This window comes from Sorex fumeus, unplaced genomic scaffold (assembly GCF_029834395.1).
Source record: "Sorex fumeus unplaced genomic scaffold, SorFum_2.1 ptg000094l, whole genome shotgun sequence".
NCBI lineage: Eukaryota > Metazoa > Chordata > Mammalia > Eulipotyphla > Soricidae > Sorex > Sorex fumeus.
In genome coordinates, this window is record NW_026606151.1 from 18,418,283 (window position 1) to 18,486,162 (window position 67,880).

At 40.2% G+C, this 67,880-nt stretch overlaps 1 protein-coding gene across 4 annotated transcripts; it reads left to right on the forward strand.

Annotated features, from left to right (window-relative positions):
- Positions 1-19,158: 19,158 nt before the first annotated feature.
- LOC130040354 (E3 ubiquitin-protein ligase TRIM38-like) lies at positions 19,159-46,199 on the forward strand. Of its 4 annotated transcripts, none has more exons than XM_056132399.1 (10): positions 19,159-19,228; positions 24,832-24,924; positions 26,433-26,668; positions 27,786-27,808; positions 32,064-32,495; positions 35,955-36,050; positions 37,339-37,569; positions 38,678-38,700; positions 38,797-38,909; positions 44,600-46,199. In XM_056132399.1, the coding sequence occupies exons 5-10, from the start codon at positions 32,088-32,090 to the stop codon at positions 45,100-45,102; spliced, it is 1,374 nt and encodes a 457-aa protein (XP_055988374.1). In that variant the 5' UTR covers positions 19,159-19,228; positions 24,832-24,924; positions 26,433-26,668; positions 27,786-27,808; positions 32,064-32,087; the 3' UTR covers positions 45,103-46,199. The 4 variants fall into 4 exon arrangements, with proteins under 4 accessions (XP_055988374.1, XP_055988378.1, XP_055988376.1 ...); XM_056132403.1 differs by having other exon boundaries at positions 37,384-37,569; XM_056132400.1 differs by lacking the exon at positions 19,159-19,228 and adding an exon at positions 22,411-22,498.
- The last annotated feature ends 21,681 nt before the right edge of the window (positions 46,200-67,880 follow it).

Genomic DNA, 67,880 nt, shown 5'->3' on the forward strand with positions numbered 1-67,880 from the left:
AGAAGGACCATTCTTTGCTCGAGAATATATAAGTAGCTGCTGCAACCTTCAAATGAGCTTTCCCAAGTTTAGGTTCATACAGAACCAAAGTACTTCTAGGTTTAGCTAAGAAGCTCTTATAGGTTTTCCTCTAACTTCACATTGCACCTTCTATAGAGATAAGAGTCTGTACCTAGGTTGTTGTTAACAGAAGAACTTAGGACATTCACTGCTCTTTCATATCCTTATCACAGACATTTGCTCTTGGTTTCTGTGCAGACATTTCCTCAAAGAATTCATGCCTCGCTGGAGCGATAGCACAGCGGTAGGGCGTTTGCCTTGCACGCAGCCAACATGGCCGACCCGGGTTCGATTCCTCCGCCCCTCTCAGAGAGCCTGGCAAGCTACCTAGAGTATCTTGCCCGCATGGCAGAGCCTGGCAAGCTCCTCGTGATGTATTCAATATGCCAAACACAGTAACAACAAAGTCTCCAATGGAGACGTTACTGGGCCCACTCGAGCAAATCGATGATCAACGGGAGTGCCTTTACCTTTACCTTTACCTTTACCTGGACTGGAGCTGTAGTCAGAATCTCACCCTCCATTGTGTATCTCAAAGCATTTCCAGCCTTCTTCATGCTTTGGAGTTTCTTTAGGCAGGTGACAGAATAGCTTTAATCTTTATCTTGGTTTCATTCTCTCCAGAGATACTCCTTGTTCCCAGGTCTACTGTCTGCTTCAATTTCTTTCAGGACTGACTAAACACCAAGGATTATAATGCACATATTTCACAAATGTCAGTGTCTGAATTCCAATGTAAAGAAAAAATGTCTTTGTATCTGTTATAACTGAATGACATTAGATTGTATAGACTTCACATGCTATATATTCATTCATCAATAGATGAGCATTTGGGTTGTTTCCAAGGTGGGCTATCACAAATAATGCTACCCGAAATTTCATTATTTTGTTGTAAGATAATTTCAATATTCTTGTGAACATATACAGTGGTAGAATTATTGTATCTCAAGGTAATAATTTTGCTCAACATTTAAGGGAACTACAAAACTACATTCCAAAAAATTGCATATCTGAGGTGATGACAGAATCGGATGGAAGCTTCTAAGCACAAGCTCTGCACACTGGAGCGAGAGTTCCATACACATCACTACCTAACTCCCTGAGCACCACCTTTAGCCTGGAGCAACCCTGATATTCATTGGGTCTCACATATGCACACATACACATACATACACACAAGCAAACTACATCATTAGTCACAAGCAATTTGTGCAGTTCTAATATCTCTTACTGTTGTTTCTTTAAGGAACACTTCGATTAGGTGTGAAATAGTATGTCTTTGTGTGTTTATTTTGAATTTTCCTTTTGACTCTTGATGTTGGGCACTATTAATATGTATATTTGCATACTAACACTGATTGCTGCCAAACTGGTCACATAGTACCAACCTTCAGGGTTGGTCTCAGAAAATGAGACAAGCCAAAATGGCTATCAAAGCAGTTTTTCAAAAAAAAAGAATATTTTTTGAGAATTTTGTTATATAATGTTTCTGCATAGCTTATATTTTCCCAATTTTCATTCACCTGAGCATCTGTACCAGCAGTTTTTGTGTCTCAGCCCCAATTACTGGTGCAGTTCTGATGCCCAGGACAGACCCCCACAGCCCTCACAACAACAACTGCCAATAGGGAGCACCCATGAGAGGTCAAGCAACTCTCAGAATCTAAACTTGATTTCTGCACATTCCTCAGTTTCCCTACCAGCCCTCAATGATCACTGTTTCTGTTTACTATGGGAACTTGTGTGTATACTTTTATAATGTCTCTTTCAAGTGAGGTTTGCAATATGGAAAAGCTTTATTTTCAGGCAGTCACCTGTTTCTTTTCTCCATTCAATATTGTTTCTCTGTTAAGGAGAAATAATACCTTGCTCCCATTTTTTATTGGTGAGACTGTTGCTGAAGATGGACGACCTGGGTGGAGGAGGCCCAGTCCCGATCCGAGCAGACTTGGAGATCTCAGCCCCAGGACCCGCATGCCTGGGTTCCTCTGTGGGTTCCTTCATGCATGTGGAGAGTGGTCTCAGCATGATTGTGGCTGGTTCTGTAGGTCTTTGGCTGCTGGGGCTCTGCTCAGGACGGGGAGGGATCCTCAACCCACCCTGCTCCATGGGGCCCCGGTGAGGACAGCCAGTCGTCACACCCACCAACTGCCCCTGGTGCCAGGTAATCCCAACAACGGCCAAGACCCAGAGACTTTAAAACCCAGCTCCCAGAAGAGAACAGCGCAGAGTCTCCCGCCCCTGCGCCTGGCTGTCCTCACCCGGGCCCCTTGGAGGGGGGTGGGTTGAGTTTCCCTCCCAGCTCCGAGCAGAGTCCTGGCAGCCAAAGACCTCCAGAGCCAGCCACAGCCATGCTGAAACCACTTTCCACACGTCCGGACAAGCCTCATGCATGAAGGAACTGGCAAAGGAACCCAGGCATGCGAGTCCCAGGGCTGAGATCTCCAACCTGCTTGGATCAGGACTAGCCTCCTCCACCCAGATACCCCATCTTCCAGTAGGGAGGCGTCACACTCACCAACTGCCCTGGCTCCAGGTAATCCCATCAATGGCCAAGACCCGAGACTTTAAAACCCATCTCCCAGAGCACAGCTGCATTTGCGGTCGTGCAACATTTATTATCTCGTTCTTACTGGAGAGTCTGGAGAGTCTGGCAGGCTACTGAATGTATCCTGCCTGCATGGCAGAGTCTGGCAAACTCCCCGTGGTGTATCCAATATGCCAAATACCAGTAACAATGATGGATCTCATTCTCCTAACCCTGAAAGAACCTTGAATACGGCACTTTTTAAAATCTCAGGACTGGGGTGAAGGAGACATTACTGGTGTCTGCTCGAGGCAATGGACAAACAAAAGGATGATCGTGATTGTGATTTGAGACTGTTGCTGAGTCTCTCCATATTCCACCCTGGATTCCAAGCACAGGGCAGGCTGATGACAACGAAACCCTCAGTTTTCACAATGCCAAGTGCCAGGGGAGACTATCATAACAACACTCACCATCTTAAACATCACATGAATCTACAGGTCCTTCAGTTTTCTTAAGAGGCCAATAGATGAACTGTGCCCTGAATGGGGTCACAGGATACAAGAACTAGAAAGCAGTAACAGGATGGGTGTGTAGCGAAGACTTTTTCAAAATTCCTAATCAAGCATCGGTGGAGGCTGGATAGTAGTAATACAAACTGTTCAGGCCTGATTAGTAACACCAGGTGCCCCTGTCCCTGTAAGAGTCCTCCACAGCACCTGTGCATTGCTTTAGCCTCACCTTAGCCACATCCTGAATCCAGAGCAGTTCTTTGCTTTACTAATCTCTCATTACTTCTGTCCTTGAGTCCAACCTGCTCATTCCTCAGGACACAGACAGGGATACAGGAAACTTCCCCACACTGAGACTCTGTGAGCACTGATAGCCAGGCGTGCTGTGGCTCCCAGTTGAGAACATTCACTGATGAGGCTCTAGGGGCTCCTGTGCAATCCAGGAAGCTGCTGCTGCTGCTACAGCATGGGGATATGCAGAGTAAGACTGAGAAGCATCCTGAGACACAGAACAAACAAGGAAGCTGGATTTCTGGTCATTGGGAGCCCTGCTTATGTTTTACCACATTTTCCACATTATTTCAGACATGCTTAAAATAAATCACAAGTTAATGATGGGGGGAAATTCACACGAACCAGGAAGGCTCCTAACTCCTAGGAGACTCCGGAGCAAATGTAGAGAGATCTGAAGTGAAAGTCAGAACACTGGCTCTTCCTGTTTCCTGGGATCATGGATTAGCTTCCTAGGTTTTTACTGTGTCACTTGGTTTGGGGGTGTTGTTGGTTTGTCCGTTTGATTGGTTTTTGGATCACACATGTAAATACTCAGGCTACATTTCTGGCTTTGCGCTAAGGACTCACTCCTCACCAACCTTGGGAACCATATAGAATGCTAGGAATCAAACCTGGATCTGCTGGTTGCAAGGCAAACGCCCTACAAGCTGTACTATGGCTCCAGCCCCATCACGTGGTTTTATTGATTACTGAGGAATAAAGGCATTGCTCCTACGAAGTCCACACCCAGTCAGAAGAAGGTGAACTTGAACATGTGGCAAACAGGACTTTGAATCCCACAACAGTTTCACTTCTGATCTGACCACCACAGCAAATTCACTTGCAAGTATTAATCCAGTTCGAGTAAACATCCTTGTAGAGTCCTCATTAAATAGAAGCTGCTGAGGAGATTGACGACAAAAATGTGAGTTTTGGGGAGTAGAGAGTGAACGTGTCAGGCCAACATTTGCTTGGTGAGCCTAAAATGTGTGTGTGTGCGTGTGTGTATGTGTGTGTGTGAGAGAGAGAGCGAGAGAGGGAGAGAGAAAGAGAGTCTTACAGACAGACAGACAGACAGAGATAGAGAAGATAAAAATAGACCCACTAGATGGCATGATGCTCTCTAGCTCCTTCTTGGCATCCCTCCAAAAAAGGCACAGCCTCTTACCTTGATAATATTCTGGGATGTGATCATATTTTTGAAAATAGTTTTTGAAATAAATGATCTCTAATATACCTTCTCTATCCCTATCCCTGGGCTATAATCTAGCATTTTAGAGAAGCTACATGTGATGCTATTGTGTGAATAAAAATGTTAAGAATAACTCAGTATTTGTATATAATTGTCATTGTCAACTCTTAAGTTATCCATAAGAATAAGGCTTCACTGATATACCAAGAGTAGCACACCACATTTGGTGTGGTGTAATTAGAAGACAAACAATCTTAATAATATATATATATTATACATGTATATATGTACATAGGTATGATCTATATATATTAGCACACAAAACTCAAACTCTAACAACATACTAATAGTATCTAATTCCTGGTTTTAATGGGTCCAAGATGAACTACAACAATTTTCACATACTTTCCTTTAAGGAAACCATTTGGATCATTTTTAGTCAATTATTCATAACAATACAAAATAAATTATTTATCATTTGCCTTTGAGGCAGGTATGGATGGTGGTGTTAAAACTCAAAGTAAATTTGGTGGGAAAATATAATGGTGGAGAGATTGGTTTTAAAATATTGAATGTAATCAATTACCATGAACAAGTCTTTAAAAATTAAAAAAAGGCCTTTTTTTGTGGCACATCATATATATTATTATTTGAATTTTCACTTCTCTAATAACAAGTGATATTCATTTTTTCACATGTATGGGGAATTGTGTTTTGAGAAGCATTTACACTGATGTTTTGTCCATTTAAAAAAACTGGATTGGCTTTATATCATTGAGAAGCATTTACACGGGCATTTTGCTCATTTTTTAAACCTGTTTAGTGAAGTGGTATATTACACTTATGATTTGCATGTATCAAATGTACATGTCTCAGAAATGAGACCCTTCTGTAATAATGAATGACTATCTTGACATGTGGTTACAGGCTATTACCAAGATAGTTTTCTTTGTTTGAACATAAAGTAATTTCATTATAAAGGAAGAGAAAGAAAGGAAAACATGTTCAAAAGAGACTTGAGATTCTCCAGAGGAACTAGAGCTCTGAATGAGCTTTTGGGAAGGGGTCGTATGTGAATATTCTCCACAGTGCCTTGTCTTGAAGTTATTTGCCCATGTAAGATTTGTCAGCTAGTGTCCTAAGGGAAGAGTTTCAAACTTCTGGTGGTTTTATTACATTGCTATTGCCTTTTTGATCATGATTTTTGGCTTTGGGACTAGGGTTTATTTCTGGTTCTGTATTCAGGAAACACTCCTCGTAGGGCAAATTTCTTTCCTCCATTTTATTTAAATATACAAAATTTAATCTAATCTACAATACTTGTGATAGTACTACTGTGTTCCACACCCAATAATTTCATACACAGGTGAAATCATTTGAGTATGAGCTTCTTCTTAGGAGGTCTTGCAATTGCAGGTTCATTCTCTGTCAGTCTCCAGAAACTCCAATCTAGGGCCTTCTCTTCTCCTCCCCTCAGATCAGTTTTCCTTCGCTCCAATGAGGGAGGATGTTAAAATTGATATTAAGTTAGCTAGTAGCTTACAATGTCACCCTAGGTGGAACTCCCTGACTTCATTGAACTGATATTATTGTTCTTTGGAGGTAGGGGTAGATAAAATACAGAGAGGGATTTTTCTTTGAGGGGCCAGAGTTGTTTATTGACTCTTCTGGTAGCAAAGGGCCTGTCTGTGGGTGCCCTTGGGCTCCTCACTTCCCTTCTTCAACCTTTCTCCTGGCAGAAACTGAGGCAGGGAGTGCAGAAGGAAGCCCCTCACCCCACACACACCAAAAGGGGAGGAGCAGGCTCTGGAAGGCAAGGAGAGTTAAACCTTAAAGAGGGATTTTCATTAGTCAAATATGAATCCACTGAATCTTCTTCATTGACTGCCCTAATTCCTAAGTGTTGCTTTTTAGTTACAAAAAAATAATCAGAAACAATGTATTTGTTATGGTTAGATCATTGGTAAATTATTTTAAAATCTTCTTAATGTTCTTCTGTTCTTCTGTAATTTTTATGAGGAGTGACATTTGTTTATCTTGCTAAGATTTGATCCAGAAACAATTTCTGTAATTATGGCCTTTTATCTTTCTGAACTGCAAGTTACAGCAGCACGTATAGCAACTAAGAAATGAAATGCATCTAGTTAAAATGAGACACTAAATTTAAATACATGAAATTTAATCTAATCTACAACACTTGTGATAGTACTACTGTGTTCCCAATGCTTGATCTGAAAGTGTCAGTCCCATCAGGCTCAGGCGACCTGTATTTCCATCACTTAGAATAAAATCCCATCTGCTTGTTCTCTACCTCTGTTTTTAGTATTAAAGATTTCCAGGAAAAACCATGGCCTCAGGCACAGCTCTGACCATGAGGGAGGAAGCCACCTGCCCCATCTGCCTGGAGCTGATGACTGAGCCAGTGATCATAGACTGTGGACACATCTACTGCCATTCCTGCATAATGAAAAATCTTGAGAACCAGCAACAGAAGTCACTGTCAAAAGGAAACTTCCAGTGTCCTGTATGTAGGTCAAAGTTTCAAAGGGAGAGTATCCGTCCCAGTAAGCAGCTAGGAAACCTCATTAACACCATTAAGAAGATGGAGCAGGAACATCTGTGTGAGGACCACGGAGAGAAGCTCAGCCTGTTCTGTGAAGATGATAGTCAGCTCATCTGCTGGTGTTGTGAGCGGACACCACAGCACAAAGGGCACAGCACTGTCCTTGCTGCAGATGCCTGTAAAGACTACCGGGTGAGTACTTCCCAGAGTGCTTCACCAAGTATCCCTTCCTCTTTTGCATCCATGGACCTGAAATAAGTTAGTCTGAAGCCCAGGATTATGATTAAGCTTTCATCACCTTAATCTTTAGATAAACTTTATATAGTCTCCCCATCTGATATGTACATAAATATTAAAAGGCCTATTAATGCATATACACAGAGTGTTGTCGCACTCCCCATGGACATCAAATCTGTAAAACACTTGGCTCATGGCAAAACAACAGTGTTCTATGAAGAACTTTCATAAATTCCTTGATGACACTGAACAACAGATAGGTATACCTGTATATTCAGTCAAAGTAACACACTGATTTATAGAGCAAGAAGAAAATTGATCACTACTTTCAAGATAAAATGTTGGTTAACCTTAAATGTGTGCTCCTAAAATGGGAGAAAGTATTTTGAAAAATAATTTAAAAGTTTGATATTACTACTACATAATTTAAAATTGCTTGCTTGATGATTTTTTCATTAGATATTGTAGCTCTTCTCTGTTTCTATTTTTTTTCCTCAAGTGTTTACCTAGCAGTGTCCCATGATCCAGGGGCCAGTCCATGTGGTACAAGACCCAGAGATCTGAATGTTCAGTGCTAGGGCCCTGTAGTGCTGTGGGTCACTGGGTCCATACCTGGCTAATATCAGTATCATATCAGTTGACACTCAGAGAAAATACAGTTCTGGAGATCAAACTGAAAATCCTCACCAAAGCATATGCTCTGTCTCATTGACATTCATTTGATTTGTTTGCTGGGGTTGGAATTTAGGGACCAAATCCAGAGGTGCTCCTGGCTCTATGATCAGGGTTCTTTTCTGGCTTTGATTAGGGAACCAAAACAGGATTGGAACAGATATGCTCTAACAAGGCAAGTACTTTAACCATTGTATTATTTCTCTATCTGTCCCTGGACTCCTTAAAAAAACTTTAGTGACACATGGCCTACTCTTGTTTATTCACACAGCGGGTAGGGCATTTGCCTTACACGCGGCCAACATGGCCGACCCGAGTTCGATTCCTCCGCCCCTCTCGGAGAGCCCGGCAAGCTACCGAGAGTATTCGATATGCCAGACACAGTAACAACAAAGTCTCCAATGGAGACGTTACTGGGCCCGCTCGAGCAAATCGACGATCAACGGGAGGGCCTTTACCTTACCTTTACCTTTGTTTATTCAAGAACCAGGAGATACACAGTTATAAGGTAGTTCATGACTGGGTTTGAGCCATACAAAATTCCAACACCCATCCTTTCCACTGGTGCACATTTCCTGTCACCAATGTCCAATGTCACCAGTTCCCCCTCTAGCTGCCTTCCAGTACTTCCGCCCACCAGCCTGCCCTTTTTGCAGACACTTCTCTCTCAGGGGATCAAGTTTTTCACTTCACACAAATACTTCAGTGTGTGTCCTTGAAAGTATATGGAGTATACAAGCTTCCAATATTATTTTATATTTGAAAGTCTGTGATCTCCCCTGACATATATAATAAAAAGTTGCCAAAATAATAAATCTTCATCAAACAATTTTTCATTCAGGAAATATTCCAAGAAACATTGACGTACCTGAGGAAACTAGAAGAAAATACTAAGGAATTGCAAGCGAACATAAGAGAGCAAATTACAGAAGTTGAGGTAAGAATTTGAGGTTTTGGCCTCAGATATGTTCGGCATAAGGCCTAGAGATATAGAAGAATTAGGCTAAACAAAAGGATGCTTTAATCTCATTGTCACTTGTATCATTTCTCACCCCATTGTTCATTGATTTGCTCGAGCGGACACCAGTAACATCTCCATCTGTCCCTGTTGCGGGCTAGTGTAGCCCAATGGTGTATTGGGGGATCTTTCAGGGTCGGGAATGAGGCCCGTTATTGTTACTGTTTTTGTCATATTGAATGTGCCATGGGTAGCTTACCAGGCTCTGTCATGTAGGCAAGATACTCTACGTAGCTTGCTGGGCTCTCTGAGAGAGACAGAGGTGGCCAAAAATAAGTATAAGAGGTTGTGGCCACGTGCTTCAGGAAATACTTTGTGGCTCTCTTCTGGGAGCTCTGTTTAATAGTCTCTGGATCTTGGCTGTTGATGAGATTACATGGCATGGGTGTGACTGGCAAGCTACTGGAAAATGGGGGATCTGGATGGAGGAGGCCCAGTCCAGATCTGAACAGGCTTGGAGATCTCAGCAATGGGTCCTGCATACGTGGGTTCCCCTGCCAGTTACTTCATGCATGAGGCTTGTCTGAGCATGTGGAGAGTGGCCTTGAGCATGGTTGTGGCTGGGTTCTGGAGGTTTTTGACTGCTGGGGTTCTGCTTGGGACAGGGAGGGAGATTCAACCCACTTCCCCTCCAAGGGGCCCTGATGAAGACAGCATGACATGGGGGCAGGAGACTAATCTCATTAATCTAGACTAAATAGATAAATATCAAATTATTTTTTTAATGCTTCTTGTTTACTACAAATACAAAAATTGAGCTCCTGTTCCTTTGACCTTTCAACAGTAATTTTTTAGGAGTCCTCATATAAGTGAGAAGAAGTGGTGTCCTTACTTAGATTCATCTTGACATGTTTATAAGCTTTAAACATCTCAAAGTACCTTCCTTTTGAGGCGTAGACCTACCACTAAGAAACTTACCACAGTGCAGGGTCTGGGCATGTAATTTCCATGCCTGAAAAGTAATCATTGTGAGGAACAGGATCTCTACAGGTGGGATTCATATTCAAAAAAATTATGAGGATGAACAGAAAATGACACAAGAACATCTGCAATGGCAGACTAAGGTCTATTGCTAAGATTGAGTAGACTGCTCAGGAGAGAAACTAAGTGCTCTTCTGCCAAAACCAATATACTCCAAAAGTCTATACTCAAATTTCACAGGTCAATGGCTTTTGAGGTTGTCTTTCCTAACCTACACCCTGATCTATTTGTATGAATTTTGAATTTGGACTCACAGAAGGTATTCCTTCTTATCTCAATAAGCATGAGTAAGGGGAGGATAAAATATCTAAGTAAAATATGGAGAAACCCCAAAACCCTGATAGTTAAACTTCCTATCTCCTATAAACTTTGACTATTTATTTAAAGATAAACATTCCCCTGTAACTTGAATATGCTTTCTTCATTCTAGTCTGAAACTATGAAAAAAAAACATTGCATTGAGTATAATTTTAAAGTTTTTCACATGATCTTACACCTGGAGGAGAAATCTTATCTATGGAGACTGGAGAATGAAAAAGAGCAAATTTTGAAGAGACTGCAGGACAGTGAAGCCCAGCTGGAGAAGCAAAGCCTGGAACTGAACAAACACATCCTGGAACTGGAGAGTAAATGTCGGGGCTCAGCCCAGGAGTTACTGCAGGTGAGACTGTGCACATGAAGGAACAGATGAAGGCGTCAGTTCCTGGGGTTTCAGAGAAACTGGTGAGGAATTTGGAGAACTGGCCTGCTGCCTTCTTTCTCAAAAATGCACACAAGAATGGAGAATTTAAAGGAATGCTTCTTTCAGATACACTTACTTGTGTATGGATGTCCGTCTGTAATCTGTTGTATGTCTCTGTGTAATTCATAAAGACATTCTTTAGATAGATATGGCAGTTCTCAGGGAAACACGGGAGCTTTTTTTTTGGTATCCTTTAGTCTCAGTCTAATTTTGCAGAGATATCTGGTACCAAATGATCTTCACAAAGATATTCCTGTTGACGCTTGTGGGTTAAAAACCGGTCATCAAATGATTGATAAACTTTCCCCTTGACTTGCTTCTGTACCTTGCTCTAACAGATATTATGAGGCCTTATTTTAATATAGTAAGGATATTGCACACTGTGATCTAAGCCTGGGAGCTCCTTATTTTATTTTTGTAAAGCTTGGAGGTGGCACTGCCGGACTTTCCACCTCAGTGCAAACCTGCTTCCAACACCTTAATGAGTCATCTCCAGGGCTCTATGTGAATTCGCTCTTAAGCACCTTTGTGATATAGAATGTCCACTATGATATCTTCAGAAGAAATTAGTCACTGAATGCAAAGAAGTGCTTAATGAACAAGTTTGAGACCATTCTTGATCTTATTCCAAACATCTCACAGGTCTGTGGGTGTAGCAAGAATAACTCTTCATGATCCAAAAGTAAGAAAACATACCCTGTGGTTGATCAGATACTGTCATGGTATTATACTGGGCCAGTGGTCCTCTCAAGCTTTGTGCATATACTAGTGAAGGTAAACAAGGGTATAGAGTTTGAATATCAATGATCTGTCTCAGTGGTTATAAGTGCTAGTCTGTGGCATGGTATGCAGACAGATGTTGGACCGCAGGTATCTAAAGGTTGAAGAAAGCTGTGCTTAAAAATTGGAATCATAATCATTCCCTGGGAATTCATTGAATACATAGGAGTAGAGCAATTGCATTTACTCTTCATATAATTATAGAGAAACATCCACCTATTAAATTTTTATGAAATGCTAATATTTCCACACCAACATCTATCTTTCTTGCTCCATAGGATGTGAGGGACACTTTGGACAGGTGAGTGCTCTTTGAATTAAGGATGGAGGGATTCTAGCTATATGGGGTTAATAGAATGTTGTTCTGATGAAATTTCTGGACTCTTCTACTTTAGGATTTCTGCTACGAAGTTAAATGCACCAAAGGCTGTCTCATTGGATATTCACTCTATGCCTGATGTTGATAGCATTTTCCATCAATTGATAAAATTGTTTGAGACTGATAATGGTATGTGGCATCCAAAATTCCCTAAATAATACACAGGGACAGGGAGGAATACTGGGCAACTGCTCTTCCCTGTGCAGTTCTAGCTAGCGTATTGGTTTTCTTGATGACTCTACAGCTCTTTTTCTCCTTTGCACAAGTGATGTCCCCAAGGTAAATAACCTCTATATCTGTCCTATATAAAAATCAAAAAAATAATACTTCACATTCAGTGGAAGGTGACAAAGTTTAAAAATCATAAATTACACAAGGCATAGAGTAAAGAGATTGGGACATAATGATTATGATTATGTCATTCAATTCCCAGAGTAATTGCAGAAAGGTAGGTGAAGACTGACTGTGCTGCCAGTGGTTTTATGGTTAGACCAGGTAACACAATAAATGTTTGAACCTTTTACAAGCCAAGTGCTACCTAGTAGAAAACTAGCTGTTTGTTTCTTTATTCTTTCCAGAATTGTTTTATTTTAATAGTAACCTATAATTGCATTTTCTTATAAAAACTCTTAAAATAAAGATATTTTTATGGTTTGTTAGGCCCTAAAATAAGAACCACTCTGAAAATTCTCATTTTTAATTTAATGAAAATATATTAGTTACAAATAATGCAGTTTCCGTCCTGAGCATAGTATCTCAAGTCAACTGTTTGCCTTGCATGCAGCCAGCCAGGGAAGATCCCTGGCATCTGATATAGTCCCTGAGTTCTGCCAGTATTGGTCACTAAGTGCAGAGTTAGGAGTGAGTCCTGAGTACAGCCAAGTGTGATGTTAACCCCCCACACCCAAATAAGAAGAACACAATAGCTCATGAATTTGAGTAACATGACCACAGCTCAGAGGAATCCTCAAATTGGAGTCTAACAAAGTAGCAATAATTATGATCAATGGGAAGTGTTTTCATCTGGAAACTAATATAATATGTTCCATGCTCATTATGACTGTTGTCAGAATTTGGTTCTGTTGTGTGTAGGACCTCAGGCACTAGCTCTTTGGGGGTTGCAGGCTGGATGCCTCCCTGTGTTTCCTGAAGAAAATTCTTAATGCTTGTGCATGAGTCTCCCCACATGGTCAACTGTTTCTTTAAAGTAAGATCAAAAGGCGAGAGTCCCTAGGATGAATATATGGCATTAACACTGCCATAATAGACTACAATAATAGACATGAAAGCTATTATTTTTACTGTAGCTTGTACATGATTGGTACAAGCTACAGTAAAGTAGCTGAACCTCTGGTCCTGAAAGTAATTATACAGAGTTGCCAACAGAGGGGCCATTATTAAAGACATTTTTGTCTGAGAGCCTCAGTGACTAAAACTGAATTGCTCTGATTGGACAGGATTCAGTCTTTTCTTATTCCACTTAGTTTAGTGTAAGAGTGCTGATAAGATGAGCACTGACTTAGTTTTCGATGTGTCCCCATACATAGAGTATAGATGCATTGCTTTGCATTTATGACAAGAAAACTATTCTGAATTCTAAGACATGTTTTGCTCCACATGTTTTGTACAAGAAAATGTAATGCTCCTATACTGTGAGAGCACTGTGCCGTGACTGGGGTGATGATGCATGCAGTTGCTAGATAGGTAAGGGCAAAGCTTCTTGTTATTCAGATCTCATCTTCAACATGAGCTGCATGCATCCTTTTAAGTGTACCCAGAAGTGTAATGGATGTGTCATATACAAGCTTTATTCCTATTTTTTGATATTTGTCCATTTTCTAACCAGTTTGAACCAAGTGATGTTTCACCAATAGTGAATGAAGCTTACTTTCCTCCACATCCATGCAAACACTGGTTGTTTTGTTCTTTCAAGTTTGTGCTAGTCTCACCGATGTTAGATGATATCTTATTGCTATTTTGATATCAATTTCCCTAATAGTAAGTGAAGGAGAACATTTTTCATAGCCTATTGGTCATCGGCATGACTTCTTTGAGGCAGTGTGTTTATCTCTTGTCCCCCCCTCCCGTTTTTTTTTTTTTTTGGTTTTCTTTATTTGCTCCATTTTGGATAGGCTTCTCAAAAAAGATTTAGGTTTTAGCCATTAAAAGTATTATAAACGAAATCTCAAATTTGTTCAGTCAGCTCCTGTTAAGAACTCATTGAGGAGAGTTTAATCACGATGACCGAATCACGACCATCCTGTTATTAGTCAATTGCCTCGAACAGGCCCCAGTAACGTCTCCTTCATCCTAGCCCTGAGATTTTTAAGAAAGTGCTATATTCAAGGCTCTTTAGGAGAATGAGACCCATCATTGTTACTGGTATTTGGCATATTGGGTACATACGAGGAGTTTGCCAGACTCTGCCGTGTGGACAGGTTACATTCGGTAGCCTGCCAGTTTGTCCAAAGTAGGAATGAAATAATAAGATGTCATAATAAGATGTCACTTGGCCGCAAATGCGGCTGCTCGTTTCCGGGAGCTGGTTTTTATAGTCTCTGAGTCTTGGCCGTTGATGGGATTTACACGGCGCCAGGGGGCCAGTTGGTGAGTGTGACCCCCGCCTACTGGAATTCGGAGGATCTGGGTGGAGGATGCTCAGCCCCAATCCGAGTAGGCTTGAGAATCTCGGCCCCAGGACCCACTTGCCTTTGTTCTTCTGCTGGTACCTTCATTTGTGCAGAGAGTGGTCTCAGCATGGTGGTAGCTGATCCTGGAGGTCTTCGGCTGCTGGAGCCCGCTCAACCCGCTCCCCTCAAAGGGACCCCAGCGAGGACAGCCAGGCACTGGGGCAGGAGACTGCCATTAATGGGGCTGGAGCGATAGCACAGCGGGTAGGGCGTTAAAGAATAGATTTGAACAATGACTAAGGAACATAGAAGTAACGAGAGTGGAGCTAGCAAGTTCTCACCATGCTGGACCTCAAATACAGGTGGAGGGATCTGAAGAAGAGGAGAGAGTGTGAACTGAGAAAGAGAAGTGCAGACTCTCAGAGCACTGAGGAGAAGCTTCCATAGTAATGACTACCACTCCACCTCTTATTTTCACATGTTCTCCCCAGCACTCTCATTGGCTAAGAGAAATGAAATCAGGTAGAAGGAAGGAAGCTTGTTTCATAGAAGACCTATGTTCAGGAAGACAAGATATTAAAAGGTGGAGAGCTGTTTAGGGAGAAAAAAAATCAGGAGAAAGATGTATTTCTGCATTCTTTATTTCTGATTTCCAACTGTTCTTCTTCTCGATGTTTAATCAAGTCACATTAGGTGCCTAAGTGACTTAACTCTCTAGCTAGAACAAACTCATATTTTATTTTTTAAATTGTACTGTTATGTAGAACCATTATGACCAATTCATTTCTTTCTTTCTTAACTCTACTCAGATCCCTTTTTGGTATATTTGTCCTTGCTGCATCATCTTGTACTAATCTTTATGCTGCATTTGAAACCAAAGAGAGCCGATACTTAAGGTTGATGAGTAGCCATGTGTTTTATGGCCCCAATAACATCCTTTGTCTCCTATAACCAAGGATGGAATTGACTGTATTTTCCCAATAGAAACTGTGTCAGTGTCATTTGGAAAAAAATTGGGAGGACTTTGGATAAGAGAATAAGTAAACCTGTCAAATGTATTTATCTTGTCTTTCACTTATACTGCTGTGAGAAAGATGGTAATAATATTTAATAAGAACAGGAGAGTGTTAGAGTAACCACAGTATATTGCTGCTGCTATCACATATCGTACAATGTCACTTAGTCTTGCCCAGGTCTGAGCATGCATTAGCTCTTCAATCCTTCCCACCATTCTTTGTGACAGATAATGACTTTTTTTTTTTTTTAGTTTTTACAATGAAGTTGGAGTGATAGCACAGCGGTAGGGCATTTGCCTTGTGCACAGCTGACCTGGCCGAGGTGGGTTAGATTCCTCCACCCCTCTCTGAGAGCCCAGCAAGCTACCGAGAATATCTCGCCTGCACGGCAAAGCCTGGCAAGCTACCTGTGGTGTATTCAATATGCCAAACACAGTAACAACAAGTCTTGTGATGGAGACGTTACTGGGCCCGTGAAAGCAAATCGATGAACAACGGGAGGACAGTGCTACAGTGCTACAATGAAATTTCATAAAATTACTATAAAGGTTGTCAGAAAGTAATTTATCTCTTGAGGACAGGCTGATAATATGTGGAACAAACTGAGTACTAAGCATGAAGTAACCATGTTCTTTTGGTTTCTTTTTTATATTTATTAATTTTTTGCAGTTACGCTTACGCTGGATCCAGATACAGCTCACAATGACCTAGATGTGGACAAGGATGAAAACATGGTGCGTGGTGGCAGGCCCCAAGTGAAGCAGGACACTCCTACTAGGTTTAAAGACTTACCCTGTGTCATGGGATGTGAGGCCTTCACCTCTGGAAAATATTACTTTAAAATATATTTTCAAAAAGGATCTTGGTGGGATGTCGGAGTTTGTCTGAAAAATGTGCCAAGAGACAATGACATGAGACGGGATCCTGAGTCTGGATTCTGGGCCATCAGACATTGTAGAGATGATGGCTATGTAGCTCTTACGTTGCCTCTAACTCCTCTTTTTCTGGAGGATGTTAGCTTTATAGGGGTTTTCCTGGACTATGAGGCCGGACTTCTCTCCTTTTACAATTTGGATACCGTCTCCCATATCTTCACTTTCCCAAAGCTCTCGTTCTCTGAGTCTATCAGGCCTTATTTCTGTATTGGTGAAGATTCTTATTTGTACATTTATCATGGATATTTGTAAGAAATTTGTAAATAAAAGATTTCTAGGTTATCTAAGGAGAAAAGCACAGTATCTTTATCCTTGAATAAAGTTCAAAAGTATAAGATTCAAATTCTGTGAATGTAGAAAGTTTGGTTGCTTTCTTTAATGTTTTCCATAACCTAGAATGATGACAAACTTTAATAGATCCCTAATTGAGTTGCATTAAATGATTAAATATAAAGACTCTCAGCAGTTTCACAAGTGTCAGTGCCTGGGTCTGAATTCCACTGTCAAAGAAAAACATGTACTGGTATCTGTTATGACAGAATGATATTACATTGTATAGTTTTCATACTGCATATATTTATTCATCAAGGAATGTGGATTTGGGTTGTTTCCAATTAGGGTTACCACAAATAATGCTGCCATAACTTTAGTCATTTTGTTCTAAGATATTTTCAGTGTTCTTTGGAATGTACATACAGAGAGACCTATTAAATAATAAGATAATAATCTTGTTCAACATTTTAGGGAACTTCAAAATTATATTCCCAAAATATTGCATGTCCAATTTTATGGCAGACCAGGCTGGAAGTTTCAAAGCACAAGCTTTGCATGCTGGGGCTCAGAGTTCAATACACAGCACTGCCTATTTCCCTGAGCACCACCTTTAGCCTGGAACAACTCTGATCATCATTGCATCTGCCCAGATACACATAGACACACACAGACACACACACACACACACACACACACACACACACACACACATGCTGCAGCGTTTTACATAGCCACAGCAACATGTGCGGTTCTAATTTTTCCCACTGTTATTTCTTGAAAGAAAACTTCCATTGGATGTTTAATAGCATCTCTTTTTGTGTTTATTTTGAGTTTTCCTTAAGACTGTTGATGGTGGACACTGTTAATATGTATATTTGCGTATGAACACTGATTGCTTCCAAATTAGTCTCACAGTCTCCATCTGCAGGTCTGTTCTTACAAAATGAGACAATCTAAAAGGAGAGTCAAAGCAGTTTTTCAAAAAAAGATATTCTTTGAGATTTTGCTCGGTATAGTTTATATTTTTACAATTTTGGTTCACAATGAGCTTCTCTACCTGCAGGATTTTTTGTGTTGATTCCCAACTACTGCGCAGGTCTTATGCCCAGGACAGGCCCCCACACCCCTCACAGTAGCAACTACCAACAGGAGCACCCATGGGAGTCAGGCAACTCTAGAATCCAGACTTGACTTCTACCCATTCCTCAGTCTCCCTAACAGCCCCACGGGTCACTGTTCTTGTTTATTATGGAAACTTGCATGTGTACCTTTATAATGTATCTTTCAACAGAGGTTTGCAATATAGAAAAGCTTTATTTTCAGGCAGTCATCTGTTTCTTTTCTCCTTTGACCAGTAATTCTCTGTTGAAGATAAATAACACATACATGCTGAAAATAAATCACAAGCTAACGATTGGGAAAAATTCACATGAACCAGGAAAGCTCCTAACTCCTAGGAGTCTCGGGAGCAAATGTAGAAAGATCTGAAGTGAAAGTCAGAACACTGGCTCTTGGTGGTTTCCTGGGCTCAGAGAATAGCTTCCTGTTTTAACTGTATCACTTGGTTTGGGTATTTTGTTGGTTTGTTTGGCTGGTTTTTGGGCCACACCTGGCAGTACTAAGGGTGAATTTTCGGCTTTGCACTAATGACTCACTCTTGGCTGTCCTCGGGGACCAAATAAGATGCCAGAGATCAAACCCGGGTTGGCCAGTTGCAAGGCAAACAAACGCCCTACAAGCTGTAGTATGATTCCAGTCCCATCACTTGGTATTATTGATTGCTTGGGAGTAAAGGCATTGCTCCCCACCAGTCAGAGGGTGTGTTGCATGAATATTTGTTCAGTCGGAAATGCTGAGACAAGGAAATATTTCATGGATGGTCCAAGTTTGGTCAGACTCTGTGACAAGGTAGAGCGCCCTGAAATCTCCTTTTATTACCATCCCATTGTTCATACCTCTAGTCTACATGGCTCAGTACAGTGAGGTCATCAATAAAAATGTTAGGGAAAGAACCTGGGAAGATGAAGAAGTTACAAGAAGAACATGCAAAGCCAAAACTTTTCTGCTAAGTACCAGAAAACAAACAAGCTAAGTACCTAGGATCTGCATACTGAAAACAAACTAAGTAAGCACCTGGGATCTGTGAGAAGAGGAAGACTGACAACTTCAGTATACTGAAATTTATGAAATTATTTACTGAAATAATGAGTAATGAGTAATCTTGCCCATTTTCATGGGGCCCTTGTTCCTGCCCGTGTGTGGCACAGTCTACATGGGCTCATTCTGATGGATCAGTCTGGCCCCAACAAAGGCGAATTGAAACCTTTGGAAATCAGGACTTTGAACCCCACAACAGTTTCACTTTCCAGTTTAATCCAGTTTGGGTGAAAGAAGGTCCATAGTCACTAGAAGCTACTGCAGTGACTGGCAACAAAAATGTGAGTTTTGGGGACTAGAAAATGAAAATACAAAGTCAAGGTTTGCTGGGTGACCTAAGGATTGTATATGTGTGTGTGTGTGTGTGTGTGTGTGTGTGTGTGTGTGTGTGTGTGTGTATGTGTGTGTGTGAGAGAGAGAGACAGAGAGAGAGAGAGACAGAGAGACAGAGACAGAGAGACAGAGACAGAGAGAAAGGCATGCAGACATACAGAGAGACAGAGACAGAAAAAAAATAGACTCACTAGAAGGCATGATTTACTCTAGTTCCTTTTTGGTATCCCTCCATCTAACACCAAGAAGGCACAGCCTCTTACCTTGATAATATTCTGGGATGTGAACATATTTTTGAAAATATTTTTTTAAATATGTAATCTATGCTACACTAGCACATCACAGGAATGAATGGAGATATTTCTGGCACCCACTCGAGCAAATCGATGAGTAACGGGATGTCAAGTGATCAAGTGATATAATTGATATTATAACTTCTCTATCCCTAGGCTGTAGTCTACCTTTTTAAAAATCTGCTTTTGATGCTACTGTGTGGATAAATATGTTAAGTATAACTTAGTGTCTGTATATAATTGTCATTATCCATCCTTAAATTATCCATAAGAATAAAGCTTCACTGATATACCAAGAGTAGTACAACACATTTGGTGTGGTGTAATTAGAAGGAAAACAATGTTGATAAAAATTTATATGTATGTACATGTGTACGTATATATTATATATAGCACAAAAACCTCAACCTCTACCAACATTTTAATGATCTCTAATACAGGGGCTTAATGGCTCCAAGATGAGATACAATTTTTACACACTTAGTCAATTATTCATAGCAAGCAATACAAAATAAATTATTTAGCATCTGCCTTTGGGACATGCATGGGTGTTGGTGGTAGAACTCAAAATAAAGTTGTTGAAAAAGTGTAATGGTGGTGGCATTGGTGTTGAAATATTGAATGTAATCAGTTGCTGTGAACAGCTCCTTGAAAGTATTAAAAAAGATTAAGGCCTTTTTCTATGGGGCATATCATATATTATTATTTGAGTTTTCACTTCTCTAATAATAAATAATGTTGATTTTTTTCACATGTATGTGAATTGTGTTTGAGAAGTATTTACATAGACATTTTGCCCATTTTTAAAAACTTGTTAGTCTTATGTCTTTAAGAAACACACGGATATTTTGCTAATTATTTATTTATTTTTTTTTTATTTACTGAATCACCTTGAGAAAAGTTACAAAGCTATCAGGTTTAAATCTCGGTCATACAATGATCAAACACCCATCCCTTCACCAGTAATTACTTTTCACCACCAAGAAGCCCAATGTACTCTCCTCCCACCCCTCCCGATACCTGTGAGACAGATGATTTCTACTTAACTCTCTCTCTACTTTGATTACATTCATTATTTCAACAAAAGATGCACCATTATTGTTTGGAATTTCCCCCCCAACAATCAGAACTGCTGAAAAGGCATTGTGAAATAATTAGTTTTATATTGCTGGTTTAAAAACCATATGATGTTGCATGGCTGCTATTATGATTTTGGATTTCTAATATTTTACTAATTAAGTCTGGGGGGATTTCTGCTAAGAATTGGATAATTACGAGATTGGTTTGTGTGCTTCCGGTGCCATGACCGTGCTGGAGAGCTGTTCGTGGGGGGCAACTCGTGGCCTCAATAGGGCGTGAAGGATATGCTGGTTCTGCCCCCATCCCATGAGGCTGCAGTTGCCCTGTCACCAATGGCTCATACCTGGCTGTCTAATGAGCCCTGAGGCTGCAGCCGCAGCGCTGCCGGAGGGGCGGGGGGTTGGGAAGGCAAAAGAGACAGACACCCTTTCCCTCCCAGGGGGGCATGGCACCATAGTTTAATGCATAGTCCATTTACATTTCTGCCGCAAGCTGCTGGGCTCTGGATTAGGTCTGTGTGTCTCCGGTGCCATGGCCGTGCCAGAGATCTGCTCTTGGGGGGCAACTCATAGCTTCGGTAGGGCGTGAAGGGCATTTTGCTCATTTTTTAAACCTCTTTAGAGAAGTGGTATATTGCATTTATGATCTGGGTGTATCAAACATCTTTGTCTAAGAGATGAGACCCACTTCATAATAATGAAAGACTTTCTTGACACGTGGTTAAAGACTATTATCAAGATATTGTTGTTTGGTTTAACATAAAATAATTTCATTATAAGGAAAAGGAAATAAAGGAAAACAGTCAGCATTTGATAACAGTTACTTTTTTTTGGTTTGTTTTTTGTTTTAAATGGACATGTGATTCTTCATGACCAGTCAGATGGTCTAGCAGTTCCTTCTTTGGGCAAGTTCCTCAACAGGGAGTTTAACAGAAATTGCAAGCTCAAGTTTCTGGGAAACAGAAACTTAAGCCTAGTCAAAACATGTCAGCTGCAGCCTGTCATGGTTGCAGTCTGGCTCTAGGTCTGAGTACCTAACAAGGTTATTGGTAACTTATTTTTAAAAAGTCCCCAATATTCTTTCTATTCATCTGTAATTTGTGTGATGAATAACATCTGGCTTCTCTCTCTCAGATTTTATCCAGAAAAAATTGCTGTAGTTATGGTCTTTTCTTTTTCTGAACTGTCAGTTAGACCAACACCCACAGCACATAACAAATAAAATGCTCTTGTTACAATGAGACACTAAATTTAAATATATAAAATTTCATCTAATCTAAAACACTTGGGATAGTTCTACTGTATTCCACACACATTCATTCTCTGAAAGTGTCAGTCCAGTCAGACTCAGCATATCACTCAGACTTCCATCAGTTAGAGAGAAATCCCATCTGCTTAATCTATACTTCTATTTTCAGTATTAATGGTTTCTAGGAAAAACCATGTACTCAGGCACAACTAAGACCATGAGAGAGGAAGCCACCTGACTCATCTTCCTAGAGCTGATGACTGAGCCAGTGAAAAACTGTTGATACATCTACTGCCGTTCTTGCTTATTAGAAAATCTTGAGAACAGAAAATGAAGTCACCTTTCTGGGAAAACTTCCAGTGTCCTGTACGTAGGGCACAGTTTCAAAGGGAGAGCATCCGGCCCAGTAAGCAGCTAGGGAACCTCATTGACACAATTAAGATGGCGAAGCAGGAACATTTGTGTAAGGAACATGGAGAGAAGCTCAGCCTGTTCTGTAAAGATGATGGTCAGCTCATCTGCTGGTGTTGTGAGCGGAAACCACAGTACAAAGGGCACACCACTGTCCTTGCTGCAGATGCCTGTCAAGGCTACAGGGTGAGTAGTAGTACTGCCCAGAATTCTTCATCAAGTACCCATTCCGCTTTTGCATCCATGGATCTGAAATAAATTAGTCTGAAGCACAGGATTATGATTAAGCTTTCATCACCTTAATCTTTAGATAAACTTTATATAGGCTCCCCATCTAATATGTACATATATATTAAAATGCATATTAATGTATATACACAGAGTGTTGTCATACTCTCCATGGACAGTGATATTTGTAAGACACTTGGCCCATGGCCAAACAAGTGTTTAATAAAAAAATTCATAAAGCCCTTAATGGCACTGAAAAACTCATAGGTATACCAATATATTCAAAGTAATATAGTGACTTTATAGAGCAAGAAGAAAATTGATTACTACTTTTAAGATACAAAGTTGGTTAACTTAAAAGTGTGCTCCTAAAATGAAAGTAATCTGAAAACTAAAAAGTTGATATTGTACTACATAGTTTAAAATTGTCTTTTGATTAGCTATTACAGCTCTTCCCTGTTCCCCATATTTTTTCTCAAGTGTTTTCCTAGCTGTGTTCTGTGATCCAGGGGCCACTGCATGGTGAGGACCCAGAGGCCTGACTGTTCAGTGCTAGGGCCCTGCACTGTTATGGGGCACTGGTTCCATATCTGATCATGTTTAGGAATATCAGTATCCTATCAGTTAGCGCTCAGAGAAAATATGGTTATGGGGAACAAACTGAGAATCCCCATCAAATATGTGCACAGTCTCATTGACATTCATTTGTCCTGTTGACCATTCCACTGGGGTTGATATTTAGAGACCACACACAGAGGTGCTCAGGGCTGATCCCGGGCTCAATGCTCAGGGTTCATTTTTTTGCTGTGCTTGGGGAATGATAGGCAGCATTGGAACAGGTATGCTGTAACAAGGCAAGCACCATAATACCTGTATTATGTCTTGATATGTCCCTGAACTCTTTTGAAAAACTTTAGTGGTAGTTGGTCTATTCTTACTTAAACATACTAATCTATAAAAACTCACCAGAGGTCAATAAACTGCTATTGGTTTTTGGATTTAACACATTATTATAAAAAAAAATGTCAGGTGGAGCAATAGCACAGCAGGTAGGGCGCGTTTGCCTTGCATGCGGCCAACCCAGGTTCAATTCCTACGTCCCTCTCGGAGAGCCTGGCAAGCTACAGAGAGTATCCTGCCCATATGGCAGAGACTGGCAATTTTCCTGTGGCATATTTAATATGCCAAAAGCAGTAACAACAAGTCTCACAATGGAGACATAACTGGTGCCTGCTAGAGCAAATTGATGAACAATGGGAGAACAGTGTTACAGTGCTATTACAGAAAATATTATTACACGTTATTATTTTCTTAGGCCGGAGCGATAGCACAGCGGGTAGGGCATTGGCCTTTCATGAGGCCTATCTGGGTTCGATTCCTCCGTCCCTCTCAGAGAGCCCTGCAAGCTACTGAGAGTATCTCGCCTTGCACGGCAGAGCCTGGCAATCTCCCTGAGTTATATTCAATATGCCAAAAACAGTAGCAAGAGATCTTACAATGGAGACGTTACTGGTGCCCACTCAAGCAAATTAATGAACAATGGGAAGACAGTGCTACAGTGCTATTATCTTCTTGTACCTTGTACAGTGTTCACTAGGTGAATGTAGCATTGTATACCTTAGGACATGGGTTATCAGAAGAACCTGTTTCTAAAATAGAAAAATGATATTGAAACCTTACCAATGTTTCAGGTTGTTCAGGAGATCAAAAATGTTTAAAAAGTTTGTTTATTGAAGCACCATGAGATACACAGTTACAGAGTTGTTCATGACTGGGTTTCAGTCATACAACATTCCAACACCCATCCCTTCACCGGTATACATATCCCTCCTCCAATGTCAAATATCACCAGTTTCCCTCTCAATGCCTTCTAAAACATCTACCCACAAGAAAGATCCCTTTTTCAGACACTTCTCTCTCATAATATCAAGTTTTTCACTTCACACAAATTCCTCAGTACGTATCCTTGAAAGTATAAGGACTATACACATTTCTAATATTATTTTATGTTTGGAAATCTTTTAATCTTCCTTGTGATACATGAAAAAAGTTGCTCAATAAATAAATCTTCGGGGCTGGAGCAATAGCACAGCGGCTAGGGTGTTTGCCTTGCATGTAGCCAACCCGAGTTCGATTCCCAGCATCCCATATGGTCCCCTGAGCACCTCTAGGGGTAATTCCTGAGCGCAGAGCTAGGAGTTACCCCTGTGATTAGCAAGGTGTGACTCCCCCCCAAAAAAGCAAATAAATAAATAAATAAATAAATCTTCATCAAACAATTTTTCCTCCAGGACAAGTTCCAGGAAACTTTGACATTGAGGAAACTAGAAGAACAAAATAACGAATGGCAAGAGAACATAAGAAAGAAAATAGCAAAACTCCAGGTAAGAATTTGAGTTCATTTCCTCAGATACGTTAGCTCTAAGGATCAGACATATAGCAGAATTCAGTCACAATCACGGTCTCCCGTTGTTCGTCAATTTGTTCGAGTGGGCCCAGTAACATCTCGATCATGAGACTTGTTGTTACTGTGTTTGGCATATCGAATACATCATGGTAGCTTGCCAGGCTCTGCCATGTGGGCAAGATACTCTCGGTAGCTTGCCGGGCTCTTCGAGAGGGGCAGAGGAATCGAACTTGGGTCGACCATGTTGGCTGCTTGTAAGGCAAATGCCCTACCGCTTTGCTATCGCTCCAGCAGGATTAGGCAAAAAAAAAAAAAGGAATTTTTAATCTCATTAATCTACATTAAAGAAAAAAAACCCAAATTCTTCTTTTGGTACTTCTAGTTAGACATAAAATATGAGAATTGAAGGCCCGTTCCTTGACCTTTCAACAGTAATTGTTGAAGAGTCCAAATATCAGTTACAAGGAGAAGACATGGTGTCCTTAGATTCATCTTACTGGTTTGCAAGCTTTCAACATCTCAAAGTACCTTTGTTTTGAGGTCTAAACATACCATTTAGAAATTTACCAAAATACAGGCTCTGGCATGTAACTTCCATGCTCAGAAAGTAATCATTCTAAGGAACAGGATCTCTCCATATGGGTTTCATGTTCAAAAAATTCATGAGGATGAGCAGAAAATGCGGCAAGAATATCTGCAATGCCAAAGAAGAGTTGATCATACTGCTATGATCAACCATAGTGGTCAAGAGAGAAACTCAGTGCTCTTCTGGCAAAATCAATGTACTCCAAAAGTTTATACTCAAATTTCACAGGTCTTTGGCTTTTGAGGTTGTTTTCCCTAACCTATGCCTTGATCTCTTTGTGTGAATTTTAAATTTGGATTCACACCTGTTATTCCTTACCTGAATTTAACAGGCAAAGTTAATCACGATCATGATCACTATCATCCTGTTGTTCATTAATTGGTTGAACTGTTGTTCATTAACTGCCTCGAGCAGGCACCAGTAATGTCTCCTTCGTCCTAGCCCTGGGATTTTAAAAAGTGCCATATTCAAGGCTCTTTCAGGGTTAGGAGAATGAGACCCATCATTGTTACTGGTATTTGGCATATTGGATACACCACAGGGAGTTTGCCAGACTCTGCCGAGTGGGCAGGTTACAGTCGGTAGCCTGCTAGGTTGTCCAAAGTAAGAATGAGATAGTAAGATGTTGTGTGGCTGCGAATGTGGCAGCGAGCTTCCGGGAGCTGGTTTTTATAGTCTCTGGGTCTTGGTTGTTGATGGGATTATACTGCGCAGGGGGCCAGTTGATGGGCAAGGTGGTAGAGCATTTGACTGCAAGGTTAATGGGAGACTAAAATATCCAAGTAACATCCAGAGTAACCCAAGTCCTGAGAGTTAAACTTCCTGTTTCTTATAAACTTTGACTGTTTATTTAAAGATAAACATTCCCCTGTTACTTGAATATGCTTTTTTTGTTCTAGTCTAAACTTGCGAAGAAAAAAAACGTTGCATTGAGTACAGTTTTTAGGTTGTTCACATGATCCTAGAAATGGAGGAGAAATCTTATCTATGAAGACTGGAGAATGAAGAAGAACAAGTTCTGAAGAGGCTGCAGGAGAGTGAAGCCCAGCTGGAGGAGCAAAACCAGGAACTGAACAAACACATCCTGGAATGGAGAGGAAATAAATGTCAAGACTCAGCCCAAAAGTTACTGCAGGTGAGACTGTGCACATGGGGGAATGGATGAAGGCATCAGTTCTGGGGGGTTTCGAGAAACTGGTGAGGAATTTGGAGAAATGGCCAGATTCCTTCTTTCTAAAAAACTCACACAAGTTTGAGGAAATTAAGTGAATGTTTACTTTTTGATATACATGCCTGTACTTGGGTGTCCTTCACTAGTCTGTAGAGTGCCTCTGTGTAATTCACAAAAGAGGCCCTTTGGATAGATATGGCAGTTCTCGGGAACCATGGGAAAACTTTTCTTGTCATCTGTTAGCCTCAGTATAATTAGCAGAGATTCCTAGTGACAAATGATCTTCACAAAGATAATCCTGTCGACTCTTGGGGGCTAAAAACCGACCACCAAAATGATAGATAACCTTTCCCCTTGACTTGCTTCTATGCCTTGCTCTAACAGATATTATGATACCTGATTTTAGCTACAATAAAGATATTGCACACTGTGATAAATGCTTGGAGGTCCTTATTCTATTTTCAAAAAGGATGGAGGTGGTACAGCAAACCTGCTGCCACCACCTAAAGTGACTCCATCTCCAGGGCTCTATGTGAATTTGCCTGTAAGGACCTTTGTAACAAAGTGTTCACTATAACTTCTTCAGAAGAAATTAGGCCACTGAACACAAAAAGTCCTTAATGATCAAGTTGAGACAATTTCTGATCTTCCTCCTAACAGCTCACAGGTTATATGGTTGTAGCAATGTAATTCTTCATGCTTCAAAAATAAGAAAAAATACTGTGAGATTGATTAGATACTGTCAGGGTATTACACTGGGTCAGTTTTTCTCTCAAAATTTGTGCATGCACTGGTGAAGGTAAACAAGGGTAGAGAGGATTAATATCAATGGTCTATCGCAGTGGTCATAACTGCTGGTCTATGGAATGATATGCAGACAGGTGTTGGACCACAGTGTGAAAGGTTTGATGAGCGCTGTGGTAGAAAATTTGGATTAGAATCATTCCCTGGAATTTATTAATTCATAGGCATAGAATGATTGAATTTACTCCTTGATATAATTATAAAGAAACAGCTACTCATCAAAGATCTATAAAATGTTAATATTTCTTTACCAATTTCTATTTTTCTTGCTCTATAGGATGTGAGGGACACTTTGAATAGGTGAGTGCTCTTTGAATTCTGGAGGGAGGGATAGTAGCTATATGGAGTCTAATGGAATGTTGCTCTGATGAAATTTCGGGGCTCTTTCTTACCTAGGATTTCTGCTATGAAGTTAGATGCACCAGAGGATGTCTTGTTAGATATTCACGCCATGCCTGATTTTGATAGCATTTTATGTCAATTGATAAAAATGTTTGAGATTGATAATGGCATGTGACATCCAAAATTCCTTAAATAATACAGGTGGGAGGAATATTGGGCAACACAGTTTACTGTGCTTCTCAGGCAGGTTCTAGCTAGAGTTATTGGTTTTCTAGATGATTCTTCAAGCTCTTTCTCTCCAGTTCACTACTGATGTCCTGATATAAATAACCTCTATTTATGTCCTATTTAGAAAAAAAATAATGACACTTCACACTCTGTGGACTGTGACAACTTTTTTTTTAATTAATTAATTTATTTATTAAATCGCTGTGGGAAAAGTTACAAAGCTTTCAGGTTTAGGTCTCAGTCATGCAAATATCAATCACATTTCCCTTTACGAATACTTATTTTTCACCACGAAGAACCCCAATAAACCCCCACCCCCACCCCCCAATGTCTGTGGGGTAGATGAATTCTAGTTAACACTCTGTCTACTTTGACTAGCTTCATTGTTGTGATAAAAGTTGCACCGTTATTATTTAGACTTCCACCCCCCCCCCCAAATCAGCCATGCTGAAAAAGCATTGTGAAATGATTTGCTTTCTACAGCTGGGTTCAAGAATTAAATGATGTTTTGGATTTCTGCTATTTTATTTATTAACCCTGCAAGTATTTCTAATGAGAGTCAGATAATTAAGAGATTGGTCTCTGTGCTTCTGGGGCCGTGGCTGTGCCGGAGAGCCGCTCATGGGGGGCAACTGGTGACCTCGGTAGGACGTGAAGGACGGGCCGGAATGCCCCCCCCCCCGTCCCATGAGGTATCCATCGCATCCCCACCCCCGGCTCAGACCTGCTCTCCACCAGGATCCCATGGGGCCGCCATCTTTCTTTCCAGAGTGGAGAGCTGTGACAACTTTTAAAGAATCATCAATTACACAATAATGATTATGTTTATATCATTAGATGTTTATGTCAATAGATGAACTAATCCATGGGTGGGGTCACAGGATGGGGTCATAGGATACACAAATAAGAAGGCAGTAATAGGATGGGTGTGTAGTGAAAATTTAAAAAAGAATTCCAAACTAAACATCTGTGGTAGCTGTGTAGAAATCACCCAAGATTTGTGGCAACTGTTCAGGGTTGCTTAGTAACATCGGGTGCCCCTGTCCCTGTAAGAGTCCTCCACAGCAGCTCTGCATTGCTTTAGCCTTCCTTAGCCGCACCCCGATTCCAGAGCAGCCTCTGTATACTAAACTATCATTACTCACTGCTGTCCTTGAGTCCAACCTGCTCATTTCAGGACACAGATAGGGAGACAGGAAATTTCCCCACACTGAGACTCTGTGAGCACTGATAGACAGGAGTACTGTGGCTCCAGCTGAGAACATTCACTGATAAGGCTTTAGTGGCTCCCAAGCAGTCTCAGAAGCTGCTGCTGCTGTTGCTACAGCATTGGAATCTGCAGAGTACAACAGAAGCGTCCTGAGACACAGAACAAACAGGGAAGCTGGGCTTCTTGTCATTGTGAGTCCTGCTTATCTTACATGTGATTTCCCACCTTATTTTATATGTGCTGAAAATAACTCGTGTTAACAATGGGGAAAAATTCACATGGATCAGGAAGGCTACTAACTTCTAGGAGACTCAGGGGCAAATGTAGAGAGATCTGAAGTGAAAGTCAGAAAACTTGCTCTTGGCACTTTCCTGACTCATGGATTAGCGTCCTAGGTTTTTACTGTGTCACTTAGTTTGGAGGTTTTGTTCCTTGATTTGTTTGTTTGTTTGTTTTTTGTCCACACCTGGTGATACTCAGCGGTTTGCCCTGACTTTACACTGAGGATTCACTCTTGGCAGTCCTGTAGACCATAACAGATGCCAGGGATGAAACCGGGTTGGCTGGTTGCAAGGCAAATGTCCTACAAGCTGTACTATGGCTCCCGCCCCATTACTTGGTTTTATTGATTGCTGGGGAGTAAAGGCATTTCTCCTATGGAATCCCCAGCAGTCAGAAGAAGGTGAACTGAAACATGTGGCAATAAGGAATTTGAATCCCACAGCAGTTTCACTTCACATCTTAACCCATAGCTGTTTAACTCTCGAGTTTAATCCAGTGAACTTCCTTGTCAAGTCCTCATTAAATAGAAGCCACTGAGTAGACTGACAACGAAAATGTGAGTATTTGGGGTAGAGATTGAAAATGTAAGGCCAATGTTTGCTTAGTGAGCCTAAGGCTCGTGTGTGTGTGTGTGTGTGTGTGTGTTGTGTGTGTGTGTGTGTATGTGTGTGTATGTGTGAGAGACAGAGACAGAGAGAAAGAGAGAGAGAGACAGGCAGACAGACAGGCAAACAGACAGGCAGACAGACAGACAGGCAGACAGACAGAAAGAGACATATACAGAGATTAAAAAATAGAATAACTAGAAGGCATGATATACTCTATGCACTTCTTGGGATCCCTCCATCTAGCAACTAGAAGGCACAGTCTTGAAAATAACCTTGGATATCTTAAATTTCATGAAGATATTTTTTTAAATAAATTATATGTAATATAACATATGTATCTAGGGCTGTAATCTAGCATTTTAGAAAAGCTGCTTGTAATGTTACTATTTAATAAATATGATAAGAAAAACTAATGTGGGTATATGCTATTGTCAACTTTTAAATTATGCATGAGAATAAGACCTTTTTCTCTGGGCTATGTGGTATATTACTATTTGAATTTTGACTTCTGTAATAATAAATGATGTTGATATTTTAACATGTTTGGGGACTTGTGTTTTTGTGAAGCATTTATACAGTCTTTTTGCCCATTTTTAAAAACTACTTAGTCTTAGGTCTGTGAGAAACATTTACGCTCATTTTTGCTCATTTTTAAAGCCTGTTTAGTGAAGTGATATAAAAATTTATGATTTATACTTGTAAAACATCCTTTTGTCTCTGATATGAGAAACACTTGGTAATATTGGACAACTTTATTGACAAGTGGTTAGAGGCTATATCAAGATTTTTTGTTTCTTTTAACATAAATTTCTTTCATTATAAGGGAAGAGAAAGAAAGGGTAACGTGTTCAAAAGACATTGTGAGCTTCTCCAGAGGAGCAAGAGCCCTGGATATCTTTTGAAAAGAGGTTATATGTGGATATTGTTCACAGTGTCTTGGCTTGAATTTCTTAGGCCTAGATACGTGTTGTCAGATACTATCATAAGGGAAGAACTTTGAACTGCTGGTGGTTTCATTAAATTGCCATTGACCTTTTCATTTTGATTTTTCTGTTTGGGACAGAGGGTTTATTTTTGATTCTTCATTCAGGAATCATTCCTGGCAGGGAAAATTTTTTTCATCCATTTTACTCATACATTGCTAAAATCATTTGAGTATGAGCTCTTCTTAGGGAGTCTTGCAATTGCAGGTTCATTTTCTCTGGGGCTTAGAAGCTCTGATCTAGCACCTATTCTCCTCCACTTAGATCAATTTTCCTTCCATCAAATCAAGGAGGATGGCAGAATGGACATATTATTTACTCTTAGTTTTCAGTGTTACTCTATAGGAAACTCTCTGGGCTTCATTGAACTGATATTGTTCAGTGAAGGAGGGAGAGGTAGATACAATGCAGTGAGGGATTTTCATTGATCAAATATGAATCCACTGAATAATCTTCATTGACAGGCCTAATTCCTAAGTGTTGCTTCTATAGTTACAAGCAATTGATCAGAAACAATGTATTTGTGATGGTTAGGTCATTGGTAAAGTATCTTAAACCTTCATAATATTCTTTCTGTTCATTTGTAATTTGTATGAAAAATAATTTCTGGCTTCTTTTTCTCAGATTTGACCCAGAAATAATTTCTGTAGTTATGGCCTTTTATCTTTCTGAACTGCAAGTTACAGCAACACGTACAGAAACTAAGAAATAAAATGCATCTAGTTAAAATGAGACACTAAATTTAAATACATGAAATTTAATCTAATCTACAACACTTGTGATAGTACTACTGTGTTCCCAATGCTTGATCTGAAAGTGTCAGTCCCGTCAGGCTCAGGCGACCTGTATTTCCATCACTTAGAATAAAATCCCATCTGCTTGTTCTCTACCTCTGTTTTTAGTATTAAAGATTTCCAGGAAAAACCATGGCCTCAGGCACAGCTCTGACCATGAGGGAGGAAGCCACCTGCCCCATCTGCCTGGAGCTGATGACTGAGCCAGTGATCATAGACTGTGGACACATCTACTGCCATTCCTGCATAATGAAAAATCTTGGGAACCAGCAACAGAAGTCACTGTCAAAAGGAAACTTCCAGTGTCCTGTATGTAGGTCAAAGTTTAAAAGGGAGAGTATCCGTCCCAGTAAGCAGCTAGGAAACCTCATTGACACCATTAAGAAGATGGAGCAGGAACATCTGTGTGAGGACCACGGAGAGAAGCTCAGCCTGTTCTGTGAAGATGATGGTCAGCTCATCTGCTGGTGTTGTGAGCGGACACCACAGCACAAAGGGCACAGCACTGTCCTTGCTGCAGTTGCCTGTCAGGGCTACAAGGTGAGTACTGCCCAGAGTGCTTCACCAAGTACCCGTTCCTCTTTGCATCCATGGATCTGAAATAATTTAGTCTGAATTCCAGGATGATGAATAAGCTTTTCATCACTCTAATATTTATTTATTTTTTATGTAGGAGTACTGCTATTTATTCAGCCACTGATTAGCTGATTGAATTGTGCATGAACTCCACCTTACTTTTCTTTTTCATTTTTTATAGTAAAGTAAGGCCCTCCCGTTGATCATCGATTTGCTTGAGCGGGCCCAGTAACGTCTCCATTGGAGACTTTTGTTGTTACTGTGTTTGGCATATCAAATACGTCACGGTGAGCTTGCCAGGCCCTGCTGTGTGGGCAAGATACTCTTGGTAACTTGCCGGGCTCTCAGAGAGGGGTGGAGGAATCGAACTCAGGTCGGCCATGTTGGCTGCGTACAAGACAAACGCCCTCACCGTGAGAGCAGTTACAAAGCTTTCGGGTCTAAGTCTCGGTCACACAATGGAACACCCATACCTTCATCAGTGCCCATTCTTCACCACCAAAACCCCCAGTATACCCCCATCCCACACTCTCCCTCTACCTGTGGGGCAGACGATTTCCACATTACTCTCTCTCTACTTTGATCACATTCAATATTTCAACACCAGACCCACCATTATTATTTGAGATTTTACCCTAACACTCATATCTTCTGAAAAGGCAACAATAGACGATTTGTATTCTATTGCTGGTTATGAATGACATATGATGTCGTGTGGCTGCAGTAGGGCCACGTAATTTTGAAATTCTGAAATTTTAACACTTAAATCTGGAGGGATTTCTGCCAAAAGCCACTGGGTTTTGAGATTTGCTCCTGAGTCTCTGGGATCACGGCCATTGAGCAGCTTGATCAGGAGCCAGAGAGGCCGTTTGTGGGTGATGACTTGGGGTCTTGTTGGGGTGGGGAGGACAGGCCTGGCTCCACCCCCATCCCGTGAGTCTCAACAAGTTTTGTCACTGCGGGTCCAGACCAGTCCTGTCCAATGGCCTCTGGAGGATGATGGCCACCGAACCACCAAGGGGAGCAGGCGGAGGGACAACACCCTTTTCCCTGTGGGGTGGCCTGGCAACAGTAACCTACTGCGGGGTCCGGATGCATTTCTGCCAAAAGCTGCTGGGTTTCAAGATTTGTTTCTGAGTCTCTGAGATCAAGGCTGTTAAGCTGCTTGATCAGGAGACAGAGAGGTCTTCGTGGATGATGACTTGGGGTCTCGTTGGGGTGGGGAGGACAGGCCCGGCTCCCCCCCATCCCATGAGTCCCAACATGTTTTGTCACTGAGAGCCCAAGCTTGACTGTCCAATGGCCTCTGGAGGATGATGGCCACCGAGCCGCCAAAAGGGAGCAGGCAGATTGGGGTCCAGACGCAATTCTGCCAAAAGCCACTGGAGTGGGGAGGACAGGACCGACTCCACCCCCATCCCATGAGGCCCTTCGTGTCTCGTCACTAGGGGCCCAAACCTTATTGTCCAGTGGCCTCTGAAGGATGGCGGCCACTGGGCCATTGGGGGGAACAGGCCAAGGCACGAAACCTATTTCCACCTGGGTTGGCTCAGCACTGGTAACCTACTGCAGGGACCGGAGGCATTTCTGCCAAAAACCGCTGGGTTTCGAGTTTTGTTTCTTAGTCTCAGGGATCATGGCCATTAAGCAGTTCAATCAGGAACCAGAGAGGCCATGCCTCCAATTATATAGCTTAGCCAGAGGTGGTTTGTGGGTGTGTTTCCCACATACCTAACCTTTGGCTGTTTACTTTCTTGGTAAACTTTGCCCCAAGATTTTGGGGTCTGGCCAAAGGCACAGCAGCAATTTTGGGGTATCTGGAATTCTGAAGGCGCCATCTGGCTGCTGATGCACTCGCCTCATAGGTACAGATTGACCTGCTGGCGGCACCATACCCCCTCACTCTAATCTTTAGATAAGCCTAATAATGGCCGACCATCTAATATATACATATAGAGAGCCATATTAATGCATATAGACAGAGTGTTGTCATAATCTCCATGGGCATTCATATCCTGTCCCATGACCAAACAACAGTGTTTCCTGAAATAATTTCATAAAGCTCTTGAAAGCATTGAACAACTGATAGGTATACCTATAATTTCAGACAAAGTAATATACTGACTTTATAGAGCAAGAAAATAACTGATTAGTATTTTTAAGATAGAAAGTTGATTAACTTTAATAGTGTGCTTCTAAAATGGGATAAAGTAGTTTGAAACATAATAAAAAAGTTTGATTCTTGTACTATATATTTTAAAATTGCTTGCATAATGATTTTTTTTTGTTAAATATTACAGCTCTTCTCTGTCTCTTTCTTTTTTACCAAGAGTGTTTTACTGGCAGTCTCCTGAGATCCAGTGGTCATTCCATGTGACCCAAGACCCAGAGGCCTGACTATTTCGTGCTAGGGCCTTTCAGTGCTATGGGCCACTGGGTCCCTGGCCATGTTCAGGAATACTTGTATCATATCTTTTGGCCATCAGAAAAAAATATGGTTCTGGAGATTAAACTGAGAATCCTCATAAAATCATGTGCTTTGTCTCATTGACATTCGTTTGTCCCATTGACTCTTCCACTGGGGTTGGGATTTGATGACCAAACCCAGAGGTGCTCAGGGATGACTCCTGGATCTATGCTCAGAGTTAATTTCTGGATGTGCTTGGGAAACCCATAGGCAGAGTTGGACCAGGTATACTCTTACATAGCAAGCACCTTAAACCCTGTATTACCTCTCCCCTCTCCATCTGTCCCTGGACTCTTTCAAAAAATCATAGTGGCACTTGGACTACTCTTACTTATACATACTAATACATAAAAAATGTTAAGGAATCAATAATCTGCTGTTAATTTCTGGATTTAACACTGTACTATTGAAAATATTATTATATATTATTATATTCTTGTCATTTGTACATTTTTCACTAGGCGAATGTAGCATTGTATGCCTTAGGCCATGGTTCATCAGATGAACCTTTTTCTAAAATAGAAAAACTACATTAACAACCTTACCAATTGGTTAGGTTGTTCAGGAGGTCAAACTTTTAAAACTATTTTGTATATTGAAGTACCATGAGATACACAGTTATAGGGTTGTTCATGATAGGGTTTGAGCCATTCAACATTCCTTCCATACAACCCATCCTTTCCACTCTTTTACCTTTCCTGCCACCAATGTTCTATGTCACCAGTTTTTCTCCCTCTGCCTTCCAACCCTTCTGTCCATGAGATATTTCTCTTTCAGGGGATCAAGTTTTTAACTACATACACATCCCTCCATGTGTATCCTTGAAAGTATAAGGAGTATACAATTTTCCAATATTATTTTATGTTCAAAAATCTGTGTTCATATATAATGAAAAATTGACATATATAATAAAAAAATGCCTATTCATAAACCTTCATCAGACAATTTTCCTTCAGGATAACTTTCAGAAATCTATGACATACTTGAGGAAACTAGAAGAACAAAATCAAGACTGGCAATGGAACATAAAAAAACAAATATCAAAATTTCAGGTAAGAATTTAAGTTTATTGGCCTCAGATATGTTTTCCATAAGGCTTAAACATATAGAATGATTGGGCAAAAAGGGATGCTTTAATCTTATTCATCTAGACTAAATAGATAAATGATAAATTATTTGTTTTAATGCTCCTCATTGGCTACAACTATGAGAATTGAGCTCCTTTGACATTTCAGCAGTAATTGTTGAGGAGTCCCAATATCAGTTAGGCAAAGAAGAAGTGGTGTCCTTACTTAGATTTATCTTGACTTGTTTACAAGCTTTAAACATCTCAAAGTAACTTCCTGTAGACCTACCACTCAGAAATGTAGAACAATGTAGTGTCTGGCATGTAATTTCCATCTATGAAAGTCATCATTCTGAGGAACAGGATCTCTCAGGTGGGATTCAGACTCAAAAAAATTCATGAGAATAACCAGAAAATAAGGCAAGAACATCTGCAAAGGCAGACTAACATCTATTTCTATGATTGAACTGACTGCTAAGGAGAGAAACTCAGTGCTCTTCTGGCAAAATTGATGCAATCCAAAAGCTTGTACTGAAATTTCACAGGACATTGGCTTTTATTTATTTTTTATCGAATCACTGTGAGATACAGTTACAGCCTTCATGTTTGAGTTTCAGTCATACAATGATCAAACGCCCATCCCTCCACCAGTGCACATTCTCCACCATCAATGTCCCCAGTATACCCCCGACCTTTCTAACCATACCTCTGCCCCTATGGTGGACAATTTCTCCCATACTCTCTCTTACTTTTGGGCATATTGGTTTGCAATATAGATACTGAAAGGTTATCACGTGTAGTCCTTTAATACTTTCAGCACACATCTCCCATCCCGAACAACTCATCCAACCATCATTGTCTTAGTTGACTCCTTCTCTATTCCAGCTGCCTTCTCCCTCAGCTCATGAGACAGGCTGCCAACTACATGGCAAAATTCTGGGCCCTTGTGTCTACTTTCATTGTGTGTCAGTTTCATATTAGGACATTGGCTTTTGATGTTTTCTTCCCAAACTGATGGCCTGATCTCTTTTGTGAATTTTGAATTTGGACTCACAGAGGGTATTCCTTCCTCCCTCAATTTAACAGGCATGGGTAATGGGAGGATACAATATCCAAGTAACATGTAGAGAAACCCAAATCCCTGAGAGTTAAACTTTCTGTCTCCTATAAAAGTTCACTATCATTCTAAGTGAATAAAACTACTGTATTTTGATGATTTATTTATCTAAAGAGATACATTCCCCTGTTACTTGAATATGCTTTCTTCATTCTAGCGTGAAATTATGGATAAAAAATATTGCATCGAGTCTTATTTTAAGGTTTTTCACATGATTCTACACATGGAGGAGAAATCTTATCTATGGAGACTGGAGAATGAAAAAGAGGAAGTTCTGAAGAAACTGCAGGACAGTAAAACCCAGCTGGAGAAGCAAAATCAGGAACTGAACAAACATGTTCTGGAACTGCAGAGGAAATGTCAGGGCTCAGTCCAGGAGTTACTGCAGGTAAGAATGTGCACGCAGAGAAATGGATGAAGGCATCAGTTCCTGGGCTTTCAGAAGAAATGGTGAGGAGTATGGGAGGACTGGCCTCCTCCTTTCTCAAAAATTCACACAGAATTTAAATGAATGCTTCTTTTATATGCATATGCCTGTATACTAGTGTCCTTCACTGGTCTGTAGGGTATCTCTGTGTAAGTAGGCCCCTTGGATAGGTAAGATAGTTCTAGGGAACCAGGGGAGAATTTTGTTAGTTATCTGTTGTTGTCAGTATAATTTTCAGAGTTTCTAGTGTCAAATAATCGCCTCAAAGTTATTGCTGTTGACTCTTCAGGTCTAAAAAGTGGTACGAAAATGATTGATAAACTTTCCCCTTGACTTACTCCTGTATCTTGTTCAAATGAATATTATAAGGCTTGATTTTAGCTATAGCAAAGATCTTCTACACTGTGATAAATACCTGGAGTTCCTCATTCTATTTTCATTAAGGATTGCACTGTCAAACCAAGACCTTCCAACTCAATGCAAACCTGCTGCCACCACCTTAATGTGTCAGTCTCCAGAGCTCTATGTGAATTTATCTGTAAGGACCTTGTGTCAAACAATGTCCACTATAAACTTTTCAGAAGAAATTTGGTCACTCAATGAAAACAGTGCTTAATGAGCAAGTTTGAGACAATTGCTGATCTTCCTCCAAACAGCTCACAGATTGGTAGTGGTAGAAGTAAAAACTCCGTATGTTCCCAAAGTAAGAAAGCATGCTCTGTGGTTGATCAGATATTGTCATGTTATTGTACCAGGCCAGTGTTTCTCTCAAACATTGTGCATGTGCTAAACAAGGGTAGAGAGGTTGAATATCAATGTCTGTTGCACTGGTTGTAACTGCTAATCTCTGGAATAATATGCAGACACATGTTGAACCACAGATGTGAATACATTGAAGAATGTTGTGGTAGAAAATTGGGATCAGAATCATTCCCTGGAAATTTATTAATTCATAGGAGTAGAAATATTGCATTTATTCCTTGACATAATTATAAAGGAGTAATCACCCTCCAAAGTTCTATGAAATGCTAATATTTCCATTCCAACGTCTATCTTTTTTGCTCTATAGGATGTGACAGACACTTTGGATAGGTGAGTGCTCTTTGAATTCAGTGACACAGGGATAGCAGTTCTATGGAGTCCAACAGAATATTGTTCTGATAAAATTTATGGATTCTTCTTATCCAGGACTTCTGCTATGAAGTTAAATGCACCAGAGGATGTCTCATTGGATATTCATGTTGTGCCTGATATTGATAGCATTTTAAGTCAATTGATAAAATTGTTTGAGACTGATAATGGTATGTGACAACTAAAATTCTCTAAATAATAAAGGTGGGAGGAATACGGGGCAACATATTTTACTGCTCTTTCCTTGACAGATTCTAGTTGGAATACTGTTTTTCTTGATGAATTTTCAGCTCCTTCTCTCCAGTTCACTAGTGACGTCCCTGAGTTTAATAACCTCTATATCTGTCCTATATAAACTACAAAATAATAACACTTCATACTCAGTTCACTGTGACAAATTTTAAAAACTCATAAATTACACAAAGCATAGAGAACAGGAATTGCATTCTCTTAAGAAAACATTGAAAACATATTTTTATGATTTGTTAGGCTATAAAATAACAACCACTCTGAAAAATTTCAGTTTTAATTTAATGAATATCTAGTGATTAAAAATAATGCAATGTTTATTCTTAGCATAGTATCTCACATTAAGTGTTTCCCTTGCATTCAGCCAACCCGGGAAAGATCCCTGGCATCTGATTTGGTCCCTGAGTTCTGTTAGGAATAGTCACTAAGTGCTGAGTTAGGAGTAAGTCTAGAGCACCATCAAGTGTAGCCTCAAGCCCCTGCCTCCACCACCACCACCCAAATAAGATCACAAGAACTCACAAATTTCAGTAAACTGACTACAGCTCAGAAGTATCCTCAAAATGAAGTCTAACAACGCTTCAACAAACACGATTGCTAGTTTGTGTTTTCACTTGAAGCTAACACAATGTACTTCCAAGATCTTTCTGGTTGTTGGCAGAATTCACTTCTTGATCATGTAGGACGAGGAACACTTGCTCTGCTGGTTGTAGACTGGATGCCTCCTTGTGTTTCCTGAAGAAAACTCTCAAGTCCTTATGCATAAGTTTCCCGACATGATCAATTATTTCTTCAAAGTGATATCAAAACCAAGTATCTCTTGGACAAATCTGATGCCATTATTAACATTGCCATAATAAATTATAATAATAGACATGAAACCCCATTATTTTTACTGTATAAATCCAATGTAACATGATTGTTCTCTGGTCCTGAAAGTACTTATACAAAGTTGGCAATAGAGAGAGGATTATTACAGTCACTGTTAGTCTGCCAGCCTCAATGATGAAAACTAAATTGCTCTGTGGACACTATTTTGTCTTTATTTATTCCACTTGGTTTAGTTGTAGGAGTGCTTATGGGATGAGCACTGACTTAGCACTGGCTGTCTCCACATGCTTAGTTTATAGAGACATTGCTTTGCATTTATGACCAGAAAAATATTCTGAATTCAAAGACATGCTTTGCTGCACATGTTTCACACAAGAAAAGTTAGTGCTTCTATACTATGAGAGAATTATGCCATAACTGGGGTGATGATAGAGGCAGTTGCTATTTGGGTGAGGGAAAAAGCTTCATATAATTCACACCTCCTCATCTACAAAGTGAGTTGCAACCAGTTATGTGTATCTATGCAGATACTATTTTTCTCCATTACTCTGGCCAGTGTTCAATCAGATCTGTTGATGACAATATTGCACCATTTCTCTAGCTGAAATGAAACCATTCCAGTATTTTCATTATGTATTAACATTTTGTTTTACATACTAATTTTTTATTTTCTAAAAAAATAATTTTTTCACTTCTGACTCTAAGCTCGCAGGATCAGGCCTGAATGTACTCAGGCAACCTTTTGAGTGGCCAGAGATTAAACCCAGGTCACCACTTGCAAAAACATCCTACCCACAGTACTATCACTTCAGCCCCAATTATAAATATTCATATAATATATATAGAAGGAACATATTTGATGTGGTACTTCAACTATTATGCATACATATTTGTTCTGTGCGTTTTACTTATTTTTTAGATTTTATTTTACTCATTGTCTTTTGTTTTTTTGCTATCAATTATATGATTGCATTTCAACTCCACACACCCCACCAAAATATCCATTTCCCTCCACCATTCTCTGCTTTACAAAGGTACATTCCTCAAACCCCATCTATTCATATCTCCACCATGGTAAGCGTGGTTATGTAGTTCAGTTCACAGATTCTGTTGTTTTTGATCATTTGATATTGATTTACAAAGTTTCTTTATATTCCATATATGAGAGGAATTATTATATGTTTGTCTTTCACCTTCTGGCTGACTTCTCTCTATAAAAACTGCATAATTAAATCTTACAGCTGAGTCGCATTCTGTTGTATATATACACACTACTCTCTTTATTCAGTTATCTGTTCTTAGAAACTTGGGTGGTTTCCAAATGTTCAGTATTGTTACTAGTGCTGAAATCAACATAGGAGTGAAAATGTATTTTCAATAGCATTTGTGGACCTTTGGCTTAGGTGTCCAGAAGTGTAATGACTGTGTCATATGGAAGCTCAATTCTTCTTTTTTGATATTTCTCCATTTTCCAAAACGGTTGAAGCAAGGTAGCTACCCACCAACAGTGGATGAAGTTTCCTCTTCCCATATCTGGCCAATATTGGTTGATTAGGTCTTTTTGGTGTGTCCCAATCTCCCTGGTGTGAGATGATTACTCTTTGCTATTTTGTTAGGAATTTTCCTGATAGTAAGTCACGGTAACGGTCACAGTCCTCCCGTTATTCATCGATTTGCTCCATCGTGAGACTTGTTGTTACTGTGTTTGGCATATCGAATACATCACGGGGTAATGGAGAAAATTTTTCATATCCTTATTGTTCATCTGCGTGTCTTCTTTGAGGAAGTGTCTGTACATCTTCTATTCTACCCCCTGTTTCTTTCCCCCATTTTTTTTCATCGCCCAATTTTTGATGGGTTTTTAAACAAGGTCTGTTTTTTTTTAACAGTAAAAAATTCTTTATTACATCATGAAATATCACAGTGAAAAAGTGATGCATTACATAAATTCCTGTCCCCTATTTTTCTGTATTGACTTCAGAATTTATCATTAGGATTACCAACAAACTTGGGCTGGAGCGATAGCACAGTGGTAGGGCATTTGCCTTGCATGCAGCTCAGCCCAGCTGAGCCAGGTTCGATTCCTCCACCCCTTTCAGAGAGCCCGGCAAGCTACCGAGAGTATCTCCCCTGCGCGGCAAAGCCTGGCAAGCTCCCCGTGATGTATTCAATATGCCAAATACAGTAACAACAAGTCTCACGATGGAGACATTACTGGACTTGCTCGAGCAAATCGATGAACCAACAAACTTAAATTTTAGATCTAAGCATTTTCAGTTTTATAGTTTTTTTATTTAATAAGAGCATTAGCTATTTTTAAATATGCATTTCTTTTTATTTTTTATTTTATTTTTTTCTTAAATTTTTATTAGTGAAACACTAATAAAAGGTACAGTTGTAGACTTACAAATTTTTGTGCTTGGGTTTCAGTTATACAATGATCGAATACCCATCCCTCCACCAGTGCCCATTTTCCACCACCACATGTTATAAGAGAGGATTTTAACAGTGGGTTAGTATTTTCTAGGTGAATTGAAAAGCCAGTGTCAGGATCGTAGTTCTTTAGGGACTAAAGCAATTGGTTTAATTATCACCTGACTTCTGTGTAGAGGGTAAGAGATATTTCAAGTAGAGTAGATGGAGAGGGGCTGCCTTATAGTGCAAAACACATTATAAAACTAAAAATACACATTCTTTTTTAATAAATTGAAACTGACTTCTGACAAACTTCAATAAATTTGGTAATCAAGTCATGGCTTCCTTATGTATACACTCCAATTTTATAGCCATGGCTATAAAATCCTTTCTCAGCCCTGCTCTCAAAGGCTAAAAAGTATTTTTTTAGACTCTCCTTATATTACTGCTATTCATCACAGCTCTTTTTAGGCACTTTTCTCTGTTTCTTTTCCCGCTCATTTTTTCCCTCTTACCATTGCAATCAAAACCATTTTCTATAGCTCACTTGTTGGGTGAAAATGTGTAACAGAACCGCAGCAAAATGCTGTTTTTCACTCCTTTATCTTTTCTTATGAACCATACCTCTTCATTTTAATGCCAACAGAAAAATAAAACATCAGATTTTATAACAAGTTTAAAATATGAGACCACAATCAAAGAGACTAGTGGTCAAAAGTTATATTTGATCTGAGAAGAAAAAGAACTTACTTCCCTTAATTCTAGACTTATGGAAAATATCAAAATGTAGAAACCATTGGATATTTTTCCCCCTTTACCTACTTTCTTTTTAAAAAATTTTTATTTATTGAATCACCGGAGAAAAGTTACAAAGCTTTCAAGCTTAAGTCTCGGTCATACAATGATCATACACCTTTCCCTTCACCAGTAATTATTTCTCACCACCAAGAACCTCAATATACCCCCCTCCCACCCCTCCCGATAACTGTGAGATTTCTACTTATCTCTCTCTCTACTTTGACTACATTCATTATTTCGACAAAAGATTCACCATTATTGTTTATAATTCACCCCCACCCCAACAATCAGAACTGCTGAAAAGGCATTGTGAAATAATTTGTTTTCTATTGCTAGTTATGAAAACAATATGATTTTGGATTTCTGATACTTTATTAATTAAGTCTGGAGGGATTTCTGCCAAGAGCCGGATAATTAAAAGATCGGTTTCTGTGTGTCTGGTGCCATGACTGTGCTGGAGAGCCGCTCATGGGGACAACTCCTGACTTCGGTCGGGCGTGAAGGACGAGCCAGTTTCACCCCTCCTTCCCATGAGGATGCAGTTGCCCTGTCACAACCGGCTCATGCCTGGCTTTCCAATAAGCTCTGAGGTGGTGGCCACCATGCTGCCAGGAGGGAAAAAGACGGAAGAGACAGAAGCCCTGTCTCTCCCAGGGGGGCATGGCAATTTAATGCATAGTCCATTCACAATTCTGCAGCAAGCTGCTAGGCTCTGGATTAAGTCCTTATGCCTCCAACATCTGTTTTTTAACAATTCAAAGTTTTATAAATAAAATGCCAAATGTGTTCAATCAGCCCCTGTTTAGAACTCATAGAGGGGAGTTTAATAAGTGAGTTAAACAAAGAACAGCACTGTAGCACTGTCCTAGAATAGATTTGAACAATGATTAAGGAGCACTGAAGCACCCAGAGCAGAGGTAGTCAGAGAGTCTTCACCGTGCTGGGCCTCAAATACAGGAGGGGGATCTGAAGAACAGGACAGAGTGTGACCTGAGAGAGAGAAGTGAACAAATATTTTCATCTGGCCTTTGGCTTATATTAATGTGAGAAAGATAGAAATAATGTTGAATAAGAACAGGAGAGTGCTTAGAGCCTTAGTAGTATATTGCGACTATTATCAGATATTTTACAATGCCACATAATGACAGTCCTGGCCAGTATTAATCATATATTAGCTCTTCAATCTTCCCCACCATCCTTTGTGACCGATATGATTTCTATTTAACTCTTGGCGATTCACAGGGTTTACTCCTGGCTGTGCACTCAGGAATTACTCCTGGCAGTGCTCAGGGGACCATGTGGGATGCTGGGAATCAAACCCAGGTTGGCCATGTGCAAGGCAAACACCCTATCCGCTGTGCTATTGCTCCAGCCCCTATATTCCTATATTTTTACTTTTTATAACAAATTTTGATAAAATGATAATAAAGATTAACAGAAAAAGTTTTTTTTTTCCGACTATGGGCTGATAATATTTGAAATATACTGAGTACTATGTATGAAGTAACCAAGTCATTTTGTTTTCTCTTGTTTAATAATTCATTATTTCTTTTTGATTTTTTCCCAGATGTTGTTACTCTCGATCCAGATACAGCACACAAAGAGCTACTTGTGAATGAGAAAAGAAAACAGGTGACTCGAGGATCCCCCCAAGTGAAGCCTGAGACTCCTGCTAGGTTTAAAGACTTACCTTGTGTCCTGGGATGTGAGTCCTTCTCCTCAGGAAAACATTTCTTTAGAGTATTGTTTTTACAAGGATCTGAGTGGGATGTAGGAGTTTGTCTGGAAAATGTGCCAAGAGACAATGCCATGAGACGGGACCCTGAGTCTGGATTCTGGGCCATCAGACAATGCAAAGTTAATGATTATGTAGCCCTTACATCTCCCCTAACTCCTCTTTCTCTACAGAATGTTGGCTTTTTAAGCATTTTTCTGGACTATGAGGCCGGACTTGTCTCCTTTTACAACTTGGATACTGGCTCCCACATCTACACTTTCCCAAAGGCCTCATTCTCTGAGCCTATCAGGCCTTATTTCTGTATTAGTAAAAATTCTCATCTGAGCACATAATCACCCAGCTTTTAAAAAATTATAAAAAATAGATTTTTGATATTTATATGAAAAAGAGCACAGTATCCAGTTCAAAGGAAAAGTATTTAAATTACTGACTGTAGAAATTTTGGTTGCTTTCTTCACAGTTTCCCATAACCTACACAGATGATAAGCTTAGTATATACCTAATAGATTTGCAATAAATAAATAATTGTAAAGACTCTAAGCAAGTAGCACAAATGATACTTCCTTTTAGAGCACATAGGCTTTAGAGGGAAGTTAGTTACAAAGACCATACACTGTTCTATTTTCCTCCTTTCATTAGATTCAGTATTATGAAAGAAATACTCGGCCTAGGTAAATTCCCACCAGTGATTTCTTTTTAGTTAATAAAAACCTTTCCTTTGAGAATGAAAGTGCTGAAACAGTTCCCATTCAAGTCCCTTGCAGGGTATGGTACAAATGTTGGCAGAATACTGTCAGGACTACAGCGGTTAATCCCAGATCCTAGGAGAGGTTTATATATCCCACATGAGTAAATATAAACTGAGGTCAAAGAAATAAAGAATATAGAGTTTATTAGAGAGCAAGTATTCAATTAAGAAACAAATTGTAGTCACTTGTGGTATATAACAAAAACATATGGCTCAAATACCCAAGGGCAAGAGGAATGAATTCCTAGCAGACTGGTTTATCGTTGGAAGCTTGCCAGAAGTGTTTGTGGGAGTGAGGGGTTGGGGGAGATGTTAGGACAGAGAAGAGACCACTGTGACTTGATTATTGAAGATCATCACTGACATACAAATAGTGCAAATGCATACTGATAACCTTTCAGTATTGCAAACCATAATGCCCGAAAGGAGATAGAGAGAGAGACAGACAGACAGATAGACAGAGAGAAACAGACAGACAGAGAAAGAGAGAATAAAAGTATAATTACCTGCTGCAGAGGAATGGAGTGGGGGTGGGTTATGGCAGGATGAAAACTGGGAGCATTAGAGGTAGGAAACATACAGTGATGAATGATGGGTGTTTAAATATTGTATGAATGAAACCCAACTATGAACAACTTTGTAATTGTGTATCTTAAGGTAATTCAATAAAGAAAAAAATACTCAAAGTGTGCATTTATGGAAAGAACGAGTAGCATTATTCTCAAGTAAAAGAGCTCGCTCAAACACACTCTGAATGAAAGTGGAGCATAAACAGAAAAAACTATTTGTATTCAATTTCTAATTTATATACCTGTGAGTTCACAATTTTGGTAGCCAAGAGCCAACCCCCAGCTCTCTCCAGCAGAGGAACTAAGAGATAGGGGACCACCAATTGATGGTCAAAGAGGCCCCTTTAATGCAGAGCTGTGAGCGTACTCATAGAACATCTGAAGGGTGATAGAGGTATAGGACAGCACGTAGGTGTGACTCATGATATACAAAGTGAAAACGTTTCAGTGAGGTAATTTTGGGGGGAGGTTTAACTCAAGACATTCTGTCTCCAAGAGACATCTATATTGCCTTTTCCTTTCTCTTTAATTATACATATTAAACAATTGAGTTTACTTCTTATTACTACTTGCATTTATTTGGATAAACATAAGAGATATAGATTTCAAAACTTAATTCTCTGGCTCCAAGGGCAAGTCCACTGGGCTGTAAATAAATTTCGGACTAGGTCCTCAGGCTGGATCAGCTTGTTCTTCCTCCTGTGGGTCCTAATTCTTGTCACATTGGTCTGCACCGAGACTGTGCTTTGTGCATTCTGGACTGTCCTATTTCAATGTTGGTATACCTTTATGCTCCCCTTAGTTTCATCTAAGTCCCTTCATGGGATCTCCCTTTGTGCAGTGTTAGGAACTGTGGTAAGCAATGCCTGAGTCAGTAATTATAATGATGGCCAGGAGTAAATATATGAGTCAACTAACTCCCCTATATTAGAAGCATAGCATTAAACCACTTTTTGTGGTTAAGTGAAGAACATTACTCTATAGTAGAATGGAAATAGAAAAGCAAATCATTCACTTCCAATACAAAGTCCAGAATCATCAGAAACTTTCACTTAGTTACTAAGACAAAAGAGAGGTTAAAGTTACTCAGGGGTAATCCAAAAGAGAGGTTAAAGTTACTCAGGGATGTTCACAAGAGCACTGCAAGCTTCTCTGGGGGAGGAAACGTGGCAATTCATTGATGAAGCCCCAAAACACTGAGGGTTAAAACCCAACAGTTATAGAAATAGGGTGAATAAATAAGAGGAAGAGATACAGATGCAGAATATTTTTTCCCTCTTGGTGGTGGGATGTGTGGTGGTAGAGTTAGGCCCATATGAAGTTGTTTTCCTGGATTGCATCAGGGATCAAGCTGTCACTGATTGGGGACACATATATGAAGCTGGGGATCAAAGTCTGCTGGGCTGCTTAAAGGGCAGACCACTAACCCACTGTACAATCTCTTCAGCCTTAAGTTGTTTAAGTTGTTTTGGCCTCAAGGATCACAATGGCTGGCCCAGAATATTTCCTATTCACATGGAAATGTAAACTGAGTCTTTGCTCAGGCAAGGGGCTGGGAATCGCAGGGGGTCCACCAAGGACACTGACCTGTTTGATTCTTCCTGCTTCCTCTGTCAACTTATATAAAGCTATTCTGAACTTGACATAAAAGAATAAACTGAAATTGCTTTAGAATTTTCAGGGATGCCTAAAGGAAGAAGGCAGAGTGCATTTCCTGCTGTCTGCCAGGCCTAGCTGAAGGATCAAAGAGAAAGTTCCTCTCCTGAAACCCTTCTTATGTTTTCTATCTCTATCCCATAGCTATTTCCATTATTTGTCTGTTCCTCATTTTGGCAAGTTTGAAAATAATCAGCTAAATGACCAGACATCCTGGTGCCTCTCTTTTTCTCCCTCCACCTTCCTTATAACCGTAGGATATTGAGTAGGGGAGACAAAGAAGTGCAGAGGAGAGGATTCGGGTTTCTCCAGAGAGGAGAGAGCTGATGGTACCCTGTAAAGTAAAAGAAAGGAATCACACATTCCAAGAAGGGCCGGTGTCGGTGTCTCACTTGCCTTTTCATAGTGGGTGCTCCTGCTGGATCCTGGAGTGAAGAGGGCACTCCTGAGACCTAGGATAAGAATGATGAATTCTTGTACCTGGTCTGAGATATTCAAGATAAGCTCAAATACTGGGGTCCATCACACAAACACATGAAACCAGAGGCAGTTCATAGAAACTGCATGACAACAACCCAGGATGTTGCCATAATCTTTAAGGACATTCATTTATGTAAAGCACTTGTCCTATAGCAGAACAACACAATGTTTTGGAGAAAGTTTCAGAAAGCCTTTGTATGACAGTAGTGCAGAATTAAAGAGCATTGTTATATATTCATAGAGGAGTATATACGTTGCATTAGGTTTATGCAGCAGGATAATGATCCCATTTTGAAAATAGAAAATTGATTCACCTTAACATATTGTCCATGATAAAGGGAGAAAATGTTTTTGAAAAATTACTTAAAGGCTTGTTCTGTGAGACCTCAGAGATAGTAGAGCAAGGAAGATGCTTGTCTAGTACATGTCCAACCCGGATTCTATACCTGACACCCATATATTCCGTTGAGAACTAGAGAGGTGAACCTTGAATGCAGTCAGGTGTGGCCAAAATCAAAAAAGAAAATTACCACAGCTTGATATTGAAACATTTAAAATTGAATAATAACATTCCCCCTTAGGCACTGTATTTATGTTCCTCCAACACTTCCATTTTTGGAGTTGTCTTCCCAGAGTTCTTCTATGGTCTGTGTGTCACTGCGCATCAATAACGGGTCCAGTGGAGTTCATGCCCAATTCAATCAGCTAATCAGTGGCTGAATAAATAGAAGTACTCCTACATAAAAAAACAAACAAACAACAAACAAACAAACAAACACACAAACAAAAAACACGGGCCCAGAGGTCTGATTTAACAGAAAGGACACCAAAGCTATACCTGGCAATGTTCACAGTCCCAGCACTACATCAGATGGTTCTTAGGGGAAAAACTTTGTTCTGTGGTTGAAACTCTGCACAAAAAGCATCAGCTCTAGCCTTTTCCTTTGAGATAACACACACTGGCTTTCTATTGACACTTTCTAGTAAAGTTATGGTATTAAATGACAAGCCTGATTGGTAATACATACAAGCTGCCACATATGTAGTAAATATGATATTGGTCATTGGAATTAACACATTATTATCTATAATCTAGTTTTAGATGATTATCTTTTCCTTGTACAGTATTTCCCTGGAAAGAAGATAGTGGTGTAAATAGCTTAGGCCATGGTCAGCAGATGAACCTCAGTTTCTAAAGGCGATAATGAAGTTAATAATATTGACAATTATTCAGGGTCGTTTAGGAGATCAAGTTTTTTATTTCAGCTTGAATACTCTGAAGGTGGAAGAAGTCCACATGTATTTAATAATTGTCTATTTTTTAGTGGACTTGGGTACTCTGTTAAATAATAATTATTGTCAAATTGATAGACTCTAATAAAACAGTTTTTTCTTCAGAAAAGTGCCAGTAAATTGTGACAAAACTGAGGGAAGAGGATGGTGAATACAAGACATTGAAATTGTACATAAAGGAGAAAGAATAAAATGAAAGATAAGAATTTGATATTATTTTTTGAACATGTTTCATCATAGAACTCAGGTATATAGAAATAACATGCAATTACAACAATGTTTTTCCTTGCCACATAGGAATTCATTATTTCTTTTTAAAAATTAAATTACATGGAACAAAACGTTTTTAATATCATAAAACAAGATGAAATAAACAAATCACAGATTACTTGTTTTTAGCCTTCTGAATGTCTACATTATGAGAATTTGCCTCCAATTCCTTTCACTGTTCAGCAGTTGTTGTATAGGGTTCCTGATACCCCAGCTGCTGAAGCCGAGAATATCCTCCTTACATACATTCATGCTTGACTGGGGTGAAAGTTTCAAATATCTCAAAGTACCTTTCTATTTGAAATGTAAGCTTACCACTTTCACAAAATGAAATTTGTTCTCAAAAATTCCATTTTCTTAAACTAATCTTTGTCCACATTAAGAACCGGACCACTCCAGTGGATTTATATCCTTCAGGCTCACGGACCCGTACGGATGAGCAGAGAATGATGAAAGACCATGTACATGGAAACTCAGACTATTAGTCTCAACTATCTGCAGGGTAGATTGCACCTCAGAAGAAATACTTAGACTTTTGTGAAAATACTGAAGTAATCTGCCATATTATAATTAAAATTTACCTTTCCATGGGGAGGGGCATATTGACTTTTTCAGAAATCCCTTTCAACCTCTTCCCTGATCTCTATGTGTGGATATTAAATTTGAACTCGCAGAGAAAATTTTTCTTCCCTTATCTTATGCACCTTGGACAGTGGGAGGAAATACTCTGTGCAATATATGCAGGAATCCTATCAATGATAAAGTTAAATCTTTCTGTTTCCTATGAAAATTTTATTTTCTCCTGAAGCAAAAAAACCTATAACTATCTATTGTTTATAGACCGGCTGGGTATCAGGACAGAGTTTTCTAACATCTATCTATCAACAGAGTATTCTGTTCACTTTTGGGATATTCTCTGTTATTTCTAAAGGGTTATGGAGCATAGGAGAGGAAAAGATCCAGTCTGACTTTAAGAATCTCCATACTTCCCCGCCTGCTCCTCTCTGGAAAGAAAGATGGCGGCCGCACGGGAGCCTTGTGGACAGCCGGTTTGAGACGGGCTCGGCGGGAGCGGCGGGGACCTCATGGGAAGGGGGGCTTTGTGGGCCATCCCCCACGCCCCACCGAGGTCGCCGGCTGCCCCCCACGAGCGACTCTCCGGCACGGCCACGGCCCCGGAGGCACAAGGACTTAGCACAGAGAACCAGCCGCTTGGAGCAGAAAAGCAACAGGACAATGTGTTAAACAGCGCCACCAAGCCTGCCCGGAGGGGGAAGGGTGTTGACCAGCCCGCCCGCTCCTCTCTGGAAAGAAAGATGGCGGCCGCAGGGGCACAGAAACCAATCTCTTAACTATCTAACTTTTAATAGAAATTCTTCCAGGGTCAATAAGTAAAATAGCAGAAATTCAAAACCGCGTGGCCGCTATCGCGGCCGCGCGACATCATTTTATCCTTAAACCAAGTTGTAGAAAGCAAATCATTTCACAACGCTGTTTCAGCATATCTGATTGTGGGGGGTGGGTCGTAAACTCTAAACAATAATTGTGCATCTTCTATCGAAACAATCTATCTAGTCAAAGTAGATAGAGTATTAACTAGAACTCATCTGCCTCACAAGAATTGGGAGGGGTGGGGGGAGGTGGGGGTCTATTGGGGTTCGGGGTTAAAAATAAGTATTGGTAAAGGGAAATGTGTTTGATATTTACATGACTGAGACCTAAACCCGAAAGCTCTGTAACTTTTCCCACAGTGATTCAATAAATTAAAAAAAAAAAAAAGAAAAAAGAATCTCCATACATTTCTCTGTGAGGAGGAGATGCTTCCTTATGGAGCCTGGAGGAAGAAAAGGAGAAAATTCTGACAATGCTGGAGAACAGAGAAGCCATCCTGGAAGAGGAGAGATGGGAACCAAAGATGTGCATCCTGGAGCTGGAGAGGAATTAGAAGGGCTCAGCATGTGAGGCTGTGAATGTGAAGGAAAGGAATGAGTTTGTCTGCTCCTATAAGAAGAGAATAAGAGGCATAAGGTCTGATTATTATGGGCTGCTGCTTTTGGTGAAGAGAACGAACTAGTGTGGGGAATTTAATATGGTGCTTCTGGGACTAGAGTGATAGTATGATAGGTATGCATTTGCCTTGCACACATCCAACTCAGGTTTGATTTTCGGCATCCCCTATGATACCTGAACATAACCCTCATTGTCAGACTCTATACTGAAATGTATTTCACAAGGTTAGATGAGAATTGGGTTTGCATTCAAACCCAATACATCAAGATCCTCCATGAGCTGTATTGCGGATTCACTACCAGGATCTCACCATTCTACAAAGAAGTGATCGTTGATGTCAAGAGAGGGGTTCGACAGGGTGATACCATTTCACCGAAACTCTTCAGTGCCACCCTCGAGAACATCATGTGACGACTGGAATGGGAAGGAATGGGAGTGAAGATAGATGGTCGGCAACTACACCACCTCCGGTTTGCTGATGACATTGTTTTAATAACACCAAACATCAGCCAAGCGGCACAAATGCTGGCCGACTTTGACCGTGAGTGTGGAAAGGTAGGACAACAGCTGAATCTTATGAAGACAATGTTTATGAAAAACAGCCTCGTTCCTGATGCCCCATTCACTCTCAACGGAACGACCATCTCCGAATGCAACAGCTATGTGTACCTAGGTCGAGAAGTCAACATGACAAATGACCTGGCACCCGAGCTTCACAGGAGGAAGAGAGCGGCTTGGAATGCCTTCAAGAATGTGGAAGAAATAGCTAAGAGGACAAAGAACCTCTGGCTCCGGGCACATCTCTTTGATTCCACTTTTCTTCCTGCATTAATATATGCCTCAGAGACCTGGGCCCTACGCAAACAAGATGAGAACGCTATTCAGGTCTCCCAAAGAAGAATAGAAAGAGCTATGCTTGGAATATCATGTTTCACTCAAATGAGAGAAAGAATCTGGAGTTCCGACATCTATCAACGATCAAGAATCAGGGACGCTGTCTCATTTGCCAAGGTGTCAAAAATCAGATGGGCTGGTCACATAATGAGATTTAAAGACGACTGCTGGACTAGAGCTGTTACCGACTGGATTCCACGGGATGTCAAAAGAGCGCGTGGCCGCCCACCTACCAGATGGTCAGACTTCTTCATCAAGATCATGAATGATTGGTTTGAGGCTCTTCATGTTCCCAGAGCGAACAGATGCCATTGGGCTACACTAGCACGCGACAGGGACAAATGGAGACATTACTGGCGCCCGCTCGAGCAAATCAACGGCTAATGGGAAGTTAAGTGATTAAGTGATTAAGTTGAGAATAAAGTTGGGCAGCCAAGATGATTGATTATGTTCCCATTTGTTCATTGTGTCTTCTAAGTGACGCAGGAGGCCTTCTTTTAACTAAATTAATGATTTAGTACCATAAAAATTTCTTTGAACTCTTTTTTGTTGTTGTTGTTTGGTTTTTTGAACATCATACCCAGTGATGCTCAGAAGTTATTCTTTACTCTGATCTCCAGAATTTCTCCTGGCACTGGTGTGGGGACCATATAGGGTGCTGGGGATCGAATTCACGCTGGCCACAACAAGGTAAATGTCTTACCCTCTATGCTATGGTTCCAGGCCCTTCATTGTACTCTTTAATCTAATTTTTGTTTGTGCACTGGTGATTCTACTGCTGAGTGATAATGGAAAAATGTTTTTATATCTTCATGTTATACATCTGTCACCACTTCAATGAGTTAGTCTCGAGGCCTTGCCATGGATTCACCAAAGAGGAACTTTGTGGTGAGCACTATCTATACAGGATCTTCTCAAGAAAGAGCTAGCTGGATTCAAAATTTGGAGAGTGCCCCTGGACAAATTCCTGGTCTGTTTCCCCAAGAAGCTCACAGACTAATTGATTGCTGCTCCTAAAATTGCTCATTAAGTTTCATTAAGGCAAAAAGCACTCGAAGTTTAGTGGCAAGGGCTCATATGGTTAGTATCCTTGGGCACTGAGACTCATTCCCTGATAAACCATCATTATCTGAGTCTGGAGCTGTTGTATATATTCTTTGGAAGCCTTGTTTATAGACAATAGTCCCATGAAATGCTATGTTTCATAGCAACACCTATGTTTCATTCTGTGTAGGATGTGACAGATATCTTGAACATGTAAGTGCTCTATGAATTCAGGAGGAAGGTGGAATCAGGGTATAAGGTGTAATGGAATGTTCCACTGGTGAGGTCTCCGGACTCTACTTATTCCTTGAAGTCTATTGTGCATTCAATACACCAAAGGATTTATAAAAGAATATTGATATTGTGTGCAATGTTGCTGAGCTCTACTTTGATGCAAATAAAATTTTAGTGCTACATCAAGGTATGTGATCTCAAGAATTTCCCAGATGCGTGGTGGATGAGAAAACTGGAAGTAATGGTGGTTGGAAGGTGTGATGTTGGTGGATGTCTGCTTAAAATTGAATGTAACAAATCATCATTAACAACCTTGTAAAAATTAAAAATGAAATAAAATGGAAAAGAGACTTCCCCAGATAACAAAGCTGGGAAGGATATTGGGCAAACAAATGTACTTATGTTTCTTGACAGGCTCATAGACTGGATGTTTAGTTATTGTAATATAATTCTCATACTCCCCTGTTAAATACTCTACTGTCTAAAAAGGAACTAGAATATTTTTTGTGCAAAATCTTTAAAAGCTCGCTATCCAGTTTGTTACCATTGTCTCAAAGATAACTTTTTTAGTTGACCCAATTTATCAATATTAATTAAAATATCAATAGTGAACATGAATGACATCATCATGAAATGAAATCATTAACTTTTTTAACATGTGTAGACCATGATCCAGAGCATAATGGTTGTGTTTGCATGCCATTCAGTTCCCAAAGAAACGCCATAAGGTACATGAGAATTATTGGCAGTGCTTCCAATTATTTTAGTCATTGGTTAGAGAATACAATAATTGCCAGAAATCTCTTGAAATGTCAGCACTACCAGATTCAGAACCCAGGTTTTTTGTCTATGATTCTATCAGCCATCACTATGCAATCACTTACCCACAATTGCAAAAATATATTACTAAATCTGCTAACACTCAACATTTGTTTGAATTAAAAGACTTTTAAGTACATGTGGATTTAAAAAAATGCAACTGATATATTCTGTTCAAGTATATTTCTTCTGCGACTTCCTGAAATATATTAACTTTTTCAAACAGGATTGATTGACTATTCAAAGAATATGAAATGGTAGTTATTTTAGTCAGATTGTTTTAAGCACTAATTGAAAGGAATATAATAAAGAAGTTTAAACAATGATGAGGTTTAGGGAGATGAACTAGGACACTGAAGAAACCAGATCTAGGATAGTCAGGGACCCATCTCCACCTTGGACTTTAAGTACATGAAGAGGACTATGTAGAACAGGAGAGTGACCAGAGGGAGAGGAATGTAGACCTTGTCGATCAGAGCTCTGAAAATATATGCAGAGTAACTTCTCCTACTCTGTTTCTTTGTGTCCTGTAATCTTGTCTAGGGCTACCATTGACTGAAATAAATAGAAGTTAGGTAGAGGGAAAGGAGCTGGTTGCTGTAAGCACACAGGTCTTTCTTCTGGTCATAGAGTAAGGCAGGGAAGATGGGAAGGGAAAACAAGAGAGCTTCCAGCTAAGAAGTGCATCTTCACCATTGATTTTTCTGGGTCCTACTGTCTTAATCCAATCATCATTAATTATTAATTTACTATCTCATTATTTGTTTATTAATCAGCATAATCACTTTAAATCAAGTACATAGTGGATAACTCAGCTAGAACAACCAATTAGAAGATTCTATTTTTAATATTGCACTCCATACTACTAACAATGGCTTCATCATATTTTTGTCTCTTAGGCTGTTGTCATTTTTCCTTGTATACTGATTCTTAGAATACTATTTTAATACATTATGATGATGTATTATGAAGCAACAAAGAGTTAATAAATTTAAAATTCATGACATGGCGTATGGTCTGAGACTTCAGTAACATTCTTGGTCTTTAGTAGTTCGTTATGAAATTAGCTGCGTTCTATCTTTCAATCCTCAGTAATTTTTTGATAAATAGATTGGGATTGTCTTTCATACAATATTTCATAACCTATGAAGTCCTTCATGACAGAGAAAGGGATTTGAGAAGAGAGAAAGAAAAAACATAAATAGGCTTTTCCATTTCTTGGCCTGTGTTCGGGTAAATGATGATCAAGATGTTGATCTTGACAGAGATGTAACACTCATGGTTGCCATAGTAGTAGCAATACTGGCCCTGCTCCAGTACTGCTCAATATATAAGACAGAACCACATAACAACACTCTTGCCAAGCAACATTCATACTTTACTTTCATTCAATCCACCACATGCTTCTTTGTGAAAGTTATCATTTCTATTCCATTTTTCACAGAATCTGAGAAAATTACTTCAATTGCTGAAAGAAACAAAGATTTCATTTGAGGAAAGGTGGTTATACTTAGGGTATGTTGTGTATGTGGCAAAAACAAAACATATCACTTTTTCATTCTAGCTTCTTAATTTTCTAACTTGTTTCCTCTAGCTATCATCATTCTGCATCCAGATACAACTCATAGTGTCCTATATCAGCCTGAGAATAGAAAGCAAGAGATTTTTAGACTCCTCTGCCCCCAGAGGAAGCATGATATGTCTTGGAGGTTTTTAATCTCACCCTGTGTCCTAGGATATTAGACCTTTATCTCAGAACGACATGACTTTGAAGTCTCCACACCAAAAGGATCTGAGTGGAATGTAGTAGTTTGTCTGGAACATATGCCAAGGGACAATGATGTGAAACTGGAACCCAAGGAGGGATTCTGTACCATCAGACTGTGCAAAAGGAATCATTATGTCGCTCTTAGTTCTCCCCTAAATCTGCTTTCTGAGATTTAGGGAAGAACTAAGAAAGGTGGCTTGGTTTGTGGGGATTTTCCTGGACTATGAAGCTGGACTTCTATCATTTTTACAAAATGTACAATGGTTCCCACATCTTCACCTTCCCAAAGATCTCCTTCTCTAAACCCCTACTTTGTATTGGTAAAGTATCTCATTTATATCTTGCTTCAGGTTAGTCAGAATATTCAAATTATATCAGGGCAAAAATTTGGTTTGTTCTCCCCACTGCTATTCTAGCCGAACTTTCGAGGATAGTAAATTAAACTGCTTGGAATTAATGGATATAAATTTCTAAAGAATTTATCATGAATGAGGGACTTGAATGAGAGGGAAAGTTCCGAGATGAGTGTAGGTTTTTCCCTTTCTTACTGTGGTGGATATGCTGCAGGGGAGTAACAGATCTTTCTGCTGGCAGATTGGTGATTATTAGTAATGGAAAGTAAAAAGCCATATTGAGGGAAAAATGTTACTTTTATTTTAAAATACTAGAACCTAGTTTTTCTTAAAAAGAAGGTTTGAATCATCAGTAGGTTCACAAGAATAGGTAAACTTGTTTCCTGTCAATCTGATCATGGTTGATGTAGATGGAGCTGGATTTATACTGGTGTCCAAGCAGAAACTCCATTAACTTCTACAGCATTTAAAATACTCACAATAAATTGATAGGTTTCCTTCCACCAAGGCATGTTAATGCAATGTAAATATTTAATAATATGTCACAGTGGAAGGAGGCCATATGCAAGACAAGTGCCCTACATGCTCTACTATCTCTCCAGCTGCCTACATTCTTCATTTGCAGTCAACAATAAACTCATGGGAGACTTCCTAGAACTCGGGTTTTTTTTAAGTGACTCTTCTGATTATTCTCTTTCACTTCATCAGGGATGTATTGATTTACTAGTAGACAATGATAAGTCCCACTCCTTGGCTTCTTCTAGCTTAAGAGTTTTAGGAGGTACAATGGGAGCTATAGTAGGAGCTCTCCAGGGATATCTGTAGCCTCTGAGGCATTAATAGATGTAGTTTACTGAAGTCAAATAATAGGATGACACCCACATATGGTTATAAAATTTGCAGCAGCCCTCTCTTTTGCTGCATCCTGGTAACATGCCATCACAGTCCCTTACTAAGCACCCTAAACAGGAGTGAATATTTGAAAGTGAAAGCTTTAGTGTCCTTAGGACCAGAAGTGGCCCATGAGTAGAGAAACATTGTAGGGGAAATCTGATGTTTTCTTTCTCAGTGTGGCTTTGGTTTCCTTGTGCAAGGAGACTTTAACCCCACATTATTTTAGTTCCCTGAAACAGTGGCAAAGTCCATAGAGAGGATACTCTTACCCCTAACCTGGAAGGGACTTTAACTCCTAAAGCATTTGTGAGTCATTGGCATGTGCTGTCCCATCAATGACCTCTGCACGACGACTGCAGGCACACCTGGCTCTGACCTTTCATTTGACCTGACAATGGTTGTGTGTCAAGCCACACCTAACCCAGTGGGTTTGAAAGCCTCTCCACTGGGTTATGGAGAGAGAAAAGAATCAATTTAGCCTAGCTGCTGCCTCTTATTACTTGATATTACTGCCTGTATTCATTTTTCCTGTGTCCCGGTATCAGTAAGATTCTTCTTACTTAAGATACTTAAGATAAGTAAGTATCTTCCTGCTAGATACTGCTCCTGAACTAAGGGAGGAAGTGAGGAAAGAGCACCAAAAGGAGAGAGAGACCTCTCCAGTATTATGGTCTTGAAACAAAATCTCTAATGACTTAAAGCTTAAGACTAAGTCACTTTGACTAAGCCCTGTCTACAACAGTCACTCCCCAAGTAAGCATACTTCAAAGGGAGGTTTTCATGAAGTTACTGTTGTTCTCCTGGAGATCTTGGTGATTTTCTTTGTTTTTCTGCTGAATGATGATTTAAATGATAATGGTAGAATTAGGGAAGTGGAACTGGGTGAGAGAGGGAGGGAGGAAGGGAAAGAGAGAGAGAGAGAGAGAGAGAGACAGAGACAGAGACAGAGAGAGACAGAGACAGACAGAGACAGAGACAGAGACAGAGACAGAAACAGAGAAGGGGAAACAGAGACAGAGGCAGAGACAGAGAGAGAGGAGGACAGAGACAGAAACAGAGATAGGTAGAACCAGGGAGAGACAGATACAGACAGAGAACTCATAACTCCTTGAAGTTGTATCTCCTCAGGTTGCCTGTAGAATAGGCTTGCTAACATCTCCCACTATCACTGATATTCTATGGCGGTTCACATCCCACTAGTGGCACCCACAAGGCAGCCATCCAACTACTTAGTCTCTGGATAGTCCACTCAGTCCCCACCACATGCTATCTTGCCTCAGGTTTGAGTGAGGGATTTCTCTTTGCAGAAAAGGGCAAAAAGTTCTGGACTCCATTTACATTTCTGAGTTTGTTGTCTGCCTTCACACAAATTAATTTCAGAAGAGATAGATGATAAAGTGAGAGACCTGCATTCAAGAACCAATGTGGGCTCTCCTGAATGGAGAGAGCAGAGAACACAACCCAAGTTAAGGGGCACGTGAATGTGAAGGCAATCTGACTGACATGTCTTTTGCCCCTGTGAAGGACAGGGTTGATTTGGCTTACCTGACTGTCTAGGTGAGTGAAGGTCCCCTTCCTCCCTCACTGCTCCATGTCATCTCTCCTGTCATATCCATGTCATCTCTCCTGAAGCTGCATGCTCAGTCAATGAGGATGGCATTCCCCATAAGGAAAAGGGCCTTTCGTTGAGGGTATACAAGTAGCTGGAGTTCCCTGCTAGAACCTCCAAACGAGCTCCCCCAAGTTAAGGTACATGCAGAACCAGATGGCTGCTTGGTTTAGCTAAGTAGGTTTTATAGGGTTTCCTCAAACTTCACCAGCGCAGAATTTCTATGGGGATAAGAGCTCCATAACAGCACCAGGCTGGTTTCACTCAGGGTGCCCCAGAGTGGGGCTGGGCCTTCCCTGTCCCAAGAGACCTAGCTTCAGCAGCCAACCTCCACTACCCCACTGCCACCACGCTCCAGGCCGCTTTCCAGACCACATTATAAGATACTTCCTACCCATTTTCCATAATTAACACACCATATTTGATGGGGTTCAGACAGTAGGCAACAAACATAGAGAGAAATATATAAATATATGCCTCTCAAAGAGCCTGGCAAGCTATGGAGAGTATCCTGTCCACACGGACAGAGCCTAGCAAGCTCCCTGTGGCATATTCAATATGCCAAAAAACAGTAATGATAACAGGTCTCATTCCCCTGACCCTAAAAGAACCTCCAATCATTGAGAAAAGATGAGTAAGAAAAGGCTGCTAAAATCTCAGGGCTTCCGAGAACTGATGATTGGTTAAAGAAACTTTGGTACATCTACACAATGGAGTACTATGCAGCTGTTAGAACAGATGAAGTCATGAAATTTATATACAAGTGGTACTACATGGAAAGTATCATGCTAAGCGAAATGAATAAGAAAGAGAGGGACAGACATAGAAATATTGCATTCATCTGGGGAATATAAAGTAACAAAATAGAAGACTAACACCCAAGAATAGTCGAGATAAGTACCAGGAGGTTCACTCCATGGCTTGAAGGCCAGTCACACATGTTAGGGGAAAAGGCATCTCAGACAGAGAAGGGAACACCAAGTAAAGGGTGTTGGGAGGATCCTCCCAGGATGGGAGAAGCATGCTGAAAGTAGACTATGGACCAAACATGATTGCCACTCAATGCCTCTTTTGCAAACCTCAGCAACCAAAAGGAGAGAGAACAAGAGGGAATGCCCTGCCACAGAGGCAGGGTGAGATGAGGGGATGAGGAGGTGGGAAGAATACTGGGATCATTGGGGATGGAGAATGGGCACTGGTGGAGGGATGGGTACTCGACCATTGTATAACTGAAACCCAAACAAAAAAACTTGTAATGTTCACAACTGTACCTTATGGTGTTTCACTAATAAAGAACAAACAAACAAACAAACAAACAAACAAAACCTCAGGGCTGGGAGGAATAGAGACATTACTGGCTCCCACTCGAGTAAATAGAGAACAACGGGATGACAGTGATACAGTGATACAGTGATGAGTCTGTACCTAGCGTGTTGTTAAGAGGAAGAACTTTGGACTTTTGCTGCTCCTTCATATCTTTATCACAGCCATTTGCTCTTGGATTCTGGGAAAATTTCTTCCCTAAGCATTCATGCCTTCTCTGGACTGGGGTACAGGTAGTATCTGGGTTTCCACTGTATTCCTCAAAGCATTTCCAGCCTTCTTCATGTTTTGGGGATTCTTTAGGCTGGTGACAGAATAACTTTAATCTGTATTTTGGCTTATTCTCTCCAGAGATACTCCTTGTTCCCATGTCCACTGCTTGTTTCAACTTCTTTCATGACTGTCTAAACACCTAGGATTATAACGCAATGTTTCACAGCTTTCAAAACCTGGCTCTGTATTCCAATGTCAAAGGAAAAAAAGTATTGATATCTGTTATGATTGAATGATATTGCATCGCATAGATTTACACAATATATATTCATTCATCAATAGATGAGTCATTGGGTTGTTTCCAAGTTGGGCTACCACAAATAATGCAGCCATGTCTTACATCATTTTTGTTGTAAGATATTCTCAATGTTCTTGGAGAATATACATAGAGAGGTAGAACTATTGCCTTGGGTGATAATAATTTTGTTCAACATTTTAGGGAATTACAAAACTATATTCCAAAAATATTTCACGTCTAAAGTGATGGCAAAAAAGACTAAAAGTTTCAAAGCACAAGCTCTGTGTCCTGGAACCCAGAGTTCCATACACAGCATTGTCTATTTCCCTATGCACCAGCTTCAGACTGGAACAATGATCATCATCAGATTACACACACACACACACACACACACACACACACACACACACTGCACATCTTACATAGTACTGTCACTGTAGCACTGTCCTCCCGTTGTTCATTGATTTGCTCAAGTGGGCCCAGTAACATCTCCATCGTGAGACTTGTTGTTGCTGTGTTTGGCATATTGAATGTGTCATGGGTAGCTTGCCAGGCTTTGCCATGCAGGCGAGATAGCGTACCGGGCTCTCCGAGAGGGGCAGAGGAATCAAACCTGGCTCAGCCAGGCTGGCTGCAAGCAATGCAAATGCTCTACTACTGTGCTATAACTCCAGCCCATCTTATGGTGATTCAATGAAAAAGAAATGAATAGGTCAGAGGTTTGACATTCACTTAGTACTAAGTTCTTTACTATATGTTTTATTTATTTAATTTGGATTTGGGGCCACACCCAGTGATGCTCAGGGGTTACTCTGGGCACCGCACTCAGGGATCACTCCTAGCAGTGCTTTGTGAACCCTATGGGATGCCAGGGACTGAACCCAGATTATCCACGTGCAAGGCAAGTTCCCTACCCATTGTACTAAAATTCCAGCCATCATCTTACATAGTCACAAGCAACATGTGTGGTTCTAATTTCTCCCATTGTTATTTCTTTAAAGAAAACTTCCATTAGATTTGAAATATTAGATTTGAAATATCCTCTCTGTATTTTGAAATATCATCTCTGATAATAATATCTTATTATCTCATTCCTACTTTGGACAAACTGGCAGGCTACCGAATGTAACCTGCCCACACGGCAGAGTCTGGCAAACTCCCTGTGGCGTACCCAATATGCCAAATACCAGTAACAATGATGGGTCTCATTCTCCTAACTCTGAAAGAGCCTTGAATATGGCACTTTTTAAGAAATCTCAGGGCTAGGAAGATGGAGACATTACTGGGGCCTGCTCGAGGCAATCGACAAATAACAAGATGGTCGTGATCCTCTCTGTGAGTTTATTTTGATTTTCTTCATGACTGTTGATAGTGTGCACTGTTAATATGTATATTTGCGTATTAACACTGATTGCTGCCAAACTGGTCTCACAGTCTCCACCTGCAAGGCTGGTCTCAGAAAATGAGAAAAACCCAAAATGACTATCCAAAAAAAAATTTCAAAAGAAGATATTCTTGGAAAAGTTTGTTATATAATTGTTCTGCCTAGCTAATATTTTCCCACTTTTGTTTCAGCCCGAGCTTCCAGATGGAATTTTGTGTTGCAGACCCAATGATAGGTGCAGGTCTGAAGCCCAGGACAGCATAGCCCCCATAGCCCTCACCTCAGGGAGCATCCACAGAAGTCAGGCAACTCTAGAATCCAAACTTGACTTCTGTCCTTCCCTAGTTTCCCTACCAGCCCCCATGGATGAATGTTTCAGTGTATTCTGAAAACTTGCATGTGTAATTTTATAATGGCTCTTACAACTGAGGTGTCCAAAATGGAAAAGCTTTATTTTCACGTAGTTATCTATTTGTCTTATTCATTCAACAGAATTCTCAGTTGAGGAGAAATAATACACTTGCTCCTATTTTCCATTAGTGAAGTTTTAGCTGAGTCTGTCAATATTCAACCCTGGGCTCCAAGCACAGGGCAAGTTGATGATAGCGAAACCTTCAGTTTTCCCCTTGCCAAGTGCCAGGGAAGATTATCTTGAGAAGATCCATCATCTTAAATTTCTTTTTAATCTTAAGGACCTACAGATTCCTTAAGAGGCCAATAGATGATGGGGTCACAGGATACAAGAATCAGAAAACAGTAACAGGATGGGTGTGTAGTGATTTTTTTTCCTTCCAAAGTCCGAACAAAACATCTATGTGAGCTGAGTTGAAATCATGCAAGAGTTGTGGCAACTGTTCAGGCCCGATTAGTAACAGGGTGCCCCTATCCCTGTAAGAGTCCTCCACAGCAGCTGTGCATTACTTTATCAACCCCTAGCCGCACCCCCATTCCAGAGCAGTTCCTTGCTTCATTAACTTTCAAAATTCACTGCTGTCCTTGAGTCCAACCTGTTCATTCCTCAGGACACAGAGAAGGAGACAGGAAACTTCCCCACACTGAGACTCTGTGAATACTGATAGCCAAGGGTGCTGTGGCTCCAGCTGCGAACATTCATTGAGGCTTTAGTGGCTCCCATGCAGTCCCAAAGGCTGCTGCTGCTGCTGCTACAGCACTGGGATCTGCAGAGTAAGAAGCATCCTGAGACACAGAACAGGGAAGCTGGGTTTCTGGTGATTGTGAGCCCTGCTTATCTTATCCCTTATTTTTCACCTTAATTTAGATGTGCTTAAAATAAATCACAGCATAACAATGGGGAAAAATTCACAGGGAACAGGAAGGCTCCTCATTCCTAGGGGACTCAGGGACAAATGTAGACAGATCTGAAGTGAAAGTCACAACACTGGCTCTTCCCATTTCCTGGACTCATAGATCAGCTTCCTAGGTTTTTACTGTGTCACTTAGTTTTGGGTTTTTTTTAAGTTTGTTTGTTTGGTTTTTTTTTTTTTTTTGGCAGCACCTGGAAATACTCAGTTATTTCTTGCCTTGCACTAAGGACCCACTCACTCCTGGGATTGATAGGGATTATAAGGGATCACTTGATCGCTTGACTTCCCGTTACTCCTCGATTTGCACAAGCGGGCACCAGTAACGTCTCCATTCATCCCTGTCACGTGCTAGTGTAGCCCAATGGCGTCTGTTCATCCTAGGAACACGAAGAGCCTCAAACCAATTGTTCAGGGTCTTGATGAAGAAGTCTGACCATCTCGTAGGTGGCCTGCCACACAGTCTTTTGATGTCCCGTGGAATCCAGTAAGTAATGGCTCTAGTCCAGCAGTCGTCTCCAAATCTTATTATGTGACCAGCCCATCTGATTTTTGACACCTTGGCAAACAAGACAGCGTCCCTGATTCTTGACCTTCGACAGAAGTCAGAACTCCAGATTCTTTCTCTCATTTGAGTGAAACATGATACTTCAAGCATAGCTCTTTCCATTCCTCTTTGAGAGACCCGGATAGCGTTCTCATCCTGTTTGCGTAGGGCCCAGGTCTCTGAGGTTTATGTTAATGCAGGAAGAACAGTGGAACATGAGAGGTATGCCTGGAGCTGGAGGTTCTTCGTCCTTTTAGCTGTTTCTTCGACGTTCTTGAAGGTGTTCCAAGCCACTGTCTTCCTCCTGCGCAACTCAAGTGCCAGGTCATTTGTCATGTTGACTTCTGGACCTAGGTACACATAACTGTTGCAATGGGAGATGGTCATTTGTTGAGAGACAATGGAACATCAGGAATGAGACTGTTTCTCATAAACATTGTCTTCATGAGATTCAGCTGGAGTCCGACCTTTCCACATTCATGGTTGAAGTTGGCCAGCATTTGTGCCTCTTGGGTAATGTTTGGTGTTATTATAATGATGTCATCAGCAAAGCGGAGGTGGTATAGTTGCCGACGGTCTATCTTCACTTCCATTCCTTCCCATTCTAGTCATCACATGACGTTCTCGAGGTTGGCACTGAAGAGTTTCGGTGAAATGATATCACCCTGCCGAACCCCTGTCTTGACATTGATGATCACTTCTTTGTAGAATGGTGAGATCCTGGTACTGAATCCATAATACAGCTCATGGAGGATCCTGATGTATTGAGTTTGAATGCCCTGATTGGCTAGGGCTTCGATGACCACTTCCATCTCAACAGAATCAAAGGCCTTCTTTAAATCAGTGAACATTAGACAGAGCAGCATCTTGAACTCCCGAGAAACCTTAATGAGTTTGGTTACTGTGTGGATATGGTGGATCGTGCTGAATCCTTTTCAGAACCCGGCTTGCTCGCATGGTTGTCCTTCACCTAGTGTTCTGCCAATCCTATTCAGGATGACTCAAGTGAACAGCTTGTAGATGATAGACAATAGGCACATCAGGTGATAGTTGCCAATGTCTTGGGTGTCTTCTTTCTTGTACAGTATTACAGTCATAAGGGATACCAGGGATCAAACCTAGGGTTGTTTGGGTTCAAGGCAAACTACTTCAAGCTGTATTTTGGCTTCGGCCCCTTCACTTTGTTTTATTGATTGCTGGGGAGTAAAGGTGTTGCTCCTACGGAGTCCCCACCCAGTCAGAAGGTGAACTTACACATGTGGCAAATAGGACTTTGAATCCCACAACAGTTTCACTTCTGATCTGGACCAGTTCGATTAAAGTTCTTGTTGATTCCTCAATGAAAAGAAGCTGCTAAGGAAACTGACTATAAAAATGTGAGTGTTTGGGATAGTGAGTGAAAATGTAAGGCCAAGGTTGGCTCAGTGAGCCTAAGGCTTGTGTGTGTGGGGGAGGGAGGGGGGCGTGGAAGGAGGGAGATATGGAGAGACAGACAGATGGAAAGATAGACAAAGAATAGATAGACACAGAGTCAAAGACAGCGATAGAAAGGGATAAACATAGAACAACTAGAAGTTATGATATCTTCTATCTCCTTCTTGGGATCCCTCCATCAGCACCAAGAAGAAACAGCAAAAGAATATTATCTTGTTTTTTGCTTTTTTTTTTTTATGGTCACATCTCGTGATGCACAGGGGTTACTCCTGACTCTGCACTCATGAATTACCCTTGGTGGTGCTTAGAGGACCATATGGGATGCTAGGAATTGAACCCGGATTGGCCGTGTGCAAAGCAAATACCCTACCCACTGTGCTATTGCTCCAGCATCAAGAATATTATCTTGATAATATTCAGGACTATGTGTTAGATTTAATGAACATTTTTTATTAGTGAAACACCATGAGGTACATTTGTAGACTTATATATTTTTGTGTTTGGGTTTCAGTTATATAATGATCAAGTACCCATCCCTCCACCAGTGCCCATTCTCCACCACCAATGAACCCAGTAGCCCTCCCACACTTCCATTTCCCCTCACCCCGCCCCACCTCTATGGCAGGGCATTCCCTTTTGATCTCTCTCTTCTAAACATATATTTTAAAATAAGTTTCTATAATATATCTCTCCCTAGGCTGTAATCTAGTGTTTTGAAAAAAGATGATTTTGATGTTGCTGCGTAAATAAATATGTTAAGAGAAACTGTCTGCATATAATTATCTTTGTCAACCCTTAAAATTGTCTATAACATAAAGGCCATTTTCTCAGGGCCATGTCATATATTATTATTTGAATTTTCATATATCTATAATAAATGTTGTTGATTTTTTCACATATATGGGGAATAGTGTCTTTGAGAAGTATTTATACAGTCATTTTGGTCATTTAAACCTGCTTACTAACGTGGTATACTACATTTATAATTTGCTTATGTAAAAAATTCTCACTGTCTCTGAGGTGAGACTCACTTGGTAATAATAAATGAAGTTCTTGACATGTGGTTAGATGCTATTACCACGACTTTTTTGTTTGTTTTAACGTAATGTAATTTCATTAAAAAGAAAAGATAGAAAGAGAACCATGCTAAAAATAGACTTTGAGGTTCTTCAGAGGACCAAGAGCCCTGAATGACTTTTCGGTAGAGATTATATATGAATATTCTACACAGTGCCTTGGCTGGAAATTCTAGGCCCATGTAAACACTGTCAGGAATTGTCAAAAAGGAATAGTTTTGAACTTCTGGTGCTTTCATTACATTGCCATTGATTTTTTATTTTGATTTTTGTCTTTGAAAATGAAGGATTATTTCTGGCTCTGCATTCAGGGATCACTCCTGGCAGAGAAAATTTCTTTCATTCATTTTATTCATACACTGGTGAAGTCGTTTGATTCTGAGCTCTTCTTAGAGAATCTTGCAACTGAGGGTTCATTTTCTCTGTTTCTTCAGCAGCTCTGATCTCAAGCTTCTTTTTTTCTTCCCTCAAATCAGGGAGGAAAAAAGAATGGACATTTCCCTTGTCTATTGATTTACATTCTTACTCTTGAGTAATTTCCTTGGCTTCATTGAACTGATGTTTTATTCTTTACAAGTACAGGTAGATACAATACAAAGAGGGATTTTATTAGTCAAATATGACTCCACTGAAAATTCTTCATTGACAGTCCTAATTCCTAAGTGTTGCTACTAGTACAAGCAATTTATCAGAAACAAAGTATTCCTTTATGTTTAGTACAGTGTTAAATTATTTTAAATGCTTCCTAATATTGTTTCTGTTCTGCTATATTTGTGTGAAGAATAGCATCTGGTTTCTCTCTATGATTTCATCCAGAAAAAATATCTATGGTTATGGTGTGTTCTCTTTGTGAACTGCCAGTTACACCAACA

Coding starts and splice junctions, on each gene's coding strand:
- LOC130040354 (XM_056132399.1), top strand. CDS start 32,088: ATGGCCTCAGGCACAGCTCTGACCATGAGGGAGGAAGCCACCTGCCCC. Junction 38,701..38,796: donor GTGACAGACACTTTGGATAG/GTGAGTGCTCTT, acceptor CTTCTTATCCAG/GACTTCTGCTATGAAGTTAA. Junction 38,910..44,599: donor ATTGTTTGAGACTGATAATG/GTATGTGACAAC, acceptor ATTTTTTCCCAG/ATGTTGTTACTCTCGATCCA.